This window comes from Mytilus galloprovincialis, chromosome 5, assembly GCF_965363235.1.
Source record: "Mytilus galloprovincialis chromosome 5, xbMytGall1.hap1.1, whole genome shotgun sequence".
NCBI classification, from domain to species: domain Eukaryota; kingdom Metazoa; phylum Mollusca; class Bivalvia; order Mytilida; family Mytilidae; genus Mytilus; species Mytilus galloprovincialis.
The window spans coordinates 17437605-17498552 of record NC_134842.1 but is presented as its reverse complement, the minus strand read 5'-3'; the positions used below and the strand labels follow the sequence as shown (position 1 = coordinate 17498552).

Genomic DNA, 60948 nt, shown 5'->3' with positions numbered 1-60948 from the left:
TTTCGCAATATTAAAAACCTGGCAATAATTTCTTAATTTACAATATAAAGTTTTTTATTATTTCTGCTGGAGCCGTCTATATTTGCAGTGCTTGCTTGTTGAATATCAATTTTGTTAAACAGACTAGATCTCATTATTATTTTGAATATAAAATTGAGAAAAGAAATGTATGTTTACTTAGTGACAAACAGTTACAGATTGTTTGTTTTAAGCATTTACATTTGGGTTGAGTATATATATTATTATCATACAATAAATAAATTTTGAAAAACCACCTTGACTTTTTTATATGACTGGATTTGGCCTTTAAAGAGTATATACATAGAGAAAGATTTTTTCATCTCAGTGATTTTATTCCAAACATATTCAACAAATAACTTTCATTACCATGATTACCAAAGATATTTACATTAGCATACTGTAGTACAACATACATACACAAAGTTTACTCACACAATTCTGTTAATATTAATCTACAAACGTACTATTAAAGGTTTGCCCCAAATATTTATACTAACTACTTTTGTCCAAGAACTCGCCAAAAATACTCACTTATGAATCTTCTGTACTACCTTGGAGGAGCATGTAAAGTCATTTCACTTGAAGAATGATATCAACATTTTTTGTGAAATCTAGGCAGACAATAAGAAACCTGCTTCTACATCATCCCTTATATATGTGAAGACAAATAGAAGCAACATATTTAAAACACAACTTTTGCAGTTTTACTATTTTTGTGCATCGATCCGAAAGTAATTTTTCCATTTCTTGACCATTTGGATTTCTTAAACAAAATAAACCGAAAGTAACTTTACTTTAAAACTGATTTTATGTCATGTATGGATACCCATTATTCTTTGTTATTCTATTAATATATATGACAAGATTCTTAACAACCAATGCAAAAATGTTTAAATTACACAGTTGTTTAATACACAATGTAAACGATAAAGCAATGTTGAGATTTAACAAATATACAATCAATTATTTACACGTACAAGTATGACCAAATTCAATGTTATAGCTAACATGGCTGACAATATATTGTATATAGCACACCACTTACAAATAAAAAGTACCAGTATTCAACAAGAATGTGTTCTTAGTACAGGTTTGCCCCATCCGCACAATCATTTTCTATGTTCAGTGGACCGTGAAAATCGGGTAAAAACTCTTAATTTGGCATTTAAATTAGAAAGATCATATCATAGACAGAACAAGTGTACTAAGTTTCAAGTTGATTTGACTTCATCTTCATTAAAAACTACCTTAACCAAAAACTTTAACCTGAAGTGGGACAGATGGACGAACAAACAAACAGAAATACGAAAAGATGGACGAACTGACGGATGAACGGATGCATAGACCAGACAACTTAATGCCCATAAATGGGGCATACAAATACCATAACAAAATGTTGAATTAAAATTGGAATTTTACTTTCAAAGTTGAGTGTTATGACCCCAAAAATCCTTTCTCCCAGACAACCTGGCTTTGGGCAAGTATGCCTCTCTAAGTAGGCAAAGCCTTATATTCTTCAACTGAAATGTGTGAGTGCTATGTATTAAACAGCATATCATATATCAATTTTGTACTATTCTTCATAAACCCTCTGAAACATAAAACATACACTTTTTGGGTCAATATAGCGGTACTTAAATCAACTGAAGTTAAAATAGCATAAGATATTAAGGATACCATAATGTGATATATTAAGATATAATGATGTCTCTCTTAGCAATTTCTTCAATGGGAGATAATAAAAGGTCATATACCTGGCCTCTATAAATTACTTGTACGTTTCTAATTATGTATATTCTATTTTTCCAAGTTCAATTCCCTGGTATTGACCCCGATTGATATCTGTTTCGGTCACTGTGTCAGCTTTAAAAAATGTTACTGTTATATCATCTTCAGTCACTGTTGGTCGATAGTTTTTACCTGTGTTAAAGAAATAAAAGTTTTCTGGCGAGGCACACATAAGATGAATCGTGTATCTTATTTCCTTTTTGACTGGTACTGGGATAGAAAACACATGGGTAACAGTTACTGATTTGTTTGGTGCTGTTAAATCCAAAGTCTCCATACATTCTGTTTTGTTTATCTGTTTATTTCCTTCATTGGATTTTATGACAATGGTCAAGTTAATTTCTGGTACAGTTTTACCCATCAACCTTGGTGTAAATAAGATTACACTTTTTAAAAAGCAATCTCTGTCCACTTTGAAGGCTAAGTCATCCTCACATTTAGTTATCCATCTGGCTGCACGATTATTATTAACCTCACACCTGAAGAAAGATATTGGTTTGGGATGTCTTTTCTCTATTCTAAAGATGCAATTGGTTAACTGCGGATCATTAAATGATTGAAAAACTTGGACTATTTCATCTTTTGTTAAGATATCTCTGGTGGAAATTTGTCTGGAGAAGTAATCTTGTTTCATGAGTGGGAACCTAATACGTAAAATCAGATCTCCAAGCTCATCTCTCATATTCTTATCATTGTCCTCTAGATTTTTCTCTTCCAACTGATGTCTTCCCCACCTCATAGCAGCCTCATACAGAACCTCCTCCTGACAAATCATTATATTGCTTTTCAAAATCATCTCCACACATCGTCTGGATAAATGAATAAATTCTGGTGACAAAAGGCAGTCTTCTGGTTTGCAGCTTATAATGAACATAGCTTTATCAATAGTTCCTTTCAAATCAAAACTGTGTGCTGTATGTAAAATTAAAACTGCCATGGTTACACTCATTTTCATTTTGAGAAAAAGATCACATTTTACCTTTAATTCATCCATCATGTATTTATCAGCTACATAAATCATATCATGAATATTTTCATTGGTGATGTCATTTTCTTCTGTGTAAATAAACCTGTAGAATAAATAAAGTGCAAAATTTAATATCAAGAATTTGTAGCCAAGATACAAAAGGGACAATATGTATACACCATATCAGTATTTGTCCACCATAAAAAGGTGATTGCTAATGAATGAACATCACAGAAGTTACGGTAAATATGTTATCTGCTTGATGGTCAGGTTGTTGTCTGTTTAACATATATATTCCCCATTTCCATTCTCAATTTTCATGAGTTTATTCAAATAAATTTATAGTTCCAATGTCCCCAGCGTTGCACATATTTCATCTCAGGGCAATAATAACTAATGAAAACTTTTTTTTGTTCTTTAAATTTATTTATAAATATATGAGCTGCGTCGGATAGAAACCAATCTTATGCCAGTGTGTGTTTACATGTACATCTATATGACTTTGAACGATTTTGGTACATTCAAATATGAAATTAAAAGGTGCATATTGGTCGGTTTTGATGTGTTCTTATAACAAATCAGTTTTCAAACAGTTACAGACTTCCCCATGAGATTTTTTTCAACCCAAAAGAGGTTAAGGTTCATGTGGACCCTATGGCTAAAATGGCCGTATTTTCACCTCAAAATTTACTCTGAGTACAGACAAACCTGCGCATCTGTAAAAATATTCAGGCATAGCATGCCCTAGATAAATAAATTTCAAATATGTTTTTAGAAAAATAAAAACTTACCAGGATTTTGCAGTGCACTTTTTTTCATTCCTCGAGAAGGTGCCAAAATAAACTAAGTTGGGAAACAGGTTTGAGAACTTCTCCACAGGTAATAATTGAAGTGAGCGGTATTGATTGACATGGACAATAGATGGACAATAGATACCTGGTAATAATTGGTGATTTAACTGTGTATCTGAGTGGACCATATCAAGGGAAACTCAACTGTTTGTTAATTTTATCATCTTCTGCAGGGACGAAAAAAGTGCACGGCAAAATCCAGTTAAATTATGAAATTTCTAAATCATACAATGCATTTGAATTCTATTTATCTAGGGCATGCTATGCCTTAAAAAAAATTCAGCTGCACAGGTTTGTCTGTACTCAGAGTAAATTTTGAGGTGAAAATACGGCCATTTTAGCCATAGGGTCCACATGAACCTTAACAGATGTATTGATATTAATTTGCATAATGTTGATTTCTATCCGATGCAGCTCATATCTTAGAGAAATGAAGGCTTCAGAGCAAATGCAATGTGTTTCCCACTGAAATACACCTTATATAAATCCTCTTCCAACCAAAATTATTTTGAACCTTTCTCATGACTATTAAGGCAACATGATGGAGCAAAATTGATTGATAGAGGTAATCTGAAAACTGTAAACAAAAATGTCAGACAACACGACTACACAGTGCCAATCTTGTACATTCAATGAATGATTAAATCATTTGTAAATGAAGGAATGACAAAGATGTTAATACACATGAATACCATGACATAATTACATAAAGACAGCATTAATGCTTATTAGTACATGTATAATACGGTACCCATGGTACAATAAATGCCATAATAGTCTGTACTTATCCTCAAAATTATGCAAAAACATGTTAAGGAAAAAAGATTTTCACTAACCTGAAAAGAGTTTCAATCAAAATCTATTCAGCATGTTCAGTGGACCACATACTTAAACAGATATCATATTATATGTATTTTGGAGGGGTATATTGATCAATTAGTGACTATTTAAATTTCAGTCCCTTTACTGGTATTTAATGTAAATACCCCTGGCCTCCATAATATGATATATCTGTTCATAATTATTTTTTCCAAGGGGCATAAGGGGTTAAAAATTAACATGATTAAAGACTTTTAGAAATGAAGGACATCCCAATTAGATCCTCTATCTATCAGTTATCTATACATACTGTAGTAGTTCACTAAAGACGTCAGCCTTTATATCTGGAATTCTCACATCACCTTTCTCAGCCACTGCTCCATTAAACATGTTAAAGAATACAGGACTACTGCTGGCTAACATGTATTTATGTGCTTTAATAGGAGACAGATCTTGTCCTACTATGAAGGTTACATCACACATCACCTGATTGGTCAGCATATGTTCATTACGTTCCAGAACAGACTTGCCAATCTGCCAATGGTTGTTGTCCTCCATTTTATCTGCCAAAAAAAGTGCTATGATAGACTTGTTTCTTTTTGATATCTGCAATTTTAAATCAGTTTCTGAATAATATACATAGATTTTGGTGTTTAACACCACTTGAGGGATTATTTGCTTAATTGTGCCAATGTGGTGGTCAGTTTTTCTTGGTTACAAAATTCCCCAGAGAGAACCACCAATCTTCAGCAGGAAGTGTAATTATAAGAATCCTAGACTAGTCAATTCTTAATATGAGTGGAAATATTTTAAGGTTTATCAGAAGTTATTGCGTGCATTTTTTATTATGATTTTTTTTTTAAAGTAGACTACAATGCTAGATCAATTATTGCGATCATTTCTGGTAAATATGGATAGTAATTTCAAAGTCAATATATTTTATTTTTATTCTTTAGAATGGAAAAAATATCACAAAAAAAACCAGAAAGCTTGTGTCAAACTTTCATATACATATTTCTTAAAGATACAGGATTCTTACGATTTTTTTGAATTTTGTTATTTTGGCTTTTCATAGTTTTAAGAGCATGAAGAGGGTGGTAAAGGGGGGTACTGAACACGGAAACACGTGAAATAAAAATCGCAAAAACGTAGCACGAAAAATAAAAATCAGGAAAAACGAAGCACGAGAAATAAAATCGTAAATATTAAGAAAAAAAATTTGTAAGGGTTCCACGGAAACCCAGTGTCTTGCCTTCTTTTGCTGTTAATTGCAGACTCAACAAAAATGAGGAAAAACATCTCGATACTGTCTTTTGATTAAAAGAAGCTTCCAAGTTTGGTAAAAAATCCAGGATAGTTTATGAATCTAATAAATGTTTTATAAACTTTAACTGCAGACTGTATGTAATGTTAACTGGAAGAAAAACTAAGTCCATTTATAAGTGAAATACGGAAAAAGTGATTTTTTGTTTACAAAATTTACTTCTGAATAATATCTTATGATCAGAAACAAGCTTCAAGCTTTTGTCTAAGTTTGGTAGAAATCCAGGATAGTTTAAGAACATTATAAAAATTTTAAAAACTTAAACCACAGAGTGAATTCGTGTTTTGTTTCTGGCAAAAAAACTAAGTCCATTTATAAGTAAAATACGGAAAGTGGAAATTTATTTTTACAAAATTTTCTTCTAATACTATCTTATGATCATAAACAAGCTTCTGTCCAAGTTTGGTACAAATCAAGGATAGCTTATGAAAGTTATTAAAATTTTTAAAACTTTAACCACAGAGTGAATGTAATGTTTTCTCGCAGAAAAACTAAGTCCATTTATAAGTAAAAAACGGAAAAAATGGAATTTTATTTTTGCAAAATTTACTTCTGGATACTTTCTTATGATCATAAACAAGCTTCTGTCCAAGTTTGGTAGAAATTCAGTATAGTTTAAGAAAGTTATTAAAATTTCAAAAACTTTAACCACAGAGTGAATATTTGTGGACGCCGCCGCCGACGACGGAATGTAGGATCGTTTAGTCTGGCTTTTTCAACTAAAGTTGAAGGCTCGACAAAAAGTACCAGCAGTTATTACTCAGCCGTTCTTGGAGATCATGTAGACATTGTTAATGGACATAAAGACCTTGTGGTCACCTTTAAGCGTCTGCTACTTGCATCTGATTTGAAAAAATATTATTATGATGGACTTTATTACATGTATAGCATACATATACAATAGAAAGTAGAATGGTAACAATATACATCAATTTCTATTATATTACACAAGTTTCAAAAGTTACTATAACTCACTGACTTTGAGTTAGTTCCGATTTACTTTTTAATCAAATGCGGAATAAGGCAAGCACGAGAAATTAGGAGCACCGACACGAAACACGGAAAATAAATAAGGGGAAATACGAAGCACGCACATCGAACCAAACACGAGAAAACGAGAAATAAAACAATTAAACACGAAAACATGTGAAATAAAATGGCCGAAAACGTTGAACAAAAATAACCCTTTAGCACCCTCTTTTAAAATTGAATTATCTCCCTAGAGCTCCAGATAAGAATTCACAAATTGGGTTTTTTTACCCACCATTTTCTTATGTAATTGGGTGATAAAGTTTTTCAATTGCATTATCAATTTTAATTCACCCCTCAAGCCAATATTAAATTTGGTTTTTCACCACCAAGCTCCTTAATGTATTGGGTTTTTTCATCAACACAATATTGAATATTTTTCCATCTTAAAATATATATGTTTCTTTCTTTGTATACAATGTATGTGCTACATGTAGCTGTTTTATTCACTGACGAGCAATTGTACGTTTAATTTGTGTCCCGTTTCAAACATTCTGCCGGGCAGTTTTATATTTTCTCACAACTTATATACTAGTAAACTGTAAAAAACGGATATGCGTATTCACTAAACTAAAATGAAAAAAAAATAGTATATAAACTAAAATTATACTTCAATGTTTTTGTTTAATTCAATTTACATCAATCTGGGTTATTAAGTTGTCCTTTATTAGAAATGTTTTCCAACTACATATCATGTCATAATTGATTTGGCTTTTCACTTTTTCCAACTGATTTCGTTTTTGACGAACCTCTTTTATTTTTATTAGTCCAAACAATTATGATGTCTGGCAAGGCTATTTTATTTTTTCTGGGACGTTATTAGCAATGTTCTCGTTAAGGTACGCAAACACGTACGCTCGTGAATTAGCTGAGTCTTTTTATCATCATAACTTTCCCTCAGCTATTCAAAACAAGCTGAAAACATGCTTCTCTTCAATATTTTTTACCGGACATTAACTTTCGTTTTAATTAATTGTATGTAATGATAAATCCCGAGAAATTTGAAAAAAATATGACAACATGATACACGCTAATTGGATAAACGCTGAGAAGATCGAAATGTTTTCATAAACATGTGTACCTTTTGGGCAACAGAAAATTCCAACAGGGATCCATTTCAGGTACTTGATGCAGGGCTCTATTTTTAGAACGAAAGGACATTTCCATTTATAAATATTATAAAAATAGATTTACGCGAAGACTATAAACTGATAAGGGTAAATAACGCAAACGATAGAGAATAAAAGCGTTGAAAACTCATGGTTTTGGCATATAATTGGATTTTCCTTTGAATTAATTGGGTTATTGAAACCTGCAATGGGCAATTGCATTGGGTTTTAAATTATTTGTATTGCGTGATCACGCAAATATGCAGCTTATCTGGAGCTCTGTTTCCCTTTGATATGGCATGACAGAAGCAAATGGTTTTCTTCAAAGTTGAAATAATATAGCAGACGAAAAAAATCGGTAGAGACACACACGGAAGTAAAGGGCAGAATTACCGGACATGACTGTACTCTCAAGCATAATTTTTCAAAGTATTTGTACTTTGTCTTTGTAGCCAGTGCCATTATTTTGCTACGTCCAAATAATGACATGAATTTTGAGGTCTAGAAAAGCTATTTTATTTTTTGCTATGACACCTTCCAGCAAAGAATTTCTAAACGTTAATTATTATTACATGAACTACATTTAATAATAATCATGCATTACATCAGTCATGCCCTTTTATTAAAGGTTCATCATAACAAATGGACAAATATAGCCGTATTTTCACCTCTAAAACTACTCAGTGTACAGACTTACCTGTGAACATGGTGAAGTTTGGAAAGTTTTAAGGTCTGGCATCCACTAGATATATGAAAGTTAAATGTTTTTTTGTGCTCCAAAAAGATAAAATCGTTTTTGGATTTTGATTGGCATTTTTTTTCCTTCCTGCAAAGATGTAAAAATAAACAAACACCTGAATTACTTTGAGTTTGATACTGTCGATCCACTCAGATAAACTCTTAAACTCGCCTATAAATACATAAAATATGTATATATCTATTGTCCATGCCAATCAACATGATCAAGGACAATCAATACAAGACAAACCAGTTCTTACTGGATAGTGAGCAGCTGAAAGTTATATCCAAACTTAGTTTATTTTTACACCTTCTACAGGAAGGGGAAAAAATGCCCAATAAAATCCAAAAAAGATTTCATATATTCTGATATATATGCAAAATACATTCAACTTTTATATATCTAGTGGGTGCTAGGCCTTAAAACTTTCCAAACCGCACAAGTAAGTCAGCACACAGAGTATTTTTTTAGTTAAAAATTGGGCCATATAATTTGTCCATTTGTTATGATGAACCTGCATGTAGCCTCATGACTTTTATGTGATAAATAATATATTCTTACACCAGCTTTTGTTTATTCTGGTTTTGAGTTATCAGCTATGCAATAACCTATGTTATATGACATGTGCTTGCCAATAACAATCGACAACACCTGATCATATGTTTTCAGTTTATTTTCATCGGGATGTACAGGAGGAGGGAGAGAAACGAGTATTTCTATATCATCTTCAATTTGACATTCTAGAAGTGGAGTGACTGGCAGACAATTTTTCAACAATAATGGACCACCTGACCTGCAAGCTAAATTATGACTTTTAGGAAAGAAAAATGTTTATTCTTTAATTTTTTCCTGGTCGTAGAATTGAAATATGTTGCATTTTTTTGTTTTAAATTTAAAGGTCACTGAAGGTTAGGGAGCTACAATTTGATTTTTAAGGGGGGGCTAGGATGAAATATTTTGTCCTGCATTTTTTTTTTAGCTGTAATCTCTGTCCTGCCTTTTTATTTTTCACTCTGTTTGTTCCTGCTTTATTTTTTTTTTTTAAGTTTATCCTGACTTTTTTTACCTAAATTGTCGTCCTGACTTTTTTTCTTTGGCAATTGTCTCATCCTGCCTTTTTTTTTACTCAAAACTCCTGTCCTGCCTATTTTTTTTCAAATTTCATCCTAGCCCCACCCCCCATCCCCCAATAAAAATCAAATGGTAGCTCCCTTAGCATGGTTAGTGATTGAGTTTATCAGTATTGTCACTGTCAATTTATTTCACAAGAGCAGAGACATATAATTGTATTATATGTCTCTCTGGCAAGAGGTTACAAAAAGTCTTCAAATAATATATGAATTGTTACTTATCAAGAAAGATCAAGAAATGTATAATAAAAATAAACTATGACACTTCATTTTCAACTTAATTTGTAAATAATGAAACCACCAAATGCCCATTTCAAACGGCCGAATTCAGACCACCAACATTAGGGAAAAAAAAGAAGATGGAGCATGTCACAACCGGCTCTCATTTTTGTTTTACATCGCGTGTACTTCTAAAGATAAATTTCTGAATTTTACGGCTTTCTAAAAAAGAATCGAAGTAAATTTGGTTTTTCAGCTTTGATGTCACAGATATAGCCAGTCACAAATATTTCACAAGACAATTGAATATTATTAAATGAGTTAAATGATGGGCTGAGTTTCAGCGTATATTCTAGCTCTGAACTTAAAGTTAGGTTTTAGATGCCTTTGCCTTACAAAATCACACATGGACTCCTCAGAAAGAGTCCACCATAGGCTGTTGCCACATATCGACAAACCTGAAGATCATAAACGTCATTTTCTAAAAATTAAATATATTAGCAGATGCATTGATTTTATCAACGTATCTAAAAAAAAATCGAAGCAAATTTGGTTTTTGCTTTGATGTATATATATATTGCCAGGCATAAATATTTCTGGATCTGTCACTTCACTATATATACTGTTCCCAGCTCCCACACATACATATTATACATATATGTTACATGTTTATAAAATGTATATATATAAGAGCAAAAGAAAAACTAGAATTGAGATTGTCATTTAACAAGAAAAGATAATTGAATATGAGAGATATAAAATACAAAATATAAGAGTGGTATACTACACCTGATGACTACTATACTAACATATAGATGCACCTAGATAACATTTATTAAGATCTTAAACCAGATAAATTACACATGAAATTAACGAAAACAATTTGGGGTGTCGATAGAAACTGGGAATAGGTCTGTCTGAAAATATACTTTATTCTTGATACAAATTAACTTATTAGGCAATTTCACACTTAGTCTACTGTCTGAGGAAGATTTCCTATTTATATAAGTATTGTGTATAACTTATTGAATTATCATTTTAGAATACAAAAATATTTCTGATGACTTTTTATTGGTTACAGACCTACACAAATATCGATAATGATAATCAGAATACGGAGCAGTGTCACACAACTGTAAATGTAAAATAACTCAGATATTCCTGATTCAATCTAATTAAAAACCAATCTCTCATCGCTCCCGTTTTCTGATATGTCCCACGAGACATATCAGAAAACAGGAGCGATGAGAGATTGGTTTTTAATTAGATTGTTCCTGATTGTAATGCTATTGTCATATTTTTGTGCATACCGAGTCTGCGTCTTGTTGATACCTGTTATTGAAATATAAGCTGCTCTTCTTTTCTATATGACAGTTTTACTTTTATAGCTAATGATAGTCATGATAAACTAATGAGCACCACTTCACGTGCATCACTCTCATTGAAAGAGACTTAAGTTAGGATACTATTGCTGAGTGAATTTTCTTATCTATCTACTAGATACTTAGATACCCTGTCTGTCATCAAGTCAAAGATTGTAGATTGAAAATATGTCTCAGATTCCAGTTACTAGTAGGCTGTATTATTTATATCTGCGGTTTATAAACACCAAATATCTTTCAGATTGTGAAACATTGCTGGGTGTAGCTCATATGCCTTTACGTTAAATCAGACACACAAGAAGTGAACAATGGCCGGTTTAATCAGTAACGGCCTTCTAGCTCCTCAAAGTGTGAATGATCTTATTTTTTTTACTATAAAGGCAAACAGAATAAGTCGATTTACAGAAGAAACAAAATCAAAAATCAAAATTTCGCCCTACTAACATGGAAAATCCATCAACCAAACCAAGATCAAAGTATCTGGTAATATAGGAATTTACAAGTAAATATAGAAACAAGGAAGTACTGATATATAGCTCAGAGGAGGCCAAAATACTTACAAAATTAAATCAAACGCTATGGTTAACCAAATATGCAATAACTTTGATTTAATAAATCTGATATAACAATAAATATTATACTTCACAGTTTAGACTTATAATCGATGCTCGTACCTTTATTGGTGTACACTCATTTAAACTTTGACCTGTAAAATTCAATTTATCACCCAAAAAAGGACATTTGACTAGGTAAACAATTACATATCTTTCAAATAGTTCAATATACATATAAAACGTATCATGGAATAAAAGAACGAGATAAAATAAAAAATCATAGTGACTGAAAATTTCAGTACTGCTTATCCGTTATCTATTTGTTTGATTTTCACAAATAGAAAATGATAATTGTGAAACGCGAAATGGTAAGTACTATATATTGTGGTTAAAAGTGTTTCTCGTTTCTCTTATAAATTAGACCTTGGTATTCTTGTTTGGATGGTTTTTCACTAGTCGTTTGTGTTGCCTTTTATAATTAGCTATCCCATCAAATGTATCAAATGTGCTATGTAAAAAGAAAATCAAGCATCTAGACAATGCAAGTTTTAAGGATATGTTTGTAGAATGTATTTCAACGTATGCTTTGAAAGTTGTTTCTTTCTCTAACTTATGCTTGTATCTATACACATGCATTGATACAAAGATGTTTGGGTGAAAAACACCTCTATGAAGCGTGCTATAATCAAATGCTTTTAGATTATATAACATCAACTTATTTTATCAGCGTATACAACTGGGCAATATGACGATTGTTGCATGCTAAACAACTATGATATACTTACTATTTCAGTGCAACAGATACCAATCCTGGTATTGATTTGGAATTCTTATTGCTCAAATTATACTTTAAGTGTTCGTATATGCTTGGACTGATTAGTCCGTCTATGTCTCTTCTTTTGTGTTCATATTCCTGTTTGAATCTGAGATTTGTAAAAAGTAATTGGAAGTTATTCACCCAAGGTATTGTTATAAGTTTTTTTTATAAAACAGGTATTAAACAAGTAGTTTGTATCCAGTAGTTTTACTCAAGACGTACATAGATGGCAAGCAAAGAAGACACCAACACGAACTCCAAGGTAATATGCTTGATTTCGAACATAAAAAAGTACAAAAAAGTAAAACCACAAAATACTATAAAACTCCGAGGAAAAACTCAAAACAAAAAGTCCCTAATCAAATGGCAAAATCAAAAGCTCAAACACATTAAACAAATGGATTACAACTGTCATATTTCTGACTTGGTACAGACATTTTCTTATGTAGAAAATGGTGGATTATTAGTAACATAGTGTGCTAGGGACCTAATACGGTATATATGGGTCAGTAAATTCCATATGGGGTGAGAGCGAAGCACACCATGTAACGAATTTATCTTACCGACTATCTTAACGTGTAAAATTTAGACTAGTAACCTATCAAAATGAGCAAGTCTTCAATACAGTCAGTAGCATTAACATGATTAAGAAACTACTTCCTTTGATCCTACAAAAACAGATGCCAACAATGACAACTTGTTAGATTTGAATGTGTTTTATGAATTTATTTCACTTTATCATCACTTTCTTTGTTTGTTGAAACCTTTGGGATTTTTTCTCAGTTCTGTTTTGTTTTCCTAAAGGGACGTAACACCACTACTAACCGTGTATGAAATAAGCCCCGCCTCCTTTTTACCTTATATGGAATATAAAGGAACGTAACTCCACTACTAACCGTGTATGAAATAAGCCCCGCCTCCCAACTAACCTACTATTAAATATACACGGTTTCCACGAGGACGCTTTTAACCAATCATATTTCTGGAAATGTATAGGAGGTAAGATAATAAAAATTATCAAAGGTCCGTGACCAGGATTATAATTTAATACGCCAGACGTGCGTTTCGTCTACATAAGACTCATCAGTGACGCTCAGATATAAATCGTTATAAAGCCAAACAAGTACAAAGTTGAAGACCATTGAGGGCCCAAAATTCCAAAAAGTTGTGCCAAATACGGCTAAGGTAATCTATTCCTGGGATAAGAAAATCCTTAGTTTTTCGAAAATTTCAAAGTTTTTGTAAACAGAAAATTTATAAAAATGACCATAAAATTGATATTCATGTCAACACCGACGTGCTGAAGGATTAAACCTGGTTGTATAGATAGCATCAAATTCCATTATTTTTTACAACAAAACAAACAGAAATAATCGGTAAAAATGCACAAAATATAGCAGTCAACATTGTAATATGATATTAATCACTATTAAAACAAACAAACAATTAACCAAGAAGCACAAAAAAAGCATAAAGACAAAACATATTGGCAAAAATGAAAGACAAGAGTACAAAACTTATCAAAGAACACACAATGACAGGATGACAGGATGTTTAAGTACAGAGCCACGCTATGATAATAATAAAAAAAAAAACAAATAGGAAAATAGACAAAGTATATAAGCAAAAATTAAATACAAGAAAACAAAAAATATCATAGAACAATAACACAATGACGGGATGTATAAGTACAGGGCCTCGTACAATAAGACATTGACAGGATAAATAAGTAATTTCAGTATTAACATTTTTTCAGTGGAATTATATAATATTGATAATATTACGTAAAGCATCGATCTACCTTAAAAAGTATTAAATTATTCGCTGAATACCTTTCATGCTTTTACTGTTATTTTATTGAAACATTTCATTTTAGTTGTTCTGTATACTGATGTTCTCCTATTCTTCATGTTCTATAAAACAAACATTTTTGTAAATGAAAATCAGCTAGATATCAAATTGTGTTTTATGATTGTTTTATGTGAAACGGACACAAAATTAAAAGAAAAAAACTTTAAATTTTTTTTTACAATCTACATTGTACTATGTTGCTGTGACATCATTCAATTATTAACTTTCAGAGGCTAATAGAGCTTGTAAAAACTAAAAAGTCGAAAGAGGTTTTATTGTTGCTCAAGCAAAATGTTGATATCAAATATACAGATCAGGTGAGCATTTTAGATTCAAGTTTTAATAATAACCTTCTAGAAATTCCATAGTAACTATATAATTCCAAATGTATTTCTTTACAACATGTCAATCTGTTAACGCCGTTTCAATATGGTAGAATCAAATTACAGTATCTAAGATAAGCAAAGAAAGAATACTCGTAGTTTGATGATTCAATAATCACCTGTTGTCTGTTTGATACTCATTATGTGCACATTTTGGAAAAATTTTGGATTGCTGTAAACTTGATAGTTTTTAAAAGCGAGTGATTTATTTCCGCAACTTTTGCGGGTAGAAAGTAACGCGAATATATAATATGGTTCGTTGTTCTTCTCTTTTTCTAATACATCAATAGCAAGTAAATATGAATGTCACAAAATTAAATAGCCGCGTAGTGGCATGGAAAGGGATATACGCGAAATATGTACTAGTATGAAATACATTGTACAGCTTTAGCACATTAAACGTGAAACTTGTGTATATAATTTCACAGAAAGACCAGTTTGGTACTTGTAAGGGCTATTGATAAATACAAAATCTAGATGAACAATAAAACATGTAAAAAGAACTCGAAAGATATATACCGAAGGTGATATCAAAGGAACATGAGGAAAGTTGAAAGTGAAAAAAGGAAAGATATTAACTGTAGATTCATAACATTTAGTTTACTCACATGTATTTATTTGTTTTATCTAATGATGTCGTTTAAAGACTGGTTGCACAGTGCTACATTATGCTGCTTCAAATGGTCTTGTTGACGTAACTACTGCAATAGGTGAGCAGGAAAAGAACAAGTCAAAAGTCTTTGACGCCAAAAACCTTGTAAGTATACAAATAAGATTTAAAAAACACCTGAGCACTACATTATTCTATTCACCACAGTTGATAAGTTGATAAGTAACAGATATACTTCCCCAAGAACAATATTTGTAATTGTTTTTCTAATTACATTTTTAAAAAGATGCTCTTTTCTGGAATTAAGGAAGTATGGGTCACCGTAAGACCTATACCATATAGCCAGCTATAAAAGACCCCAACATGAAAAAGGGGACAACTAAACGGCAATTGATAACAATTCAATTTACTAAACTTTGTAAGTGACCAACTCTTCCCTAAAATTGAGAGTGTTGTAACAGCAAAACTTGCACAAGAAAGAAATGAGAAAATGAGTTCCAAGTAACTTATCATCTCAATACTAAAATGTTAAAAAGACTATAATAATTGAGTATTTTTGCATTTACAAGACAAAGAATAAATGCTCTTATAATAACTGACGTTGATCTTTCCAACAGGAAGGAGAAACTGCAATTTTCTATGCTGTCAAACATAACCAACTACAAGTGTTACCTGCCTTGGTTGCTTTTGGGGCTGATATTAATATTAAAGACAAAGTAAGTATCAATTATATTCATTTCAAAGTCAAAATCTCATTGTTTTAATGCATCGTTAGAGGGAATGTTTAACAAAACATAAATATTACATTCGTGATGAATCCAGTTCCTTTCTATATAGTTAACCAAACAATTTTGTAACCACTAATCAGCACTTACAATTGTCACTATGAATCATCTTTTGTCTTTGTAAATGTGATGCATGGAATCCCCAATTTTTAAATTGTGTAATCATACAGTAATACTGGTTTTTCACTTTTAGAATAACAAAAGCCCATTTTCCCTGGCTGTAGACAAGAAAAATATCGACATCTGTATGTTTCTGTGCGATGTCGGTGCCGAAGTAGATATTACGGAATGGGGATTGGCTTTGATGAATATAAACATGCTAAGAAGACAAGATCGCACTATACTTGAATTGGTCAAAGAACATAATACAAAAATGAAAGCACGAGCATACGGGTAAACTTTAATAGCATTTAATTCTCCACATACTGTAAATTAAGATATCTTAGGGATTTTGGACTTTGTATACAAACCCAGTACTGATGCAACGACTGTTGGACAGCAAGCTTAATAAAGTCCCTTAATGGTAATACTTGATGGTTTATTTATATGGTCATCCTGATGGTGCACATGAGATCCATAGCCTACATTGTCCCTCTTTTTGTTTTTGACCTGGTTTAATTTCGCTCTTATTTCACCGATTTTGTTTATAAGCACTACTGAAATTTCATAATTGCACCCACACACTGTCTCAATTTTCACAGTACCAGTTAATTCAATATGAAACAAAGTTTGTTGAAAACTTACAAATCCTTATATCTACAACAAACGACAACCGTCACACAACTAAATATTTCTAAATAGTTTCTTTTATTCTTGACTTTATTTAGCAGTTTTCCTATCGTTGACAGATGGTTTTCTACGCACACTGCGACTTCCTCCACCGTAAAATACACGAAAGCGGACTTAAACACCAATCAGTCAATCAACATAATTGCTGTGCTACTTAATTATATGCATATAATTTCTTTTATCAAGATATATAAATATTATTTTTTCTCTAATCTTGTTTTGAAGATTGATCAAACAAAAGCTGATTCACGTCGGAAAGGACTATAAGAAGAGTATGCTATCTGAACTTGGTGCTGAGGTGGAATTCTCTATAAATGGTAACAGTTTTTATTTTTACATTTCACAAACATCTCCAGAATATAGTCCAGTGGAACGGTATTTAGAAAACAAACAACGGATTTTCAGTGACATTTATTACACAAAATGTTGGGGCAATGCTAAAATGTCAGCAACCATGAAGATAACGGTACCTGGCCAGGCTAAATGTAATGAACGTCTATCAATTGTACCAGTAGAAGGGAAACAAAAAGTAACTCTGAACAATGTAACCAATTCAGAGGATCAAAAGAACCCGGTGAGATCAATATTTTTTTTTTAAAAACTACACATTTTTCTACAATCGAGACTACGTTTGCACCAAGTGTGTTACTATCATTTGAGACCGTTAACTGCAAGAGTTTTGCCGATTTTTTTTTGTAAATTAAGATTTAACTGTTGAGAATGGAGAAATATTGTAATACACAAGTTATAGTGATGGAATATGTCTGTTTATGTTATAATTCTTAGACTATATCTAATTGTATTTCATACATTAAAACACCATAATCACTTATATTAATGTTAAACCTTGAAAAATGTACATTATGTAATATGATGTGTTAATAATACAACTTATGTATGTACAATATATTAATTTGGTAAGGCCCTGGTTAATATTAATTTCCACCAACCATCGTCAATTGACAATTTCAGGTCAAATACAACAATTAGGATATGGTTATGACCTTGATTATATCAAAATGCTTTTTTTTTAAACTTGCCGTTTAGGGATCAAGTAATGAAGCATCATACCTTCTGATTTACGAATAAATCAATTTGGAATGGACATCATTCATCATTTCATCATATGAAAAATAATTTCGACTATCTTCTAAAATTGGTCTTGTATTGTTATACAATTACCACTTTTAATAGAAGTGTTTGAGATATAATTATAATTCATCTGCTAGTGTGAGCACTATAATGAATATATTTTGTACATTATTGTACCAACTGAGTAATTTAAATGCCATAAATAATTGCAGCAGCTGTAACGGTTTACTGATTTATCAGTTATTTATAAACATATATATGTAGTGGATTGATTTACAGATAACAAAACTGATGATCAGTCAAACATATGAGAAGGACGAAAACATACAATTTGTTACAATTGCAACGATACTGCCCGAAAACTTCAAAGTACCAAAGTCTGGAACCAAGATTGAACCCAAAATGGAACCAGGGTGCTGCATTCAAATACCAGAAGGAACATTTGAATCCGAAAAACTTTTGAGTGTGAATGTATGTAGATATAACGATTTGCCTGATTTTTTTTCATCATATTTAGTTAAATATAGTTTTGAACGTTTCTGTTCGTAAAGTAATTTGACTGGAATGAAGTCTTGGGGGAAAATCTAAAATGACACTGAATAAATCATTGAAATCCCAATCTCTGGTTTATCCTATATATTTATTTATCACCCTTAGTATGTATTAATGCTCTTAACCGCCAAAAGAGGAAAACTATTAATTTTGTGTTAAAAGAACATGTATTGTTTTAAGGCTTTTTTGAGGTCGTTTTGCTGAATTTGTTGTATCTGTATATGTATACATTTGCGAAATAATGTTTCTCTTTTTTTCGTCATGGTCTGCCTTTCTGTAACCACTGTTTTTCTTATGTTCTTGGAATCATCTTCCTTTTTTGTGTCTTCTATACTCTTATTTGTCTGTTTGTCTTTTTATTTTTGGCCATGGCGTTGTAAGTTTATTTTCAATCATTGAGTTTGACTGTCCCTTCGGTATCTTTGCGTAACCAATACTTATAAAAAGTATTTGGAATACCAGAAATGTTCAAATTTAAAATCATATATAAAAGACATACCGAGGTCTGAAGATTATCTAAAAAGGGGGGGGGGATTCCAAAACCTACAAAATTTAACGTTAAACTTTATTATCCAACTGAGCGAATAAAAATCAATTGTTTTCTTTCTGATTTGGTGCACATTTTTCCCGGGGCACTTTTTTGTTAAAACTGGTTTTACAGTTAGCTTTACTCCACTTGTATAATTCAAATTGCAGTGTAACACGTGCTTGGAACTATTATTTTTTTTAATTTGCTGAAAGAAAATAATAATCGATATTTTGCAGTTCTATTTATTTTTTTCTGAGACCGAAAGATTATAAAAATTTCAAAGACGTACAATTTTTGTATAACCTTTAATGGTCACATTTTCTGTCCAAGCTAATGTAAAAGTATATCACAACTGAAAAAATTATGAACATATTAGGCAATTAACTGCTGATTCGTTATATGAGTGTCGTTATATCTATTTTGTGAACATCCACAAAATACAGACTAACCCTTATTACTCGTATTTATTTAGATAGCGGAAACATACGACTGGAAAACAGAGATATCTGGCAAGTCTGATGTGTTGTTTACAAACGTTTTGAAGGTAGTTATTGCAGGAGGAGCTCAACCGAAAAAACCTGTTATAATGACATTACCTTTACACTCTAAGGCAATAAAGGAATCTGAAGTTGTTATCATTTCTTCAAGTAAGGCTATGCCAAAACAAAATGAAGATTGGGAAGTTGTTAAAACCGCCAACACAAAGATTGTGAATGCCAAAATAGTTTTTGAAGTATCTCATTTTTCGTGGTAAGCATTTGAGTTATTTATATAATGCAAGACGTTATTTGTTTCATATTTTGGAAATTCAATGAATGCAATTTAAACATGTCAAACATGATAATTTTGTTTCAAAGCATAAGTATTTTCTATTCTAATCACGCACTTTTTTCCTATTAAATAGCTTTCGCGAAATAGTAATTTTAAAAAAAACCTGTACATAATATTTTTTAATTAGTCTATTAACTCTGGCCTTTGTTAGTCTTTTATGATTTTTAATTTTGGTTTCTTTAAAATATTTCGGAGTTTATTATGACGTCCATTATCACTGAACTAGTATACATTTTTGTTAAGGGGCCAGCTGAAGCACTCCGCCGGGTCAGAGATTTTCTCGCTGCATTAAAGACCCATTGGTGGCTTTCCGCTGTTATCAGCTTTTTTGGTCGGGTTGGTGCCTCTTTGACACATTTCCTAGTTCCATTCTCCATTTGATGAAGTAATGTTTATTTATGTATGCATAAAACAGTACTCTTTTAAGACATAGCATAAACAACAATTTGTATTGAACATTATTATAATAGGGTTGTTGCTGCTAACCAACAAAGTCTGTTTGAAAGTATTGTTCAGGCAACAAAAGCAGTAAATGAAGAAAGACAAGTAGAAGTATATGCGATGTTAAAAGAAGAATCAGAAAACAGTTTCCTACTTGTCATAGAGTGGACACTGTTGAAGAAAGCAAAAGAAAGACGCAAATATTGGAAAGAAAAAGGCTTCCAGGAACAGTCGTCTAGAACCCTAACCATACAAAATAACCGTTCTTACAAGGTTTAAACCGTTAACGATAATGATATAACCATGAAGCCAATGACATTGTTGAATTTTTATAATACTTATTGTTCGATAATTTTATCTTTGAGCAATTTGCATCATTTAAGATATGTATACTTCAACACGTAACATCTATCGGTTTTCTTTTGACGTTTAAATTTTGTTCTGAGTTGTTACTATGCACACAGAGACACACTAGAGAGAGATTTGTTTTGGTACAACATGGTTTTTATACGCCCGTCGTCTTTTAGACGCGACGTATTATGGTATACCGTTGTCCGTCCGTCCGTCTGTCCGTCCGTCGTTTTTTTTTAATTTCAGATTTTAAGTTTTGGATTTATGGGGCTTTATTTATAAAAAGGGGGGATTTTCAACACTTCGGACAATAACTCAAAAAGGCTTTCACCAATGTCCATGAAACTTTGGTGAATTGTTTATATCTATTGATGTAAGCTCCCTTTCAATTTTTATAAATTTCAGATTTTAAGTTTTGGATTTATGGGGCTTTATTCATAAAAAAGGGGGATTTTCAACACTTCGGACAATAACTCAAAAAGGCTTTCACCAATGTCCATGAAACTTTGGTGAATTGTTTATATCTATTGATGTAAGCTCCCTTTCAATTTTTATAAATTTCAGATTTTACATTTCCGTGTTATGAATTTTTATGCTTAAAAAAGGGGGATTTTCCAATTTTGGGACAATAACTAACACTTTCACAAAATTTTATGCAACTTTGATAAATTGTTTATATCTATTGACATAAGCTCCCTTTCCATTTTTATAAATTTTAGATTTTACGTTTTCTTAAGAAATGAATTTTTATACTTAAAAAAGGGGGATTTTATGAAACTTTGGTGAATATATTAATGTAACATCCCTTTTGTATATATATTTCTAGTTGATCATATAAATTCATTTAAAGCATAAAAGACAAGTTAAAAGAGCAACGGGCGTATCATGCGCTAAAGCGCAGCCCTTTATTGTTGTAATCAAATCACAAACGGAACTATAAAAAAACTAAAAAAAAATCGTATAAAGGTATGGCATAATGGTATAGTTTAAGGTGTAATATCACCAATATTACCCCTATAGGCATGGTTAAATATGCACTTTTAGTAAAATTTACAGAATTCATATTTGTTCAATAGAGAAATACTTGGCATGAGAAAAGTTTTATCCTGTCCAGTTTGATATAGACAAAATTTCACATACCATTTCATTGCATATAAGAAAATAACCATCACTCGAAGTTAACCAATTACATTTTCACAATTATTTCCTGTGTACAAGCTTTAGTAACCACGTAAGCTCAAGTTTCCAAATTACTCTTCGAAACACCAAATAAATAATATTGGTGCTTTGAAACATTCAAGATATATGTTTATGACTCAGGAACTTTTTACTGCAATGAAATGTCAGATTAATTTACATGCAACTATCAAATTCGAGGGAATATTTCTGTTCGACCATTTGTCGTATGCAATCGGAGGAGACGTACTATGCCGGTTAACACGTTAAGGAAACGCATGTCTGTTCTTCAACCTCGGTCAACTTGATAATTAACAAACGTCAGATCATCTCTTTGAAATTATCAGTAATATTCTGTTGGATTGCTTTGCACAAATGCTAATTAAATTATTTTTTTTAACAAAGGTATAAATTAACATGTGCTAGCATTTATAGAAACTTTGAATGATAATGTCATTCAAGTTAAATAATGTATGTACAACTATGTTCAGTTGATTTTCTTTCATACATAACAGTGTATAATGATGAGTTTCATATTTAGTTGAAGCTTTATCTTAGATGAACATTTTACATGTCCGAAACCATACGATGAGTAACATGTTATTATTCTTTAACTCGTAAGTTGACCAACTCTCAACGATATTATAGAATAATGATAAATCTTCGCATGCTATGGCACACCCCTTATTTTCATTTTGATATTTTTGTTGGTTTTATTGGGTCACAAGGAAACAAAACACTAGAGCAGAAAATCAGTTCTGAACTAAACAAAACAAAAAAGGTTTTAAAAGTTATAAAAAAAAAGATATTTCGAGAAACAGAGCCGCAAATTAAGTATTGTTTGAAAATCACCAAAGTCAATAGTTTTATTATATTTTAAGAAATATTGAACAAATCGCCATTTTTTGGAAACGATTATCATTTCAAATTTGTTCGTTTTTGATATGCTCATTTCGTTCACTTTTAATCTGTTATTGAATGTGTATTTTTTTATTTCTTTTTTTATTTGTATTTTCATGTTTAAAGTGTTTCAACGATCCTATGCTCATTTTATATTTTCTTTTAGATGGTATTTTCAGACGATCTCATTGTCGATGATGTTATGTTAAGTGAAAATAGGATGCCTATGTACTTTGATAAAGACAAGGATAGAAGTATGAAAATGTTTCATTTGTTATCATCAGAAAAAACACCTAAAGGATATATTTACATCGAGCGTCAAGTCAATCCGATACAAGAAAACGATTTCGAGCCAAAAATTGAAACTGTAGAGAACAATTGGATAAAGAATACTAAAAAGCCTAAAAAAATTGTATATGAAAATTGCTTGACATTACCGATTGGCATGCAGGACACTGGAGGTTTAGTTAAAGGTATTGATTATTGTTTTATGTTGATGTGTATAATATATTATATACCAAATGTTAAAAACAATCTGACATTATATTCTATGTTCATGTTATAATTGATATTTATTTCACGATAATTCAGAGTAAGGGAAACCATAGTATCAATTCTTCAAATGTCAAATTTGTACTACATATATTTGTACGTAAACGTATGTGTGTCAAGTTGTTTTTTGATGTTTCCATCCTATGAGCAACATAAATTAAAAGATAACAAATGTATATTTCTGTTTTTGCTATTTGTAGTTGGTGACAAAAGAAATACGGCGACTCGTCAAACAAATGCTGCGGTAGATGAAGGTAATGAATACCATTTACAAAAAAAAGTAGTATTACAATTTATAATTCATTTATTTTTTAACATTACATTTTAATTATTTTGAGGTTTTTTTTAACGCCATTCCTTTTTCTTCTTCTGCTTCAAATATCAAAACAATGAAATGTATCTTTTGCTTCTTTCAGAGGATGACAAGGTAGTAAGAGCAACGCCGCAAGATATCCCTGCGATAGGCAGAAGTAAACATGGTAAAATACATTTTAATTATTGATCAATTAAATTGAATTTTAGTTGTACAGTTTTAACATTTTATTTTATCATACTTCACGTTAAAATGCCATATTTTGATTGGCTGGATACGAGGGTGTTAATGTACTCTATCACATGGCTGAGAGGGTGACAATTTTTTTGAATGTTACCCACTCGTCTAGACCAATAAAAAATCGATAGTTAAAAGGCAATGAATTGATTTTAAATCAAGTAGTCAAATACAATGTTTTGGCTCCGATTTTATTATTTGACTGTCAAAATAAAAAAAAAAACAATAAAGCATCTTGATTAACTTGTTTTTTCCAATACCCGTAACGTTGTTATGTACGTGACGTCATAGAAATACTTTTAAAAATAAAATCAATCTGTAAAAGACTATGATGATAGGACATTCAGTATAATGACTTAAATAATACATAACTGAGATGGCGATAAAGCAGACTGGTACCCCTCGAAAAAGCATTGTCAACCTTTGTTTCGCCGCGGTTGACAAAGTTTTCCAGGGGTAACAATCTGCTACATTATCCTCTCAGCTATGTGTTATTTGTATAGTGTTGGCTATTTTGTGAGTATGTTAAACACCGGCTTGTATTATTTTCTTGTTGCTGAAATATCATATAAAATAATTAAACCGTATAAAATCTTTTGTTTTGTAAGATTCTTGAAGAAGGTGTTGTTAACATGTTTCATTTTGTTATTGCTACATCTTATCATTCTGACACAACTATATTTAATAAGTTTTGATTGGATTTTCATGTTGTCATGTGCATGGTGTTGTGTGAAAGTTATGATTCATTTTTATCTTTTACGTTGGCTTTTCTGTTTATCTTAAGTTCATGCATTTGATTTTCTCTTGGTTTTCTTTTACTTTTTCAATTTGTTTGCAGATAATGAAACCAACGCAAGACTACGAAAAGAGATAAAATGTGAGTAAATAGCAATAGTTAATCATATCAATAATTGCTATCGTGTTTTCAACACCGTTAAAACTCCGACTTGTGTTTACAAAATAAAATTCAAAATACATCATGTGTTTAAAAGAAATACCGGACAAAACATTTAATACGTTTTGGGGACATATACGGAGAACTGATATGTAATCTAATCGGCGATTTGTACATTTTCCCCTTGATCTCATGCCTAACATTTTTAATAAACATGGGCATGACTTGATACTCGACAGACAAAATCAGGTAATGACATCATGTATTAGTGCAGCAACATCGCGTGCTAAAGTCAACTTTCGTCAATTTATCAATGAATTGCACGCGACTTCATTCATACTTCTGACGTTTTGTACGCGTAAAAGAAGTTTCGCTAACTTTTCTATTTATTGTTCATATTCTTAACACCAACAAATTTCAGTTATGACAATTGCCGATTCACAGAATAAGGCATTTTTTTTAAACTGTCTTTTTCAGTTCGAATATCAGCTCGCCCTATCGAGATCGCTTGATATCCTTGTTGATAAAATCAGTATCAAAATAATAATAAAAACACTATTCTTTATCTATATATCAAAATGTATACTTAGGTCTACTTGTAATATTGACTGCTACTTTCTATTTTTCGAAATTTAAAATAAAGGCTATCAAAAGCTTACAAAACCTTTAAACAGACTTATTAAGAAGGGATATAGTTACGATACTGTTGTCAGGTCATTAAAGATTGCATATTTTGGCTTTAATATTGATTCACTTATAGTGTCTTTGCATCGGAACTAAACACATTTATTTTTTTTAAAAAACAGTTATTGGCGTGACACGGGTTATGTTCTTCTCATATATTTTATGATAGTATGATACTAAACCCCTAACAGGAGGGATTGTGCCTGATATTCATATGATGAAGACATAATCTTTCAATCAGTTTAATTGAGGTCTGGAGCTGGCATGTCAGTTAACTGCTAGTAGTCTGTTGTTATTTATGTATTATTGTCATTTTATTTATTTTCTTTTGTTACATCTTTTGACATCGGACTCGGACTTCTCTTGAACTGAATTTTAATGTGCGTATTGTTATGCGTTTACTTTTCTACATTGGCTAGAGGTATAGGGGGAGGGTTGAGATCTCATAAACATGTTTAACCCCGCCGCAATTTTGCGCCTGTCCCAAGTCAGGAGCCTCTGGCTTTTGTTAGTCTTGTATGATTTTTAATTTAAGTTTCTTGTCTATAATTCGGAGTTTAGTATGACGTCCATTATCACTGTACTAGTATACATATTTTTAGGGGCCAGCTGAAGGGCACCTACGGGTGCGGGAATTCTCGCTACATTGAGGACACACTGGTGGCCTTCGGCTGTTGTCTGCCCTATGGTCGGGTTGTTGTCGCTTTGACACATTCCCCATTTCCTTTCTCAATTTTAATATCAATAATGTTTTAGATGTATCCATAAGACAATTGTAAAAGTATGTTCATGTATAATATCACATTGTCCCGATAATCAAATAAAAGACGCTTCAAACAGTAATGTCCTGATTTCTTTTTCAGATAAAAAGTATAAAGTAAAAGTTGACCCGGAAGACCCGCAGTGTGAGTTATGAACTCCTAATTTGTTTATATTGAACAAAATACTTAAAGATTGTCACTTTGTTTTCTGTTGCGATTGCATTTTATTTCTTAGATCAAGCTAACAAACTAAACATTTTAATCTTTCTTTTGTGCCCTGAAAGCTTGATCGTGGGGTTCGAATGGAAAGAATATTAGTATTAGGTTGCACTTTGTAAATACAGCTGTTTCTCAAAACACGCCTCTTTTGGGGAGTAATTGAATATTCATAGAAAATTGATTTTGTTTACATACTGGTTCCCAGTTATGCTCTCTGTGTTCCATATCGCAGAGACAGAACTTGGGAATGTTACCAGTAAATAAACACGTGCATATTGTTTACATTGAAATCTGTGGTAACCTTTCATTCGAGGTAGGGGTAGTTAAGAAAATTAGTGTAAGTTTAAACTCTGAGAAGTTCAGGGCATATAAACGTTGAAAATATGCCGCACAGCCCTATATTTTGACCTTTGAAAAAAAAATGTGGTGCATATGAACGTTCAATTCTAGGATAAGATTTTTTTCAAAACTTCATAGTAAAAGTGGTACAGTTTTAGCCGTAAAAGGAGTTCCTATGGGAAATTGCATTGTCAATATTTACAGAAATGCAACCTATAATTGCATCGGTTAATCAAATATAGCCATTAAACTTTGGTAACATATTTATGTTGTATACAACTCTTTTTCTTATTCTACGTGCTTGATAGTACATGTATTCAAATAGACGAAAAAGTCGTTTTAAAAACAGTTTTCAGTTGGAATATATGGCAAGTTATAGAAAAACTGAGTAATTTGAAAAATTCAACAAACAAATGAGTACCCTGACTGGCAACACTATCTATCATATAATTTGTCTCTATTTATGCCGTATTCGACCTTATTTATTTATCAGATTTGGCAGCTTAATACTCTTACATAATACAGAATATTGAAACCATTTAATCATATTTTGGCTTTAACATTGATTCACTGATAGGGTCTTTGCATCGGAACTAAACACATTTATTTCTAAAAAAACAGTTGTTGGCATGACACGGGTTATGTTCTTCTCATATATTTTATGATAGTATGATACTAAACCCCTAACGGGAGGGATTGTACCTGATATTCATATGATGAAGACATAATCTTTCAATCAGTTTAATTGAGGTCTGGAGCTGGCATGTCAGTTAACTGCTAGTAGTCTGTTGTTATTTATGTATTATTGTCATTTTATTTATTTTCTTTTGTTACATCTTTTGACATCAGACTCGGACTTCTCTTGAACTGAATTTTAATGTGCGTATTGTTATTCTTTTACTTTTCTACATTGGCTAGAGGTATAGGGGGAGGGTTGAGATCTCATAAACATGTTTAACCCCGCCGCAATTTTGCGCCTGTCCCAAGTCAGGAGCCTCTGGCCTTTGTTAGTCTTGTATGATTTTAAATTTTAGTTTCTTGTGTATAATTCGGAGTTTAGTATGACGTCCATTATCACTGTACTATTATGCATATTTTAGGGGCCAGCTGAAGGACACCTACGGGTGCGGGAATTCTCGCTACATTGAAGACCCATTGGTGGCCTTCGGCTGTTGTTTACTCTATGGTCGGGTGGTTGTCGCTTTGACATATTCACCATTTCCTTTCTCAATTTTAATGTAAATTTATCCTTCATTGGAGTTCAGAATAGTTATGTATAAAAACTATGCTTTCGTTTTTAAAGTTATGTCATCTGATATAATGATATAATGCGTTGCCATCACTAGGCTGCATAAAACAGATTGTAAGCTCAAGAGCTTAGTGAAATGGGCACTTCATCTTCCAATAGTTTGAAAAACTCAACACTATGATAAAATTAAAACACAATATTAATTCTAACAATTGTTAACGTTTAACGCAAGGTTAACAAATTGCCACGTGGAGGCCTAATATAGTTGACAGCATTATTTTTAAAATACGTTCAACTTTTTACTTGTTTTTGGCTTTCGAACTTTTTGCCTCACCTGGCACAAAGGGCCAAGTGAGCTTTTCTCATCACTTGGCCTCCGTTGTCCGTCGTCGTTAACTTTTACAAAAATCTTCTCTTCTGAAACTACTGGGCCAAATTTTACCAGACTTGTCCACAATCATCATTGTGGTATGTAGTTTTAAAAATGTGTCAAATGACCCCGCCCGCGAACCAAGATGACCGACATGGCTTAAAATAGTACAAAGGGTAAAATGCAGATTTTGGCTCATATCTCTGAAACCAAAGCCTTTAGATCAAATCTGCTACAGATAAAATTGTTCATTAAGTTTAGATCTATCTGCCGTGAAATTTTCTGACCAATCTGGCAATTTGTTGTTAAGTTGCTGCCCCTGAATTGGTAATTTTAAGAAAATTTGGCAGTTTTTGGTTTTTATCTTGAATATTATAATAGATAGAAATAAACTGTAAACAGCAATATTGTACAGCAAAGTAAGAGCTACAATTAAGTCAACATGACCAAAGAGTTATTGCCCTTTATAGTCATTTTTTAGCTCACCTGGCCCGAAGGGCCAAGTGAGCTTTTCCCATCACTTTGCGTCCGTCGTCCGTCGTCGTTAACTTTTACAAAAATCTTCTCCGCTGAAACTAATTAGCCAAATTAAACCAAACTTGGCCACAATCATCATTGGGGTATCTAGTTTTAAAAATGTGTCCGGTGACCCGGCTAACTAACCAAGATGGCCACCATGGCTAAAAATAGAACAGAGGGGTTAAATGCAGTTTTTGACTTATAACTCAAAAACTAAAGCATTTAGAGCAAATCTGACTGGATACAATTGTTTATCAGGTCACGATCTATCTGCCCTAAAATTTTCAGATGAATCGGACAACCCGTTGTTGGGTTGCTGCCCCTAAATTGGTAATTTTAAGGAAATTTTGCAGTTTTTGGTTATTATCTTGAATAGTATAATAGATAGAGATGAACTGTAAACAGCAATAATGTTCAGCAAAGTAAGATCTACAAATAAGTCAACATGTCCAAAATTGTCAGTTTACCCCTTAAGGAGTTATTGCCCTTTATAGTCATTTTTTAACAATTTTCATAAATTTTTAGAATATATTTTCCACTGTAATTACTGGGCCAAGTTCATTATAGATAGAGATAATTGTAGCAAGAAGAATGTCCAGTAAAGTAAGATCTACAAACACATCATGATTAAACAATTTTGTCATGAATTTATCTGTGTCCATTGTTTAATATGCACATAGACCAAGGTGAGCGACACAGGCTCTTGAGAGCCTCTAGTTTACAATTTTTATAAAATTTATAAATTTTTGTAAATTTTTACAAAATGTTTTCCACTGTCACATTATGGGCCAATTTCATTATAGTTTAGATAATTGTAAGCAGCAAGATTGTTAAGTAAAGTAAGATCTACAAACACATCACCAACACCAAAACACAATTTTGTCATGAATCCATCTGTGTCCTTTGTTTAATATGAACACAAACCAAGGTGAGCGACACAGGCTCTTTAGAGCCTCTAGTTTCATCTGAGCGTCACTGGTTAGTCTTGTGCACTTCTGGCGTATTTAATTTTTACCTGGTGCCTTTTGTTAGCTATTATTCGTGGTTCTCTGTTCTATGGTTGACATGCCACAAAACCAGGTTCAACCCACCATTTTTTTCTCTAAAAAATATCCTGTACCAAGTCAGGATAATAGCCATTGTTATATTATAGTTCGTGTCTGTTTGTGTTACATTTTTACGTTGTGTTTTTGTTGTGTCGTTTGTTTCCTCTTATATTTGAGTGTTAATTCACATTGCTATAAGACCTGTCACGGTACTTTTCTATCCCAAATTCATGTATTTAGTTTTCATGTTATATTTGTTATTCTCATCGGATTTTGTCTAATTCTTAGTTCGTTTGTGTGTGTGTTACATTTTAATGTTGTGTTTCTGTTGTGTCGTTTTTCTTCTCTTATATTTAATGCGTTTGCTTCAGTTTTAGTTTGTAACCCGGATTCGGTTTTTATTCTATCGATATATGAATTTCGAACAGCAGTATACTACTGTTGTCTTTATTTAACGAAACAGCATTGCACTGTGCTAATATATTTAGCACCACATACCCTAAAAAAATCGTTCAGCAAACACTTTTTGTATTTCCGGCTTGACGAACGAAATCCAAATCAAACGACTGTCATTTCTTGAATTGGGTATAAGTATATGTGTTACATCATACTTTTCCAGGTTAAGTACAAGATTTAGCTTGCAGTTCATACATTTTTGTCATGACCACACATTGATTTGTTTCTTTTAGTAAATTATACCAGATTTAATTCTTTTAAGAAGGTCCTACACTTGATGGTTTGTTGGCTACACATGAGGTGTTTTATATTATATCTCGTGTATTTGTACAACTGCAATACATAGTTTATTTGTCGATTCGTCTCGAACTGAATGCAAATTACAAAAACGTTATACTTCGTTTCATAACTTTTGCCAGTAAGGGTGAACCCCTTTGCTTTGGCATCATAACAAAATGCTCCATCTTGTTGCTAAAGTTTCGGAGAAATTCTAGTACATTTTACAAACAAGTTATTTAAACATATACATTGTACTTTTATGTTAATTCACATCGGTTTTTCAACACATTGAAACTGCCGTAAAATATCTTGGTAACAAATTTTAACCAACAAAATATGTTTTATTATCATTTTTATATTCAAGGTACTATATATGTACTCCGTAAAAGGTCATTGAGGAGAATTGGAGAACTTTTGACAGATGAAGAATGTTATGAACTTGGCAAATTGTTACGTTTAGAAAAACAAATTCTTGATCAACTGAAAAAAGGAAAAGGAAAAATTCAGGATAAGGTTTTCGAAGAATGGCGAATAAAGCACAGCCTTCCAAATGCATCATTGGTAGAAGTACTTGCAGAAGCATTAGAAAAGATTGGTAGAACTGTTGAGGCAGAAATTGTAAAGACAGCACACAGTGATAAAGCAGAATTTAATACTGGATAAACAAAATTGCTAAATTCTGTTTGGATTGTTTTAATTTTACGTCTATGTCTCTGCTTTTATGATTTTGAACATCAATATTTTTTTTTTATATTCGTCTTGCTAAATTGTCAAATAAAAACTAAAATAAATCTGTATTATCAACGTATGTTGACACTTAGTTTGTGTTTTCTTTTTTAAATGCAGTTAAAAATCTATATTGCTGTTTCTTTATACACCATGTTCCTCAACATGATACAATTTCCAAGCATCATTTAGTGTTCAACAACTAAGATTTCCAACACATCAATCTAGTCATTGTCATGAGGTCTTTTAACAGGAAACTACCACTGTAAATGTGTAAAACATGTATTCGTCTATTATCATTACATGTGTGAATAATATATTAAAAAGATTAAAATAGAAGCAACAAAGTTATTAGACAGTATAAAAGCAATTACGAAAAACAAACCATCGGACTATAGGGGAGGGTTAATTTGCATTCTCACAAACATGTTCAGCCCAGTCTCATTTAATTTGTGCCCATGTTCCGTGTCATGATTCGTCTTGCATCATTGGTAGAAGTACTTGCAGAAGCATTAGAAAAGATTGGTAGAACTGTTGAGGCCTCTAGCCTTTGATAGTCATGTATGTTTATTTTTAATTTTAGTTAGTTTATATGTTTTGCAGTTAATTATGAAGTCCATTTTCACTTAAATTTTCCCGCTGCGTCAAAGACAAACTGATGGCCTTTGGCTGTAATCTACTCTATGGTTGGGTAGTTGCCTGTTTTACATTATCCCCATTTCCATTTTTAATTTTAAAGACAAAAAAAACAATAAACACACATTGTCCAGTTACCGATTTAAGTAAACACGACATATGGCGATTTATGTTATATCTTACAAATTTTCATTATTGTTAAACAAATTCAAGTTTGTCGGTCGTTACCTTGGTTAGACTAATACAACTTTTCAAACAACAATTTATCGAGAAACATTTACAGGTTGTTTGTCGTGTTCTTGTCTTACTTTTTATATCGAGTTTGTATGTTTTGCTTCGTTGTATGCAACATGCAAATAACGTTTTAGTATTATACATCAAAAAGGGAGATGTTGTACGATTGCAAGTGAGATAACTACCCTAACAGAGTCCGAATGGAGTGGGTGTGTGTTGTTTTGTCCTTGCTGATCTATCAATATAGCAGGCATGGTTAAAACCAACTTACAGATAAAGTTAATTTATTGCCTAATGTCCTAAGAACCATAATGAGAACAGGTGGTAAGAACGAGATCTACCTCATTTATTTTTCAACCAAAATTATCAGATAACATCTTCAAATAAATGAAGATTTCCAAAAAAATGCTCTTAGTTTTTGTCTCTCATCTTAAAATCACAAATATACTGAACTTAGAGGAAAATCAATTCGGAAAGTCCATAACCACATGGCAAAATCAAAAAACAAAACGCATCAAAAACGAATGGACAAGAACTGTCATATTCCTGACTTGGTACAGGCATTTCCAAATGTAGAAAATGGTGGATTAAACCTGGTTTTATAGCGCTAATATCTCACGTTGATGACAGTCTCGTCAAATTCCGTTATATTTACAATGATGCGTTAACTAAACAGACACAATAAATAAAATAGTCAAAATATGGGTACAACAGTCATCATCGTGTAACAATTTTAAAAGGAACAATTTAACAACACACAAAAACATTTATCTACAACCACATTCATTGATTTACGTGTATGAGTCAGAAAAGTTTATACGTCACATATGTTTGTCGTTCAATGTACAAACAGACAATTTTAATATTTCACATAGGCAATGTTAGCATACAGGGTTAAAAAATCAAAAGTATGTAAGAATAAATTTCAGAAATAGACCGAGATTTAAAATAGTCGAAAAGCTATATAGAATTTATAAGAATCCACAAATAGTTAATTCCACTACGCGAATAAAATATATATATATATATAACTCGTCTAAACATCAACCCAACAATGTTAGATCTGTAAATTTGCTTTCGCAAATTTTTGGTTCTTCCCTCGCCGAGATTCGAACCCATGTTACTGTGATATCGTGACACCAAATCGCCTGCACTGCAGCCGTCCCGCTTATATATATATATATATATATATATATATATATATATATATATATATATATATATATATATATATATATATATATATATATATATATATATATATATATATGTTATCTAGTTCGTTCATATTTTAATATCATTATGGTTCTGTGCATCTTATTTTATTTTATTGGCAGAATCTTTTTCAATCTTAATCAATCGATTAATAACTTCTGTACAGCGATATACTACTGTTGCTTTTATTTATTAGCCATCGTTCATCAAGAAAAATATTTCTATATAATCTGCCTGAACTTATTCTAAATAGGGCTGATGTTTCTTATAAGAACTATCGTACATATATTTCATTTGCTGACAGATGACCGATCCAGTCTCCCAATGAGCCTCATGCTTAACAAAACTCAAAAATAAGGCAAACAACAAATATTTGTTATTGGGGAGGGGTCATATTGGGAGTCTCTAGCTAGAAAATTAATACAGAAAACTTCTAATTGGCAATAACGCATGTACGGAGTTATGGGGTGATTCGGTTACGCTCATTGATATTGTAATACTGATATATTGTTTATTGTTGTTTTTGCAGTGCTCCGTTGGTTCGTTGTTTTCTCTTATAGTTGATTTGTTTCACTTGGTTTTAGTTTGTAACCCGGATTCGTTTTCTCTCAATCGATTATTGACGTTTGGACAGCGGTATACTACTGTTGCCTTTATTTTAGTTCTTACCTTATTATACTCAAAAACTCCTAATTAGGTCAAATCCTTTATTTAAGGACAATAACTTCTACTAGAAGTCATACAACTGTTTTCATCTCAGAGCATTTTCGTAGATCTTTTTTTTTTGTTTGTTGTTATTTACAGTTTATACCTATATCGTATGAATTTTATGTAACTGTCGAGAGAGAGAGAGAGAAAGAGAGAGAGAGACAGAGAGAGAGAGAGAGAGAGAGAGAGAGAGAGAGAGAGAGAGAGAGAGAGAGAGAGAGAGAGAGAGGTTTAGCTAGCTATCAAACCAGGTATAATCCCCCTTTTCTACATAAGAAAATGACTGTACAAAATATATATAAGTCAGGAAAATGACAATTGCAATCCATTCGTTTCATTAGATTGAGCATTTGATTTTGCCATTTGATTAGGAACTTTTCGTTTCAAATTTTCTCGATGTTCAGTATTTTTGTGATTTTAATTTTTTCGAGCATAAGGGAAACACTGAAAATCTAGTAAAAACTCGTCATTTAATGGCCGGTTAGGGATCGTTTGATAATTTCTAAGGAAATAGAAAAAGGTTGTGCTTTAAGTTTTCAGTAATAAACAAACGATTGTGTTAATCGGTTTTACGTTGTTTTTGGGTTATTTTTAGTTGAAGGTGTTCTTTAAAAAAATGCCTTGATAGAAGAGGCAAATGACAAATAGAAAGCTGTGAACTAAGAAACGTATTCACGTTTGGAGGTAAATACCCAAGTTGAAGTCTCGTAAATCAATTTGGAACAGACAATTCGAGAGAGAGAGAGAGAGAGAGAGAGAGAGAGAGAGAGAGAGAGAGAGAGAGAAAGAGGTTACTGAGAAAATTAATAAGTTAAGCGTCTCCAGCTGTATATGCTTGTCCACCATTCAAATCTACTCAGTCAAATTGTTACAATAGGGAAAAAATATGGGTTAGGAATCGTCTTGGTCAACCAATTTGTGGTGGTGACCACAACATAATGTTTAGTGTCGAATTTTTATCGTCTTTCCTATAGGTCTTGCTGAAGTAGTTTCTGATCACATCTCTATTATGATAATTTACTGCCTATAGAAAAGGTGTAGTTGAAAAATACAAATAAACGCAACAAACGTGACAGTGAAATGTTTTCTATCCAACTACTTGATGTAACAGATCATATGCTTAATTTAATTTCATAGTTTCATTATTGTCTTATATTTATTTTGAAGGATTAAACACATTAAGAAAAAATCATAGTATATTACTTAGTCATTTTAGAAAATGAATAAACAAATGTTAAAAATAAATAAAAAGTTATCTTCAAAGAATATCTTTTAAATGTTACGCATAGTGATTACATTTGATGTCCAATTTATAGATTTCATTTCAATACCTCGTTTGTTTGCATTGTATAACAATCTTTATCTACGACAACGAAAGTATGCATTGCGATTTCAAAATACATGTACTATGATTCAGGAAGTGTTTTGGGAGTATGGGTGAATCTAGGTTTCTTATTACATATCCCGAACTGAGAGTTGTTGCACTAGCAAATGAACTGGATGTTGTACCTGTTGATATTGGTAAGCAAACATTTACCTTTTTTTATTGACAGAATACATTTGTAAGTATTGATCATGACAAATACAAACACACACCATTATATATTTATTTGACAACGTTTTGGCAATGTTTTACATATATTATTTTAAATTCCTTACCAAAGAATTATCTTTACTGTGTCATTAATCACTCTGTATTAATTTAGTCAGATTTTGTATTTCGTTTCGCTTCGTTTTTATTGGGTTGTATTTAGGTGAAAGTTTCACTTAATTAAGCGAACAAATAAAAAAAGAATTATCTCATGAAACAGTTTTATGTAAATTTTTCAATATATTCTTATCCAACTTTATAACACAACATCGTTCAAGACTTTGATATGTTAGATGAATGTTAAAGAATCTGTTAGAAATTAATATGATCAAACATGAACAGTCAGATCGAAATTTTGATAATAAAAGACAGCACTTCATTTAAGTTACATTAAACGATGTTTGGATTTGTGTATTTTGTTTTAAAAGGGGGGTTGATTTAGTCCATGATAGATTATCGAGAAGGCACATTCAATTGTTTTGTCTGAAGTATTTACAGTAGTACGAAGTCAAGTTAATCTGTGTTGTCATGTGTGCACTTCATTTATAGAATCATTGCCATAAGAGAGAAAGATGAAAGTACTTTTTCCTTTTTTCATCTTAAAAGTTCATTTGAAACTTTAGGTAGATATTGTATATAAAATGGAGAAGAAAAATAATGTATAATCAATATATACAAAATATTGAGAAACTGCATTAATTCAGGAAGACGAAAATGTAAAGAATAGCACAACAGTCAACAATACATAACAACGTCAACTGAGAATTGAAAGCAAGAAATCCCTCCCCTTCCAGCTCCAAAATAAAAAAAAACGGAATGAAATCAATTGAAAGGAAATGTAAGCAGTCCATTTTCCACTAGTGACAAATCCTGTTGACATCTGTTGATGGGTCATAATCGATAAAAAAAAATATTACACAACATGAGTTGAGGGAAAATATTGATTATGCCTCTTTCCTCACCTTAACAGTTATCTAAGGTACCAGGATTATAATTTGGTTTCGTCTACATGAGACTCATCAATGACGCTCAGATCAAACTAGTTAGAAAGCCAAACAAGTGTTAGTTGGAGAGCATTTAGACATTAATTGCTTCGTAAAAAAGAATGGCCAACGTAGATACAAGTATCTTGTCTTAGGGGGGATAAATCCTACTTTGTAAAGGATCACTCTGATTCGAACAAAAAATTCTCTGAAACTGATATTATCAAGATGCTTGATTTCTTGATTGACAACATATTTGTTACGTTCGGAGGACGTGTTTTTCAACAGACTGTCGGCATTCCAATGGGAACAAACTGTGCCCCTCTACTTGCCGACTTGTTTCTTTATTATTATGAGGCTGACTTCATGCAGGAACTTCTAAGGAAGAAAGATAAGAAGTTAGCAATATCCTTTAACTCTACTTTTCTCTATATAGATGATGTTCTTTCACTAAATAATTCAAAATTTGGTGACTATGTGGAACGCATCTATCCAATCGAGCTAGAGATAAAGGAAGCTACAGATACAGTTAAGTCGGCCTCATATCTTGACTTACATCTAGAAATTGACAATGAAGGTCGGTTGAAAACAAAACTTTACGACAAAAGAGATGATTTCAGCTTTCCAATTGTGAACTTTCCATTTCTAAGTAGCAAAATTCCAGCAGCACCTGCATACGGGGTATATATCTCCCAATTGATACGATATTCCCGTGCTTGCATTTCCTATCATGATTTTCTTGATAGAGGGTTGCTGCTCACAAGCTATTAAACCAAGAGTTCCAAATGGTGAAGTTGAAATCATCCCTTTGTAAATTTTACGGACGCCATCACGAGTTGGTTCACCGTTATGGAATAACACTTTCACAAATGATATCGGATATGTTCCTTACGTCGTAACTACAATCTCCTTCCCTTTCATGAATGTGACCTACCGAATTAGACTATTTACCGGATTTGTTATCACATAAGCAAAACGAAGGGTGCCACATGTGGAGCAGGATCTGCTTACCCATCCGGAGCACCTGAGATCACCTCTAGTTTTCTGGTGGGGCTCGTGTTGTCTATTCTTTAGTTTTCTATGTTGTGTCGTGTGTGCTGTTGTTTGTTTGTCTTTTTCATTTTTAGCCATGACGTTGTCAGTTTGTTTTAGATTTATGAGTTTGACTGTCCCTTTGGTATCTTTCGTCCCTCTTTTACAAAGCACAACAATCATTGCCAAATGCAAAATATCTAACCCTTTTCATAAGTGAAAGTGAAATCATTGAATAAAACCAGTATTTATGAGAAAACACATGTACAACTAGCTCAGTTATTGAACAATGACATATAAATTAAAAACAAACAAGTAAAAAGATGAACGAATAACTAAATATATCAAGTGAAATTCGATTGTGTCAGAGCGAATATTTGCAGGATAGACGTAATCATCTATATTCCTTATAACAGACTCCAGGATCTTCGAAATTGCTAGCGAAAACAATAATATTTCCACATTACTTACTTATATGTGCCGACAATTAAGTTAAAAATTAGCTCATTTATCTTATTTCTTATGTTCAGGTTTCGAAGTCCGATGTGCTGAAACTGCCAAGATCAGTATAACCTTAGATGGAGGTACGTTTTCTTATCTTTTTGTAACTCATTTCTCCCTTTCTTTCCTCGAATTTGACCTACCGAATTATGCTTTTCATCGTGTTTGTACTACCATAAGAGTCAGAAGAGCATTTAATAATTAAGCACAGTACTGTAGTAAAAATCAACGATGAAATAGGAGCATCGGATGGAATTTGCATTACGGTGAACGCTTTCAACCCGACAGCCGAGGACAATCAACCAGAAATTGTCGATCTGCACAAATATTTTGAAAAGCAGGCAGCATTTGTTAAACGAAAGGCAAAATGGACTGGTGGGACCATCCTCCAAGACAAGGTTGTATGGATCATCGGAGATACACCTTTACCTCATGTACACCAAAGCCGCAGCCATGAGTGTATACAAATTATTGTCTAGGATAACTTGCTTAACTATTACCATTGCAACGCACAATATACAGAGACTATTAAAACACAATTTCACTCATCTATCAGTGTTCCTAAGAAAAAGGGCAAACAATACTCAAATCTGAATAGAGGGTTATAATTGCCTATGTACATTTGCTACTTATAACTATGGACTGAACTGTGCGGCTCTGTGCCTATTATTGCTTATAATGTTTTATGTTTCATTACAGATGACCGTGGTCATTGTTCTACATTAAAGACATGTGTGAATAAATAGACATTGTTCTTATTTATGACCACGGTCATTTTTGTATGTGACACTCCCTAAGCCCATGATGCAACTGCATACTAAATTTGGTTATCGTGAGCTTTACGATGAAAGGGATATGAGCCGGACACGAAGTCTCCTCCGTTGATTATTACTCCGACAGAACTTAATCCACAACGTAAATCTAGTCGTGCTAGTAGACCACCTGCCTGGCATTCAGATTATAGTATGGATTAACAATCATGACATTGACATTTTGAATTTTCGTTTCGCATTTCAACTAACAGAGATTAGTGTGAATATCATCTTAGTCATACTACAGTGTACAAGTATTTGCCACCTTTAATGGAACATTACAGGAACCAAAAACTTAAGGGGAGATAGAGGGTTATAATTGCCTATGTACATTTGCTACTTATAACTATGGACTGAACTGTGCCTATTATTGCTTATAATGTTTTATGTTTCATTACAGATGACCGTGGTCATTGTTCTACATTAAAGACATGTGTGAATAAATAGACATTGTTCTTATTTACTGAATTGCTTAACTACAAATGTTTTAACAGTTTTAATTACGGGGCGCCGAATGGGACTTGCACTTTTTGTAATCAAAATCAATTTTGTGTATACAAAATTCAGTCCTAAAAAAAAATCATTTTTTTCTTACAAAACTATGTGATACAGACTTATTTTATGAGAACTTCAATTTTGTTATGACAAAATTCTTTTTTGTAGAACCAAATTCAAGTTTGTGAGACAAAATTGACTTTTGTGAGACAAAATTGACTTTTGTTGGACAAAATTCAATTTTGTGACACAAAAGTCAATTTTGTCTCACGAAAGTCAATTTTGTCTCACAAAACTCAATTTTGTGTCACAAAAGTCGATTTTGTATTCAAATTAGTTTACAGAATCCAAACTAAACTAATTTGCATACAAAATTGACTTTTGTCGCCCAATTTTCAAATTAGGTAACAAAAGTCAAGTCTGTGCTACAAAAATGAATTTTGTCATGACAAAAGTAACTTTTGTCCACTGAAAGATAATTTTGTATGACAAAATTTGAATTTGTAGTATACTACATATTTTGTTAAACTGAACTCATTTTTGTTGAACAAAACTCACTTTTGTCCGTACAAAATTGAATTTCGAGTACAAAACCACAAGAGTCCCGTTCATCGCCCCGTATTAATTACATTGTAATATGTTTTATTAGACTAGTTTTGAATAAAACCTTCTCTATTTCAAAAATAAAAAAACGTACATGTAGTATATTTGAATTTTATTAATTTATCTCTTATTTATTAAAATGTATTTACTGTAACTGTATACAATAATACGCTGTACAAGGAAAATATAAACAAAGGATGATAACTGTGTTAAAACATGGAAGAAATACACCAGAGGAACAGTCAAATTCATAGAGCAAATAAACTGGCAACGTCATGGCTAAAAATAAAAAAGACAAACGGACGAAAAATAGAACAGAAGACACAACATAGAAAACTAAAGACTAAGCAATACGAATCCCACCACACAAACTGAGGGGATCTCAGGTGCTCCGGAAGGATAAACAGGTTCTGCTCCACAGGTGGCACCCGTAGTATTGCTTATGTTATTACAAATCCGATAAGTAGTCGAATTCGGTAGGTCACATTCATGAAAAGGGAAGGGTATTGTAGGTACGACATAAGGAATAATATACGACGCAAATACATCTGTCAGTCTGGAAAAGTATTCTAATACCTTTTGGTAGAGATACAAAACTTAAGAAACATTTCCTTGAGAGCCATGAATTAACATCTTAAGTTAACGAAACTGTCATTAATGATTTATATATACGCACACTCTCTAATTCATATTTAAAAGCAGCTGTAGTCTATACAAAGTTGAGATCAATTAAAAAAAATATAAAAGAAGATGTGTACCAAACATAAATCTTATTTGTGCACATATTATGACGTGTTTGCAATTTTAAACAAAAATGTTCATCTATTGTGTCACATATGCTGATGTTTAAAAAATATTGATATCTAATATTGACAGAAATTTTAACTAATTTTATTAGAAAATAAAATGTTAATGAGAGTAATTGTAAATGGTGGAGAGGATAAGGATTTATTCAACATGGACAGTGAGGCACACAACTGCATTTCACAACTTGTTAAAGTGGTTAGAAAATTCAATGTTCTACTAGGTAGAATTGATTGGTGCTATATAGAGTATATGTAAGTATAATAGTGTCATTAGGGAGCAACCATTAAATTGAAGAGGGGATATCACGGTGTAGAATGGTAACGGACTTATCGCGTTTCCGTATTAATTAGGTTCGGCAACGGACTTATCGCGTTTTGTTTTCAGACAGTGTGACACAAAATGAGCCAAATAGACGAAAATAAGTCGTTTGTGTTTATGTTTATATGACCACGGAAGGCAGCGATGATCTAACAATTCAAAATTTTTCATTTTGCTTCGGTAGGTATAGTACCACTTTTGGATTTTTCAAAAAGCTCCACACTAAACAGGACAACAGGCCGAACACAGCTACTAATGGTGTGTTTTCCGTTCAAATTCACAGTATATTAGAATGTGGAAATTTTGTGCTCCTTTATTTCTTACAAAATACATATTAGAACCACTTGTGTGCATTCAAAAACTTAATATATCGCATATTAAAGCTTTATCAAAATTGCTTGGCAGCGGATTAATCGGCTTTTTCTAAAATGACGTGTTTTTTAGCACTGAACTGTCGAGGTTTATTTAGCACAGGGCTTATTGTGTTTTTATTGTTTTACCAGGGTAAAAAATGATGTTTTGTATGATTTGTTTGTTTGGGAAATGAAAAATAAAAGATTTTAATAACCCCATATATTTGACATCGTGTGCTAGAATATACAAGTCTGAAACTTCTCAAGTGTTTTTCCGCAATCTTGATTTGTTTTTCTTTGAGTAAAACTACATCGGTATGGGGCAATACCACATGCAATGCCAAACAAAACATCAATGGTCTATTTCTTCTCTATTCCAGATAAACATGTGAAGGTCGTTTGACGGATGTTTCGAAAAGACACGTTCATTCCGGCGTAATAGAAATATTCATAATTGTGCATGTATGAGTGAAGATTTATGTGTCAGTCCTGAAAAACGATTGTTGATTGAGCCGGTGAATATCTATGACAACCTAAATAATGAACCCACTTAGTGCATGTTAGATGCATGATTTTGCAATAGTTGACTTTAAACGAGTTACCAATTAACTGCGATTACTCGCAGATCTGTTCCTTGTGTCTTTTTGTTGTTGGGATGTACAAGTACCCAGCCACGTCCACTTGTATTTTTGTCCATCTGATGAGTTTAGCTTTTTCAACTGAATTTTATAGTTCGTTCTTAGGGTGTACTATTATACCACTGTCCCAACTAACATGTTCAATCCCGCCACATTATGTATGTATGTATGTGCCTGTCCCAAGTCAGGAGCCTGTAATCAGTCAGTTGTTGTCGTTTGTTTATGTGTCACACATTTGTTTTTCGTTCATTTTTTTTATATAAATAAGGCCGTTTGTTTTCTCGTTTGAATTGTTTTACATTGTTATTTCGGGCCCTTTACAGCTGACTATGCGGTATGGGCCTTGCTTATTGTTGAAGGCCCTTCGGTGACCTATAATTGATAATTACAGTGTCATTTTGAAAGCTTGAAAAAAAAGTTACAAAAAGAATACTCAGAACTTAATAAAGAAGTTAAGAAAAAAGCTAGAGAAGACAAGTTACAATACATTGAAGGGTTGGCAAATGAAGCAGAAGGGGCATGCAAACATGCAGAACTAAGTACTGTATATAAGATCATTAAACAGCTATGTGGGAAAAGTAACAACAATGACACACAAGTTTTAAGCAAGAATGGAGAGGTCCGAAAATCAAAATCACAGAAACTTGAAAGATGTGCAGAGCACTTTCGAGAGGTTTTAAATAGAGAACCACCAAACAAACCAGCTCAATTTGATAACACCGAAGAGAAAACTGATATATATATATCAGAAGTAAAAAATGAACTTAGTGAAATTAAGAAAGCATTATGCAAGCTCAAAAATAGTAAATCAGCTGGAGTAGACAAAATCAGTGCAGAATTTCATCAGGCAGGTGTAGAAACAACAGCATCAATACTACAAACACTATTTAGCAGAATATGGGAGGAAAAAGTTATACTTGAAGATTGGGAAGAAGGACTACTAGTTAAACTTGCCAAGAAAGGTGACATGAAAATTTGCAACAACTGGAGAGTTATATCTCTACTATCTGTACCTGTAAAAGTTTCCCTAAGAGGTATTGCCAAGCGAATAGTAGATGCTTTAGATGACACCCTGCGGAAAGAACAAGCAGGTTTTAGAGCCAATAAAGGGTGCAGTGATCACATATTCAAGCTCAGAAACATCTCGGCTTCGCCGCGGTTGACAATGTTTTCTCGAGGTACCAATCTGCTCTATCACCCTCTCAGCTATGTGTTATTTATATAGTGTTATGCAAAATTGTGTTCTTCTTTTCGATGGTTTTAAGGTACATAAGAACGAACATACATTTTGAGAGAAAAAAAAATTGTAAACGCATCAGTCTTAAGGGTTGCTGTATGATAGATATGCATGGTTTTCTTTCTGACAAAATCTTATTTATTTTGAAATAAATGTTGAGTTAAAAAACAGACACAACAATCCGATCAAAGAGGAAGAAACAGATGAAGGCCACCAACGGGCCTGCAATGCAGCAAGAAAATCCCTCACCCAAAGTCGGGAATCAGCTTTTTCACATTCTTGATTTGTAGAAACTACATTTACCAGCAATAATCACCTATCACATTAATCCTTGTCCGTTAAATGCACTATGCACAAAGAGACATTGTTTTGTTTTTGTTAAATATTGGTTTTTTTTTTACTTTGACAATTTATGAAGCAATCAACCTAGATCGTCTAAACAGGTTGTTCAAATGAAGCTCTAGTGTTTTAATATCAAAACACGTGTTATGTGATTTTCCTTATTTGATACGATTGGTACTCGGTCGTTAAAATAGTGTCGAGATTATAGATGATCGATACACGTCAGGCTCTTTTGGACATCTAGTATTTGACTATATTATTTTGCAGATGGACGCCATGTGGTTTCCGATACGCAATTTATGATGCCAATTCAAAATACGTATTCTGTATCAAACAAGATTCCTCAACTTCCGAAACATTTATAGTAAGTAGCGGATGATTTTCTAAGAAAAAGAACGCTCTAATTTGAAAACCTTGCAAGATATGAAAACATTACAACGACGGGATCATGATTTTGGATTTCGTTTATATGTGTACGATCGCTCGCAATCTTTCATTACATTTGCGCGTTTTATTTTATATGTATCTGTTTTCCGTTCATTTTTTGTACATAATTATGACGTTAGTTTTCTTGTTTAAAGTTTTACATTGTCATTTCGGGGCCTTGTATAGCTGACTCTACGTTATGGGCTTTGCTCGTTGTTGAAGGCCGTATGGTGACCTATAGTTGTTAATGTCTGTGTCATTCGGTCCTTGTTGATAGTTGTCTCAATGGCAATCATACAACATCTGCTTTTTTTATAAACACAGACAAATATAAAAGCAATTCATAATAAATATGTAAGTCTCAAATCTATGATTAGTCTTAATTCAGTTTCTAATTTTATATTGTGAAATAGACTTTATAAAAATATGTGTTTTTTTTTCAATTCCTCATATCTGAATCCTTTTCAACAGGTCTTGCGCTGTTTAATTTCTTAAAGCCAGAGTTTCCATGGCATCTTTGAAGAAATATTATTTAGGTCAAAGAATACACAAGATTTGTTGTTTTTCTTTTTTGTTTTGTTTGTTAAATAAATTGTGTGTTTGTGCTGATCCTATAAATGTCCAGTCGCGTTTTATAGTTAATTTGTAACAATATACACACGGGCCCAGATAAGGGCAAGGTTTCGCACTTTACCCCCGTACATCATAATACAGTGTGTGTATGTTCATACAAGTAAATGTCAGAATAGATCATGTGAAAGCACACTGAATTCAATCGACTTTTTAGGTTTTTTTTCTAATTTTAATTGATTACTAAAACCTTTACAAAACATTTAAGAATTAAATACGGTCTCTTTTACAGGTGTTAGATAGTGAAAATAAGAAGAAATATGAGATTAAAGTGCAAGAAAACAACCACTTGAAAATTACACGTGAGTTTATGTAGCCGTTTCAAATCTAACTTTTAAGATATACTTTATTGAATATTTTTTCCTAGATATTCAATATTTAATTTAAGGGATACTTAATTGAAGCTGTAGATTGAGTAAAATTAATTGTTAACAGGAAAAGTGCAATAAAACTTTGATTAATTTTAAAAAAAAAGAAGGAAAACATGGACTCGAATGTCTATTACATAATGATTTAATGTTGCCATTGATGTTAAGACAAAGACAATGGACTAAACGCTTTTATATATAGCGGTAGTGTAAGCTTTATCGCAAATAGAGCAGAAAGTATTACACCTTTTCAAAATTTTGATGTTTTTGAATTTATAATTGTGCAATATTGGAATTCGGCATTCAATAGGAGAGATCTTCGCTCTTTTCTGATATTCATACCATATGACATTTTTTCTTCAAATCTTTCAATATTTATATTTTGTTTCTATTTGACGACTGAACATGTTGATTAAAAAAAAACTTGTTAATCAAACAAATGGAAGTTTTTAACGACCTTGACTGGCTATACAGCCCTTGCACGGTCGACAAAAACTGGGATTTAAGGTAGATTTATAGTATACCGCCATCTTGGATTGGACAATCACAGTACAAAATCGGTATAGTTATTTACCCAAATCTGCAAATTTGGAGACAGATTTGGAATTTAATGGTTAGACTGTTTATTTATATAAAGAAAACTTGTTAATTTATTGTATTATACAAAATATTTTAACAAATATCAATTTTTTTGTTTGTTTTTAAAATCATTTTTTTAAATGAGCCTTTTAAGGGGAGATAACTCTTCTAGTACAAAATTTATACTTGGCTAATAGGGAAATTTTTTATTTTTACTTGTAGCAACAAAACAAATTCGGTGACACCATGTTTTCTTTTTATTTTCTTAAAACATATTATGAAACCTATCTTCTCACAATTTATTTCAAAATTCTATCACATAGAATTTTTTATTTTTTCATGAACAAACTAACCAATTTTTTGCAAATTTCAACAACTCATGATAGCTTGAAAAATAGCACGGTGACCCATACTTTTTATTATATTTTTGAAAAAAGTATAGTAAATTCTTTATTTTGGCAAATTATAAGAAAATTCTGTCTCAAAAAACATATACTTATGATCTACCTTAACCAATTTTGCTTTTATCAAAGAACAATTCGCATCTCTCTCTAAACGGCAATGAGGTATTGCAACCACCTATTAACACAACAAACAAGTTTCAAGTTTCAAGTTTTTTATTTCTCAAAGACCCCAAACAGGGGTATGTGAACAATAACAAATACTACATAAGTATTCATAATATAACAAAATAACAAAGTAACAATAAGTAATGCAGTGAACATTATAAACATTCATTAACATATATACATTTGAAAAAGTAATGCATTTAAAGAAAGACAGTAGACTTCAAATGGACATATTAATGGTTGAAATGATAAACAAAAATGTATATATGAAGGTAAAAACCGTCACGCTGATTTAAATGTTAAGATGCAAAGCACAGGCACTTGTATCAGAAAAAAATTATATTTAGGTTTATAGGAATGTTTTTTCTTACCACTAACTTAAGTGATTGATAACAACAAAAAGCCAAATTCTTTCTATGTCAAGTATTTCAAACGAAGATTTTGTTTTAATTTATTTAATAAGACAAACAATAAAATTTGTATAGCAGCCTTATTTTCTTTTTATTTCAGCTATAGAAAGGGTTGGTAAAAAAGTCATGCTTAATAATTCAGAAATTGAAATGATATTAACAGAAAAGCTTTTACTCGTGTGTGCTACAGTATTCATAAACAAGCGAGATAACGAACAGAGGATACGCTTTTGTAACGTTAACTATAGGCCTAGTTTTAAAAAACAAACTATTATTATTTGTATTGTTTTATTATCACTCATTTGTGTTTGTATTGTTTCACTTTCTTCTTGGTGTTGGAATTTATAAAGATTAATTAGCACGAGCCTGATTTGCATGCTTTTTCAATCGAATATTTCTTTAAGAAAAGGCATATAGACAAATAAGCACATAAGCAAAAATGGAAGATAAGAATACAAAAATTCTCATAGAACAATAACACAATAACGGGTTGTATAAGTACAAAGACACATCAAATGGACATCCCACTTTTTAGCTTGTTATTCGGCGTGAGCCAATGCTGCTTGTTGAAGGTCGTAGTTTGACCTATATAACTCTTATCTTTTTATACATTGTGACTTGGATGGAAAGTTTTCTCATTGACACTAAAACCATATATGTTCTTATTTTTATATTTGAGATATCCCATTATGTGAGACACACTATAATAATGTAATGTTTAAATGTAATTCAGTTAAGTACTACGCTTAAGTTAAAGGTCATTTTTATTGACGAAAAGACAATTGAAATCTCAATGTTTTCCTTGTCCGATTTTATTTTTATCTATATACGGTATATCTGCTGGGAATATGTTAGACAAATACTATATCCTAATGTGTGCTTCAATTAATAAATCTGTAAATTTAAATTCATATGCAAAATAAAAAAAAACAGTTAATCTAAATAAAAACGTATAAACATTTCGTTAGTTGATTACTCAATAGGGTATTTTTATCCTTAGACATCATGTTTATATATGATTTTCCGGACGCATGAATTTGAATATTCAGCGTCATAGTTTGCATGCATATTCAGGACAATAAGAATGTGATAAGATGCTATCCAGGTTTGTGCTAGTTGTAATATCCCATCTTTGAGTGCACCTACCACATTACCACCGACATGTAGACCATTCAGGACAAAGAGTGCACTTTCATGAATATAATGAAGACAGCAACAATAAGTTTTCCATTTTGGTCGTCTTACGTGTTATTTCAACTTTAAATGCACACAAAATCTGTTCTTGATATTTTTCAAAAAATCGGACATAGAATTTGACAAAAAAGTAAACTTGTTCTTGAATAGGAGGAAAAATTGAGGGATTATATTTTCATGAGGACTAAAAACAAAATCGTCATGAAATTCGTGAAAATCAAAAGAGAAAATGCATCTAAACAAGATAAGATGTGGTATAATAGCAAATAAGATAAACTATCAATTGGAGACCAAAGAACAATTCAGTGACAGTGTAAACATGGTAAACAACATTGAAGCCTAAATAAAAAAAAAAATTAAAAAAGACAAATTTCTCCGTTTCTAAGTATTGAGTGATGTGTTATTAAATTTATATGCGTTTAGAGTCTCGAGTAATGTACAATATTTCTGCCCGATTTGAAAAATTACATAGATACATTGAACATACGCGACGCACTAATGTGCATGTTTATCTTTTCAATTGCTCATTTCCTATATAAATTATTCAATTTAAGAGCTTAAGTATTAAAACATACAATAGAATAAAAATTTCACAAGTGTCTTGTCTGTACAAAAATGGTCTACGCAATCATTTGTACAAGGGGGGGAAACTACGTCATCACGCAGGGTGTCGGTGATTAAAATTGGACCACCATCTTGTCGCTTCAAGGTAAGAATTTTACTTATTATGCCAGTTATATGAGAGTTATGATTATACAAAATAGTCCACCAAAGACTATATAAAGTAGGAAAATAAATGAGCCATTGCTCAATATTATTGGTTATTTCAATTTTGCAAACACTTCGACACAAGTTTTAGGAATTAGGTCAAACATGCAGGATATCGGCAAAAATTTTCATAACAACATCTTGATTATCAAGAACCGCCTCATTTATCAACAAATGAACATGTCCGAATTCTTTATTGTACTCGGGAAAACACTTGTTACTCATAAATATCCGTCATTATGGTCGAAAAACGTCATATTTTTGAAAAATGGAAAAAGGATGTCGGCAACACATCGAATATCGAAGGATGTCGGGGACACATCATATACTATTTTTAACACATATGTTATTCAACATGTGACTAGACATAATTTTTTATTTTTTCAGATAAAACTTATGGTTATGACAAGACGCAAATCAAACCTAAACTTGTGCAGGCGAGAACGATCGCGAATACAACCTGAGGTTGACCAGCCGACCATATCACCCACTAAATCGCCATCCGTAAAAAAATTAAAACAATGCAAATCCTCATTTGTCATCAAAATAAAATCACCTGCCAAAAATATTAAGTTTCACCCAATTTCAACTACTGAAGAAATTTCCACAAAATCCCCAGTAGACTTGAGCAAAGGTCACGATAGAGGACTAACAGGACCATGCATACGATTGTTTGCAGATCAACTTCAGAACGACATGTTACATGAAATAGAACATGAAATAGAGGATCCCCCAAAAAATGACAAACTGCAAGAATTGATAGCACTTGCTCCTGCAGTTCTTACAGTTCTTAATCAAAACAATTGTGCTGATTCCATCGTTAAGTTCTTCAAGGTTGTATCAGAGGGAAAATTTCCCCTTGACAATATTGCGTTTCTTTTATGGATAGAATTAGTTAATTTTTTCAGCACTTCAAACACTTGTGAAATGCGTTACATGGACAGTACAAAAAAGTTTTGGAAGCTTGGATGGATATTGTTTGGCAGCAAGTTTGTTCGATTCATGATGGGATTCAAAAACACGTCGCAAATTACGTTTGGTGAAACTGTGCAGGGTTCCTTCAATCCAACTGAAGCAGATATAAACTTTGCAGTGCCAGATATTAAAGTTCTCAGAAACTTTCAACCATATAACTCTACGAAAAACAACATACGTGAACCGGGAATCTTCACTGACATTATGCATGATATCGCCAATTCCCTACAGGATACTTCAGCATGCTTATCATTTGATGGAAAGAAACTAAAACAAGGTCTAAGTGGAACACATGGTGATATCAATCTTCTTGGATTTGAGGATGGGGTATCTTTATATGAGAAACAAAAGAAATTAGAAGCTGAGTTAAGCATGGTATATGAAATTATTGGCGAGATACAAGTAAATGTAAAAATGGTTGGTTTGAATGATATTCCTCAAGCTATGAAAGCTGACATAGTTTCTGTCTTGCAGGAAGTTCTAAAATTGTTAGGATTAACCGCTAAATCATTACGAAAGATAAAGGAGAAAAAGTTGTACGCAAAGGCTAAATTTATTGAGAGATCTGCTCCGGGATCAGATTGGAAAAATGGTCAATATGTCTATGTGATTAGCAGCATTAATGCCTTTTTATACGAGATAGACTCTTTTTTCTGGCATTATGATATAACACTGGAAAAACTACTATCAGTTCTATCCAGTTTAAATGGTTGTAGTTCTATGTATATCGGTGGTTATCATTTCAAATTAGACGATCATCAAAACTTCAAACCGTTAGCTGATATAGAAACTGATGACACGAGATTGGTAAAACAGCGATCATCAAAGTGGTTTAAGATTCGTCAAACTGCTAAAGTTATTGGTAGCTCAATATATGCCGCTTTGGGTCTTGATGGTTTAAAAAAAATGCAAGATCACTTTGATCAAGTAGTGTGTCATGTTCCACCAAAAGAACGGTCGGCAGAAGTGCAATCATTCCTTGACTATGGAACGAACCACGAGATATACGCAGTTGCAACTCTAGTAGGGAAAATATTGCCGTCTTTGTATCCCGGTTTAGTTTATTATGAGGAGGGTTGCATAGCAATACAATACGAGGAACAAAATTTCATGGTTGTATCTCCAGATGGAAGTTTGCGGTCAGAAAACGGTACAAATGACATTTGCGGGATTGAAATAAAATGTCCTGTGAAACAAATGCATAACGAAGTTCCTGTGAGATATTTACTACAGTGTATGTGCGAAATGGAGGTTCTACAAGTCGACAAACTGTTATACATTTGTTGGATGCCAGATATCACTAGTGTGTTTGAAATTAGAAGGAATGATGATCTCTTCCTGAAGGTACTTGATATTCTATTAAGCATATATGGTAATGAGAAACCTAAACGGCCAACAAAATTACCAGAAGGTATTGGACAACTAAGAACAGAAGTACAAATTGACTGCCAAAAAGCTATTTTCTGTGGTGAATTTCCTTCCATCTCAAACATAGATAATGAGTGTGTGAATACGACTGAAGCAACAAAGACAGATTCGTTGGAAGTGTTACAACAAGTAGCAGAGCTGATCAAAGATGGATATGAATTAAAGCGTGAAAGGGCTTCAGAGGTGTTTTTGTGCTGTGATCTTGATAGGAATTGGTCAAAAGATCAGATTAGATGGGCTCCAGTTTGCTGGTTCCCTAAGGGATATAGCCTGACAACTAATGTATTTCGGAATATCGTTGAAAATGTTCATAATCAGTGTCATACTGCTGGAGTTCATATTCCATGCTCCTCATTCGACGGACAGTGGCACAATCTGGCTGTGAGAGATAAAGATGGAAAACCACTTACAATGTTGCAGTTGCAAAAGGACGTTTGGCAAGAGAATTGTAAACTGCAAAAAAGTGAAATTATAAAATGGTTGTGCGCACACAATTGTACTGTAAAGTTGTCTAAGAGTGAAAACGGAGCTATTTTTCTCACCAATGGTGGCACATCTTTGCCGATTTTGTCCAAAAGAGCTTTACAAAATAGGATCGAAAAAAAGAGAAATGAAAACCAGCAATCGAAGGAAGATGATAACCAAATTATACCTCAATCTGAATGTATTCCAGAGCAAATCATTCGAGCACAAATGGACACCATTGATGAAGGTCAAAATGAAGTTCTGGCACATTTAACATTAGACTCTGAAGCTGCACATGAGCTAGAGTCATGCAACACAGCAAAAACAGTACTTGTAGAAGACAGTGATGAAGCTGAATGTGCAGACGACATTTCACAAACTATTACAAACTTGTTCACTCCAAACATTACTGGTGAAACAGGGTCGAGATCAATCAGTACAACAGAAGACGATATACAACATACAGTTACAAATTAACTTTTCAGGATGCCGAATCATTATTGTGCTCCCTCAAATCAGATAAACAGGCGAATGCAAAAGGAATATGGGACACTAGAGACTGAATTTATCCTCACAGCAACAAAAGAGTCAGAGAAAATGGAGAATTTAAGAGATTGTGACATTAAAATATTTTTAAAGTTCTTTAAACATAAAAAGCTCACAAATGCAAAGCTTAGTATTGGAAAAGATGAGAAATTGAAAGCGATTTTTGATGTCATTGGCTTGGTTACAAGCATACAAAAAAGTCATATGATCAAGAAGAAAGCAAAACTGTATAATGTAAAGTCATTAAAAGATCAAGCTAAACTGGTTTTATCTGGGAAAGAAGTATCGAAGCATGCACTTAACATAATGTGCGCAGAGTATGTGTGGCAAGACAAGCTGTCTGATTGGAAAGACTCGTCAAGACTCAAACATGATTTAAAAGTTTCAACGTCTAACTTCCCTGAATACTGGTTTTACATACCAGATTACAGCAAGGAGAGAGAACAGCTGGAAGTTCGATGTGTGGACTCATCACACTTATTGACAAGAACGAGGCGTAAAGTATGTAAAGGAGGGATAGAACACATGACCAATGAACCATGGGTAAAGGTAGCAAGAAGTAAAAAAACATTGATAACTCCAATTATGATCGAAGATATAGTCGATCCAATGAGTGTTCCCATGGCCGTTACTCACTTTTGCTCGGACGTGGAGAATACTATGAGAAACAATGGTGATATGGATGCTGCATCATTTTGTCATGCAGTACGAAGTTGGTGGAAAGCGGAAGATGAATCTGGAATTTCGGCATTAGATAGAATACATATGCGCATTGCGCTTCGAGAACGTCTTTTGGACAATGTCAATTTCGGGCGCTTTCCTCCACCAACAATGTATATAAAAGGGTGGCCTTTGCAACTATGGGAAGCTCTTGTTGCTAATATTGACAGTAAAGCCATTTTGTACTCTCTCGCAAAAAGAGGGACATACAATGTTCGCGCTTTCTCTAGCATGATGGGGGAAACATTTTTTGATGAGGTGACCAATCAAGATAAAGGAGGAACAAAAGGCACTTTAACTGCAGCTGAATTTTCACATTTTATTGGGAAAAGTTTGGAACAGATGCACATCAGGCTAGATACAGAAAGGACCTTCACTTACCGAACGTCTAGATCAAGTGTATACAATCTAGTGGAAAACGACCATGCAGACGAGACTTATGTCGGTGATGAATTGCAGACAAGACAACAATCAAAAGATGTAATTCATGTGATCAAGCCAAGGTAAAATTATATCATTTATTTTTATTTTACACGATATAAAGCGAACTCAGACAACTGAAAATGATCTATGGTTTTCATTCTGAAATGACGTTTGCATAATTTGTTATGTGGTGTATATTGTATGTCAATTTTGTTGGAATAATGACATGGAAAGGAATGACAACTTAAACATTGTTTGGTAAATACCTGCATGCTTTCGTTTCCACGTAAGTAAAGCTTATTAGATAAATTGTTGGTATCTAGTAACATATGTATTTGGGTATTTAGAAGTATATATTTCTTTTCAATTCACTGGAATTGCAAGCTCAATCATACATATAACCAAAACGAGACTTTTATAAATGATGAGCTGTTGTAAATTATTTCTTAACTAAGTGCACACATAATAAAACTAAGTGGATAAAAATGCAATCAAATATAGGCAACAATAGTATACCGCTGTTAAAAAAATCAATTTTCTATAAAGAGTGAACAAATCAATGAAACAAACCTAAACCAAAACCGAGGGAAACACACCAACCACAAGAAACAGCAGAAAAACGGAATTACAAAAAAGGCAAAAGCAATCACACACAGAAACAGACTGTCTGATTTACAGCTGCTATATTCCTGACTCAAAGGGATACGATATTAATGATAGTTATTTTTAATCCAGTTTTTACCGTATATTCACTAAGCACTTATATTGCAGGGATCATTTTTTTGATACAAAGGCACGAACACGTGCTTCTGGTAAACAGCGTCTTGGAACTGTATCTTTAAGGAGAAATGCTGTTCAGAAGGGTACACTTGGTGTTCGGTGGGAGAAAGCAAGAGTTAACGAATCAAAACTGTTACCGACACGTAAAATGGGAATACCAAACGAGTAACAATCTATTATTTGCATGTACTAATCTGACAACTAAACTAGTTTGTTTTATTGTTAATTTTGGGTAAATACGTTATAAATGGTGATATATTTATATGTTAATAATGTTATTTGTTGACTTTTACGATTGTTGAAGTTGATTGTTAATGTTGACACCTTAATAAACTATTATGAAATGCATAATTTGTTATGTGGTGTTTGATCATTTATTGGATGTAAATTTTCCGAAAAGTATGACATGAAAAAGTAATGATGATTAAAAACAATATATTTGGTAAATATCTGTTGTTCGTTTTTACAAATGTAGTTTCACATTTGTATAGCTATTTACTTTAGTTTTTTTTATATCTAGTTACATTTGTATTTTGGTATTTAGAAGAATATACTTGTTTACAAGAAACTTCAGTTGCATTGCATTGCACCAACAATACACAATAACCAAAAAAGCAAACACAAAAACAAAAACAAAAAAGCACACATAAACACACACACACACACACACAAAATAGAGGCGAAACTCCGACTTAAAAGTTGAAGAATAAATTCAAAATTTTCGACTGTATAATGGTAGATATGAGACATGTAGGATAAACAATACTACAAAACGTTTGTGTTAGGCATTTTTATTCCAATGCTATCAACATAAAAGATACAAAAAAATAACAAGTTATCACAGAGATAATATAATGTTATCATAACCTCTTTTGGTCATTATAATGTAAAAAGGAAAAAAAAACCATGATATAAGGAATTTAAAAAAAAAAACAAGATTGTCATGAATATTAATTTCATTTGTCTATAACTGGTGTTTTCTTTTCATGTGAGCGTCTAAATACCTCTTTGAAGTGAATATCTTTTCACATTGAGTACATGGTATTCCTCTGTGATGGACGGCCTGGTGTTGTTTTAAATTGTCCTTTCTATTATAAAGTTTACCGCATATTGAACATGAATATTCCTCTTTGACGTCATGAGTCTTTTTGTGTCTGTTTAGATTACTGCTAAAACGGAAAATTTTGTTGCAAACAGTACATCTATGGTCTTTAACACCACTATGTATTCCCAGATGATCCTTTAGTTGCTTCTTTTCTTCAAATAATTTGTCACAATATGAGCACTGAAATCTTTTATTGTTATTTTCTCTGTTTTCATGTTTTTTTTAATTCAGTCTTTCCTTTAAAACATTTTCCGCATGTAGTGCATTCGAATGGTCTTTTTTCTGAATGACTTCTGGTATGTCTTTCATGGTTTGCCTTACTAAATGATTTAAAACTTCATTTTTCTAGTGAACATTCGTATGGGCCTTCATTTTGGTGCCTCAGTTCATGCTGCCGTAACGTTGATTTGTTTGTGAACAGTTTGCCACAGTGTTTGCATAGCTGGGATTCATAAGACGATGACATTTCTAAAATAAAAATAATAATCAGAGGTCATTTCATAAAAAAATCAATCAAAGGATTTCCATTAAATTATAAAAGTTACATGAACGTTCATATCAAATCATTAATATTTAGTTGATGTAACGTATTCTAATGTGTGGTTGAACAACGTGTAGTTAAATAAGATTGTTTTTTTTTTTAATCTGGTTATAAATGGTGATATATTATGATCGAAGATATACAAGATTTGAGGAAAAGTATATATATATAGTATCAAAAAGACTTGGACCAATAATTGATCCCTGTGGAACTCCTGGCTTAACTGAAACGATATCTGAGTTTCACCTTCTAAAAGTTTTTTTTTCGAATATGTACAAATATGGAAACCTGAAATTCAGTGCATGAAATGGAAGCAAGCAAGGGACACTAATCTTGTTTTTATCGTATCTTTATAATGGTTGATAAAATCAAAGGACAATTACATTGTTAATATATTAGTGTGTCCCCGACATCCTTCGATATTCGATGTGTTGCCGACATCCTTTTTCCATTTTTCAAAAATATGACGTTTTTCGACCATAATGACGGATATTTATGAGTAACAAGTATTTTCCCCGAGTACAATAAAGAATTCGGACATGTTCATTTGTTGATAAATGAGGCGGTTCTTGATAATCAAGATGTTGTTATGAAAATTTTTGCCAATATCCTGCATGTTTGACCTAATTCCTAAAACTTGTGTCGAAGTGTTTGCAAAATTGAAATAGCCAATAATATTGAGCAATGGCTCATTTATTTTCCTACTTTATATAGTCTTTGGTGGACTATTTTGTATAATCATAACTCTCATATAACTGGCATAATAAGTAAAATTCTTACCTTGAAGCGACAAGATGGTGGTCCAATTTTAATCACCGACACCCTGCGTGATGACGTAGATTCCCCCCCTTGTTGTATGAAACCAAGATTTTGCGGATACCTTATCCCAATTCGTTAAATTTCATTTTGAAATAGATATTTTATTATTTTAATTTATGAAATCCGTTTTACAGCGACCTTCAATTTGTGCTTAATAACGCCAACAAGCTAAGATCGAGGTGCCCCATTTGGCATAAGTAAACAGTTCCCTGCAGAAATTGTTAAACGAAGGAAAAAAACTATTCCCGATACTGAAAGAAGCTAATCAATAACAAAGGGATGTAGTTCTAGTCCGGGACCGCCTGTGTATTGACGGACAACTACTCAATTTACAGGAAGATGACGACTTTGAAAGACATATGGAAAGTGACAGTGCTGTAAATGAAGCCCCTCCATCACCATTGGGGTTACCGCCGAACAACAGAATAACGCCAGATAAAAGACCAACTAAAAGACGTCGACAAAATGGTACAACGCCGAGTTAGGGATGTCAGGGAGAACCCACAAGAACAAGTCTTATTGTAGATAATTCAAAGTGTTTTCATTATTATGACATTAATAAACCTGCTTTGAATATTAACAAAACAAAATTAAAAAGTAAAATTGACGAGGTTGATCAAACCGAAAATATTGACAATCAAAATGTTATTGATAACAATGAAATTATGACTACAGACAGTTTCTATGATAAATATGCTTCTTTTGATACAGAAAATTTAGTCAAATACTGGTTTTAAAAGTACATATCCTGATATGCTCAATATTTTATCACTTATTTGTTGTGGAATTATAAAAAAAAAACTACAATATCCTGAATTTGAAACTTTGTTAAGAAGTCGTGACAGTATATGCTTAGTTGAAACAAAGATGAAATAAAACTACCAGGTTATATATTTAAATCTAAAAACAGAAAAAAAATTGCAAAAGTGAAATCTGGTGGAATTCTACTTGGTTACAAACAGAAATATGAACACTTCAATTGTTTATATTCCCTCTGAGTACATGTCTTATGCATCTTGGGATGCTTTTAGTCAAATTGAAAATGAGTTTCTGGACTTGTCATCACGATATAAATTTGCCAGTTTAGTTGGAGATTTTAATGGTCGAACAGCATCAGAGAAAGATTTTCTTATTTTAGATTCTCATGATCCTTCGAATAATTTCTCTGATTTAATAGAACATAGTGTGCCCATTTTGGACTTTTTAGATATTCTGAGAGAAAGAAAAAATAGAGATATTGGAAAAATAGGTATGGTTCTTTATTATTGGACTTTTGCAAGGGGAATAACTGCTTTATACTTAATGGGAGGACAAATGTTGACAAGGAAGGAAAGTTGACTTGCAGGAATGCAAGTGTTGTGGATTATTGCATTAGTAATGTGAATTTTATAAATAGATTTTGTACTTTGGAAGTAGTAGATTTTTCAAAATTATTTTCTGATGTACAGTGTCCATTGTCTATTAGTGTGTATGCAACAAATGGTTATCAAAGGTACCAGAATTATAATTTAGTACGCCAGAAATTTAGACGGAAGTGAGGTACCTGATTATATAGAAGAAAGTGAAGAATGGATAAGAAAGTGGGACAGTGATAAATTGATAGAATTTCAGCAAAATATAAACCAAGGTAAAATAAAAGATCTTTTGTATAATTTAAAAAAAACAAGGGTTGATGTAAATGTTAATATACATGTTGAGAAACTATGTGAATTTTTTATAGAAAGTGCAAAAGCTACATTTGGCATTTCTTATAGTAAAAACGGGAAAAAACACGTCAGAAATTGTTTATGAATAAACCCTGGTTTAACCGAGAATGTAAATTTGCGAGACAAAATTATCGTAATTTTAGACGAAAATTTAAAAAAAAATCGAACTTCTGTCGATAGATCCAATTTGGCTGGATCGGAAAACATATACAAGAAAACTCTCGACAAATATCATAGATTATACCGGCAAAATCTTTCAAAAAAATTAAAAGAATTGAGAACCAAAATTTCTAGAGACTATTGGAAAGTACTTAACCAGGGAAAGCGTAAAAAACAACCGGATATCCTAATAGAGAAATTATTTGATTTCTTTAAGGATCTAAATGCTTCTCCGACGGATGATAACGAAGCCAGGGCCGTAACTAGCCTCTTATAATATTGAGGCAAAATATATTCGCCGAGCGTAGCGAGGTGAAAAAAAATTTGCGTGGGGTCTCGGGGCCGCTTAAGGCCCCCAGAAGCTCTGAGAAAAATAACGATCATGCATTCTGAGCGTTTCCCGGACTCTTTCTTACATTGAAACGCAATTAATTTGAAGCTTTTTCTTTTGACAATATACTTGTCTCAAAGCAAAAGCTCATTGTAATTTAAGACTTTTAGGTTTTACGGGGACAACATTAAAAGTAGACCGATATGTAGAATAAAGCAAAAACCGAAATTCTCATAATCATTATGTCTGTCTGTTCTTGTCTTGTATTGTGCTTAATTCAGACTTTGGTGATTTTTTTATGGCTTGATTGAAATAGAGTGACAGTGCAGTACTATATTTTAAGTACTAGTACTGCTTAAGTCGACACTAAGGACCATCTTGACCTTGTTTTATGGTATTAATGATTCTTTTATTGTTGAAGACCCTCCATCAACTATCAAGATGAAGAATAGGGGAAAAAAACTTTGGCCATTGATCATTTGTGTTTTTTCTATGCATTGACTTCGTGTCAGATAAGGTCCTGTGCACGTTTACTCCATATTTTTTTTCCTGTTTAAGAGTCTAAACACGACTTCATGCAAGTTTAATCCTTTAATGTAAAAGGTCATATGGCAATACATTGACTTTTTTTAAAGATGATTTGATACCGGGAAATTGGTGGTCTTACTTTAATTTAAACCATGTCAGCTATCTAGTTTCATCTACAAAAATGAGCCAGTTTTGTATTCTTTGATATCAAGTTCAATTCTCCATGCAGAAACGACATTTTTTTTTTATGTCCAGTAGCATCGTATATTCTTACATAGTTTCTCGTACAATGTCTGGACATCGGTGGACATGCAACATGGCAAAACCACAGTTTACGAATGAAAATCAACACTCTGCAGAGTATAGTTATAAAGTAGGACAATAAATGAACAAAAGACAAACCCGGGACACAGAAGTACAAACAATAGACCATCAACTCTGAAAACTAAAAGTAAAACAGAAACATGGATCTCGAAAAACATGTACGGGAGACACTTTCCGTGAAAACAATTCAGGTTGATATGAAGACAATCCTGTTTCAGTTTTTTTTTTTGTTTTTTTTTTTTGTTTTGGAAATTTCTAACATGAGGCATTTGCCTCATTTGCCTCAATGTAGTTACGGCCCTGGAAGCTGATTTACCACCTCTCGAAGAAGACCAGGTTAATATTTGAATTTGTATATAGAAAAGGGAGAAATTTTGAAATGTATTAAAAATTTGAAAAACGATAAGTCTGGTGGTGAAGATGCTGTTATAAATGAATACATAAAAGCAACTTCGAACCAGCTTATCGATATTTATGAAAAATTATTTAATTTGATATTTGATACCGGATTTGTACCAGAAAGTTGGTTAGTTGGTATTACTATACCAATATTCAAGAAGACCGAAATAATCCTAAAATTTGTCGGCCAATTACCATTGTGAGTTGTTTAGGTAAACGTTTTACGGCTGTTCTAACCGCGCGTTTGGACAAATATTCTGACGATTTCCTAATTTTACATGAAACACAATACGGCTTTAGCAAGGGTATAGTACTATGGATAATTTATTTATATTACATTCTTTGCTTGAACTTCTGAAGAAAAGAAAGAAAAAACTTTATTGTGCATTTATAGACTTTGAAAAGGCTTTTGACAAAATTTGGAGGGATGGGCTTTGGCATAAACTACTGTTAAACAATGTAAATGGGAAAATGTTAAATGTGATTCAAAGTATGTACAACAAGAATGTGTCCATAGTACACGGATGCCCCACTCGCACTATCATTTTACATGTTCACTGGACCGT

General features: G+C 32.4%; 3 protein-coding genes and 2 long non-coding RNA genes across 8 annotated transcripts; 3 read left to right on the top strand and 2 right to left on the bottom strand.

Annotated features, from left to right (window-relative positions):
- Positions 1 to 332: 332 nt before the first annotated feature.
- Positions 333 to 9356, bottom strand: LOC143075293 (BTB/POZ domain-containing protein 6-like). Of its 3 annotated transcripts, none has more exons than XM_076250664.1 (3): positions 9209 to 9356; positions 4757 to 5009; positions 333 to 2879 (listed from the first exon to the last, which is right to left on the bottom strand). In XM_076250664.1, exons 2-3 carry the CDS (start codon positions 5002 to 5004, stop codon positions 1808 to 1810), a joined length of 1320 nt encoding a protein of 439 aa, XP_076106779.1. In that variant the 5' UTR covers positions 5005 to 5009; positions 9209 to 9356; the 3' UTR covers positions 333 to 1807. The 3 variants fall into 3 exon arrangements, with proteins under 3 accessions (XP_076106779.1, XP_076106780.1, XP_076106778.1); XM_076250665.1 differs by having other exon boundaries at positions 4757 to 5052; positions 9209 to 9347; XM_076250663.1 differs by lacking the exon at positions 9209 to 9356 and adding an exon at positions 8606 to 8910.
- On the top strand, positions 7758 to 31778 carry LOC143075292 (uncharacterized). 2 transcript variants are annotated; one of them, XM_076250662.1, is made up of 16 exons: positions 7758 to 7920; positions 12926 to 13011; positions 14831 to 14917; positions 15630 to 15740; positions 16211 to 16309; positions 16572 to 16771; positions 17393 to 17741; positions 18539 to 18730; positions 19813 to 20090; positions 20642 to 20885; positions 23206 to 23512; positions 23792 to 23845; positions 24008 to 24070; positions 24980 to 25018; positions 26584 to 26625; positions 31323 to 31778. In XM_076250662.1, exons 2-16 carry the CDS (start codon positions 12976 to 12978, stop codon positions 31619 to 31621), a joined length of 2400 nt encoding a protein of 799 aa, XP_076106777.1. In that variant the 5' UTR covers positions 7758 to 7920; positions 12926 to 12975; the 3' UTR covers positions 31622 to 31778. The 2 variants fall into 2 exon arrangements, with proteins under 2 accessions (XP_076106777.1, XP_076106776.1); XM_076250661.1 differs by lacking the exon at positions 7758 to 7920 and adding an exon at positions 12169 to 12300.
- Positions 31779 to 35856: 4078 nt separating this feature from the next.
- On the top strand, positions 35857 to 48512 carry LOC143074358 (uncharacterized). The gene is made up of 6 exons (XM_076249850.1): positions 35857 to 35998; positions 38614 to 38667; positions 41393 to 41552; positions 44457 to 44553; positions 45478 to 45547; positions 47272 to 48512. The coding sequence occupies exons 1-6, from the start codon at positions 35911 to 35913 to the stop codon at positions 47517 to 47519; spliced, it is 717 nt and encodes a 238-aa protein (XP_076105965.1). The 5' UTR covers positions 35857 to 35910; the 3' UTR covers positions 47520 to 48512.
- Positions 48513 to 49006: 494 nt separating this feature from the next.
- LOC143075291 (uncharacterized) lies at positions 49007 to 54880 on the top strand. The gene is made up of 3 exons (XR_012978281.1): positions 49007 to 49074; positions 49521 to 53770; positions 54462 to 54880. It is a non-coding gene; the product is annotated as an uncharacterized LOC143075291 (long non-coding RNA).
- Positions 54881 to 55245: 365 nt separating this feature from the next.
- LOC143075290 (uncharacterized) lies at positions 55246 to 56972 on the bottom strand. Its single transcript, XR_012978280.1, has 2 exons — positions 56897 to 56972; positions 55246 to 56043 (listed from the first exon to the last, which is right to left on the bottom strand). It is a non-coding gene; the product is annotated as an uncharacterized LOC143075290 (long non-coding RNA).
- Between the last annotated feature and the right edge of the window lie 3976 nt (positions 56973 to 60948).

What these genes read in the sequence shown, in the direction of transcription:
- LOC143075293 (XM_076250663.1), bottom strand. An exon ending in GTCTTTAGTGAACTACTACA is followed by an intron (nt 2,880 to 4,756) that starts GTATGTATAGAT and finishes TTTATTCTACAG; the next exon opens with GTTTATTTACACAGAAGAAA.
- LOC143075292 (XM_076250662.1), top strand. Translation starts at nt 12,976, where the DNA reads ATGGCAAGCAAAGAAGACACCAACACGAACTCCAAG. An exon ending in ATATTAATATTAAAGACAAA is followed by an intron (nt 16,310 to 16,571) that starts GTAAGTATCAAT and finishes TTTCACTTTTAG; the next exon opens with AATAACAAAAGCCCATTTTC. An exon ending in AAAAACTTTTGAGTGTGAAT is followed by an intron (nt 18,731 to 19,812) that starts GTATGTAGATAT and finishes GTATTTATTTAG; the next exon opens with ATAGCGGAAACATACGACTG.
- LOC143074358 (XM_076249850.1), top strand. Translation starts at nt 35,911, where the DNA reads ATGGGTGAATCTAGGTTTCTTATTACATATCCCGAACTGAGAGTTGTT. An exon ending in TGTTGTACCTGTTGATATTG is followed by an intron (nt 35,999 to 38,613) that starts GTAAGCAAACAT and finishes TCTTATGTTCAG; the next exon opens with GTTTCGAAGTCCGATGTGCT. An exon ending in TGGTGCTATATAGAGTATAT is followed by an intron (nt 41,553 to 44,456) that starts GTAAGTATAATA and finishes ATTATTTTGCAG; the next exon opens with ATGGACGCCATGTGGTTTCC.